Source organism: Lactuca virosa, chromosome 6 (assembly GCF_052849685.1).
Source record: "Lactuca virosa cultivar CGN04683 chromosome 6, Lactuca_virosa_CGN04683_v6, whole genome shotgun sequence".
Taxonomy (NCBI): domain Eukaryota; kingdom Viridiplantae; phylum Streptophyta; class Magnoliopsida; order Asterales; family Asteraceae; genus Lactuca; species Lactuca virosa.
The window spans coordinates 137,286,146-137,358,234 of NC_136431.1; positions in this window are offsets into that span (position 1 = coordinate 137,286,146).

Here is a 72,089-nt window from a genome sequence, read left to right on the forward strand (position 1 = left end):
TCATTCTCTCTCTCTAAAATAATATTATCCAGTTACTAGCTTTGAGGGCAACCCAAAAGGACTGTGCTATTATCAATTCAAGTTTATACCAATTATAGTTATGGGATTAGACACCTAATCCAACAAGTTTCATGGACTTGCTTCATTTTATAGGAGGTTCATTTGAGACTTTAGCACCATTATGAGTCTAATAACATGTTGTTTGAAGAATGGAGCTTTCGCATGGGGGAGGATGCTCAGAAGGACTTTGTGGAAGTGAAGGTGTTATTGTGTGATGCTCTAGTCTTGCACTTCATGTCTTTTCACAACCATTCTAGGTGGATTGCTATGCGAGTGGCATTGGAATAGGAGTTGTTCTCATTCAACGTAAGATGCATATCGCTTATTTTTCAAAAAAGCTTGGATGTGCTCGATTAAATTATTGTATGTATGATAAGGAGTTTTATGCCATTATTCGAGCGTTGGATCATTGGAGCCATTACTTACGTGGAAATCATTTTATTTTGTACTCGGATCATGAGTGGTTGAAGTATATTAATGACCAACAGAATTTGAGTACACGACATGCCAAGTGGATGGAGTTTTTTCAATCTTTTCACTTTTCGTCCAAGTATAAGGATGGCAAAAGCAAAATCATGGTTAATGCATTGTCAAGGAGATATTCTTTGCTAGTGACTTTGGATGCTCGATTGTGGGGGTTTGAGGCATTGAAAAGTTATTATCTGACTGACAGAGATTTTCGAGATGTGTTTTTAAAATGTGCAGGTGGACTTGGAGGTGAATTCGTATTGCAAGATGGTTTTCTCTTCAAGGGAAATCGACTTTGTGTTCCGAAGCATGTGATTCATGAGTTGTTGGTGTGAGAAGCTGATGGTGGAGGGATGGTTGGACACTTCATAATTACTAAGACTTTGGAGATTTTAAAGGAGCATTTTTATTAGTCGAAGATGTTAGGAGACGTGACCAAAATTGTGAACAAGTGCATGACTTGTCAAATGTCCAAAAGTTCGTTTAATTCGGGGTTGTACTCTCGTTTTCCGGCTCCTAATCAACCTTGGTAAGATGCATCTATGGATTTTGTGGTTGCTTTTCCTCGTACTTAAAGGGTAAGGATGCAATTATAGTAGTGGTGGGTCGATTTTCCAAGATGACTCATTTTGTTGCTTGCAACAAAACTGATGATGCTAGTAATGTGGCTGACTTATACTTTAACAAGATTGTTCGTTTGCATGGCATTCCAAAAATTATTGTTTCAGATCAATATTTGAAGTTTTTGAGTTAGTTTTGGAATACGTTATGGAGGAAGGTAGGTACGAAACTATTGTTCAGTACTTTGCATCACCCACGTACGGATGGGCAGACGGAGGATACGAATAAAAACTTTGGGAACATTGTTGCGAGGGTTGATAAGTAAGACTCAAAAAGAGTGGGACGTTAAGCTTGTACATGCTGAGTTCGCTTATAATCGATCTCCTACGTTCGTAACTAGACATTCACTATTCGAGGTTGTCTACAGTGTTAATCCATATCTTCACTTAGATCTAATTCCGTTGCCAAAAGAAGAATTAGGTCATAAGGATGCTGAAGCAAAATTGAAGTCGATGATGAAGGTGCATGAGCAGATTCGTAATTAGATTAAAGCTGTAAACGCAACTTACAAATAGATTAATAAGAACAAGAAGCCTCTGATTTTCGCTGATGGAGACTTAGTGTGGGTAAGCTTAAAGAAGGGAAGTTTTCTAAGTAAAATAAGGAATAAGTTGATGTCGAGAGTTAATGGTCCTTACAAATTGGTGGGGCGAAATAGCCCTTAGTAGAACCTTTTGAAGGTATGATTGTTTTGCTGATTTCAAAATAAAGAACTTTGTGTCTTTTGAGTTGCTTACTCGTCTTTTCTCAATTCTAGAATGCGTATTTTAGTTTGATATGAATTCAAATCAATAGGTCTTGATTTGTTTTCATCAATACTAAATATATAGGTTTAGATTGTTTATATCTCTATGCCTTTTGATTTCTTGTTGCGCAAGTTATTTATTGTTCTCGTATTCTTGGCTTAATCTTGAATATTCCGCTGCTTTCTAAGTTTTTGATATCAATCCCTCCATACACACATCGGCATGACAAGTAAGTATCAACAAAATCCAGGAGAGAGACATTAGATGGTTGTGAAGAACATCCTTAAATACTTGTGAAGAACTAAGGATATATTACTCGTCTATGGAGGAGTGGAAGAAGGCCTATGAAAGGTGTTACATTGATGCTTCTTTCACAACAGATCGAGATGATTGTAAGTTACAATTAGGATATGTCTTTATTATCAATGGGGGTGCAATATCTTGGAAAAGATACAAGTAGAGTGTTGTAGCGCAATCCACTACAAAGTTAGAATATATTGTTGCTTCAAAAGCTGGAAAGGAGGTTGCTTAGATTAAGAAATTCATTGAAGATCTAGGGATTGTTCCTTCCCTTCACGATCCCCTAGAAATCATTTTTTACAATGAGGGTGCAATTTTCATAGCCAAATATCTCAGATCACATCAAAAGACGCGACACAATAACCAAAGTTTCAACTACATTTGAGATGAAGTTGGTAGTGGTTAAATCAGTATTCACAAATTACACACATATCAAAATTTATCCGGCCCATTCATGAAACTCCTTCCTCAAGAAAAGTTTGAAGGTCATGCATGAGGAATTGGACATTGCTACTCTGGTGATTCGATTTGATCTTTGTTTTGGTATTCAATGTTAGAACTATGTAAGGCATCAATTAATGCAATGACTATGATATATATGGAATATGATCTTTTCATTAATGAATTGTTTGAGTTCTATATTAACATGTTTAATCCTTGAGTAATTTAATCACTATAAAATCCATAGTAGATTATTATTTTGGGAACAATAAAGTGATGAGTTTTTAGCATTCTAACACTCCTATGGTGTACATGCAACCCTAGAAACCTTGGATATATGTTTTACTAAGATACATGCAAATTTGTTTTTCCAAGGTTCTTAACCTAACTAGCATGACATGGGGAACTTTGAAACATAATAAGCTAGTAGAGTTACATACCTTTTAGTAGTGGTTGGTTGCTTAGAGTTTGAGAGCCTAGCACCAATAGTGTGGATGCCTCAAATGGAAGTCACAAATCACCACAAACCTTGGAAACTTGAGAGAATAGTAGAACACTTCTAGAAATCGGCCACCCTTAGTTCTCACACAAAAACGAGTGCAACTTCAAGTGCCAAGGACTCCTTTATATAGTGTGGTGGATTAGGGTTACATCCATGTAAACCCTAATACTCATGACCTTTCATTTCATGAGATCCATGGGTTAAAGCTCCATGGACTATCCATGGACTTACCATGCAAGCCTAGCCCATTCTAAATAAGCATTAGCCCACACTATATAAATAGAAGAGTCCATATTTAATTAGTCACACTTTTGATCACCAAATTAATTCTAAATTAATTTTAGATCAATACTAATTAAATAATATGATTTCATATTAATATATTAGAACTTATAATATATTAATAAATCATAACTTATACTATTCTAAAAAATTATCCATATAAATTGTTCAGGTGAAATGTAACCCAAATGGACCATGCCGGGTCGGGTCAAGTACATCTCAAATATAGTTATGGACTTAGACACCTTATCCAACAGTCTCCCACTTGGATAAGTCTAATAACTATAGTTGAAATTATGACTTCAGGAACCGACCGACAATCGTAGCTCTTAAAACTCTGTTGAACTATGAAGCCCCATTTTAGATAAGGGATCATATAATCCTCTGTTCTAGATATCAGCCGGACAAATACATGGAACAATGTCGTACTTATTGTCCAACAATTTGTTTCTCGATTTCTGATTTGTTTGACATAGAACTTAATTGAACACATCAATTTAGTTCTGACCGGGCCCGGTACATGGGTCAACACAAAATCATCGAGGGGCCGAGATATCGCTTTTAATCCAAGAATGAACAGATAAACTTCGACTCATATGCTTGTTCTACTACTTGTTGAATCATACACAAAGGCACATTTTATAACATCGAGTTACCAATGCGTTTTCGTACAATCAATATATAACCAACTCATAGTCAACAAATCATATCTCTAGGTTTGAAGACTTACATGATATTACCGTCTCACGATCACTCGAGATAAATTCCATGAAGTGATACAAGTGAGCGTGGGTTGAATCCAATACTCAGAACTTATGAGCACTCATGAGTGTTGTAGCAACTCTTGCTATGTCCAACATCTTAGACATCTACAAGCTAACTCATGACAGTCTTGATTCATATCCACTTCCAACATATGACCGACTGTGGAGAGTTTGAATAATATGATATACCATAACATAATTATTCTGGAAGTCAAAACATGCAAATTGAAATGATAGTAAACGATTGACAGTAGATAGCAACACTTTACTTATAAATAAACAACAACTTTTATTTATCATCAAATGTCAATTACACTTTACAAATTTCAAAGCTATCTAACTACTAAAACTAATATCATCCTTCAGCCCTATGCGTCTCGCATGCTGGAGATGCTTAACCCTACTCAGTCCCCTCGTGAGGGGATCTGCTAGGTTCTCATCCGATGATACCCTATTTGCCACGAGGAGTCCTTCTTCTATTCGATGTCTGATGAAATGGTATTTTCTGTCGATATGTCTGGATCTTCCGTGATCCCTTGGTTCCTTGGCTAAGGCAACTGCACTTTCACTATCACAGAAAATCTCCATAAGCTCCTTTATAGCTGGTACAACTCCAAGGTCTCCAATGAAGTTATTTAGCTATATAGCATCCTTTGCTGCCTCGCTTGCCGCTATTTACTCTGATTCGCAAATTGAATCACCCGTTGTCTCCTGCTTGGAACTTTTCCAAGAAATTGCTCCTTCGTTTAAGGTAAAGACCCAGCCTGACTGAGAGCGGAAATTATCCCTATCACTCTGGAAGCTAGCATCACTATACCCTACTACTCTCAAGTCATCACTCTCACCGAGGGTAAGGACCCAGTCCTTAGTCCTCCGCAGGTACTTGAGAATGTTCTTTACCGCAGTCCAGTGATCCTTGCCAGGATTCCCCTGATATCTGCTAACCATGCTCAATGAAAAGGCCACATCAGGACGAGTACAAGTCATAGCATACATGATCGAGACTACAACGAAAGCATACGGAACTCGACTCATCTCTGCTATCTCATCCTCTATACTCGGGCTCTGAGTCTTACTCAGTCTGACGTTACTCTGGATCGGTAACTCACCTTTATTGGAGTTCTGCATGTTGAAACTTTTCAACACTTTGTCCACATATGTGCTTTGACTATGTCCAATTAGTCTTTTACTCCTGTCTCTCAAAATCCTTAACCCTAGGATATAGGCAGCTTCTCCAAGGTCCTTCATCTCGAAACACTTCCCAAGCCAGGACTTCACTTCCTGCAGAGTTGGGATGTCATTTCCTATGAGTAGTATGTCATCCACATACAATACCATAATGTTAACTATACTCCCACAAGCCTTGACATATACACAAGATTCATCTTCGCTCCTCGAAAAGCCAAACTCTTTGACTTTCTCATCGAAACAAAGATTCCATCTGCGAGGTGCTTGTTTCAATCCATAGATGGATTTATCAAGCTTACACACTCTATTTGGGTACTCTGCGCTGACAAAACCCTCTGGCTGACTCATGTAAACATCCTCAGCCAACTTTCCATTAAGGAAAGCGGTTTTGACATCCATTTGCCATATTTCATAGTCATGAAATGCAGCAATGACTAGCATAACCCTAATAGACTTAATCTTTGCTACTGGTGAAAGGGTCTCATCATAATCAACTCCCAGAGTTTGAGAAAAGCCTTTTGCAACCAGTCGCGCCTTATAAGTGTGTACATTACCATCCATTTCGGTCTTCTTCTTGAAGATCCATTTGCACCCGACTGTCTTACGACCTGGTACATTGTCAACCAAGTTCCAAACTTGATTGTCATACATGGACTGTATCTCGATGTCCATAGCCTCTTTTCATTTAGCAGCCTCAGGGCCTGCCATGGCTTCCGTGTAGCTGTTAGGTTCATCCAGACTTACCAGTGTGCTATCACTGATAAGTGTATCACCTTCCGCAGTAATATGGAAACCATAGTAATCCTCAGGTGCATTCCTAACTCTCATGAAACGCCTCAGAGGTACAGACTCATCTGTCGGATCAACAGGAGTTTCCTCCTCAGGTTGATTGCTGGGGTTTGAGGTTCCTTCACCACTTGACTCTTGAATTTCTTCAAGGTCAATTTGCCTCCTACTGTTTCCTTGGCTTATGAACTCTCTCTCACGAAAGACTCCTCTCCTTGCTACAAAGACCACATTATCATTGCGTTTGTAGAAGAGGTAACCAAAGGATCTCTGTGGGTAGCCGATGAAAATACACCTCTCACTTTGAGGTTCGAGCTTATCGTGAGTCTGGTGCCTCACGAAAGCCTCGCAACCCCAGATCTTGATGTGGTATAGATTGGGAACTTTTCCAGTCCACATCTTGTGAGGTGTTTTGGCAACCTTTTTGGTAGGGACTAGATTAAGGATATGGGCGGTAGTCTCTAAGGCATACCCCCAAAATGAGATTGGTAGCGAAGCTCGACTCATCATGGAACGAACCATATCCAACAAGGTTCAATTACGCCTCTCAGCCACACCATTAAGCTGTGGTGTTCTGGGAGGTTTCAATTGTGAGACAATCCCACATTCCTTAAGATAGTCAAGGAACTCTGTACTAAGATACTCACCACCTCGATCGGATCGAAGCATCTTAATGTTCCTACCCAACTGATTCTCCACTTCCTGTTTAAACTTTTTGAATTTTTCAAAGGTTTCTGACTTATGCTTGATTAAGTAGACATATCCATATCTACTATAATCATCAGTAAAAGTCACATAGAAGCGGTTAGCATCTCTTGTGGCGATTTTGAAGGGTCCACACACATCAGTATGTATGAGGCCCAACAAACCCTCACCCCTAGCACAAGTACCAGTGAAGGGTGACTTTGTCATTTTCCCAAACAAACAAGATTCACAACTATCATCTGACTTTAGGTCAAATGACTCCAAGACTCCATCATTTTGGAGTTGGCCTATGCGTTTCTTACTTACATGTCCAAGACGACAATGCCATAATGATGCTTTATCCAAGCTAGTGGAAGAATCGATACACAATACATTACTTCCTAGGTTATCAACAACCGACATAGTTTCATACACACCATCACAAGGTAATGATTTAAAAAAATAACATTATTAAAGAAAGCATTAATACCATCACATTCATTCTCAAACGAATAGGTAAAACCTTGTTTGTACAAACCATGAAAGGAAATAATATTTCTCGCCATTTCAGACGAGTAACAACACTTATTCAAATCTAGCACTAACCCACTACTTAGCAACAAAGAATAAACTCCAATATTGGTGACAGGTGAAGCTTTCCTATTCCCCATGATCAAGTTTATCTTCCCATGCTCCACATTCTCACTTATTTTTAGTCCCTGCAAATCAGAACATATGTGAATACCACAACCAGTATCAAGGACCTAAGAATTAGAATGGGGTGAGTTATTAAACAATATAGTGTAAATACCTGCATGGTTGGGTTTTACTTTCCCATCCTTAACATCTTGCAGGTACTTTGGGCAGTTTCGCTTCCAGTACGAGTTTTCATGGCAATAGAAGCATTCAGCCTCTTTATCGTTGGCAGAAGGAGTGACAAAACCTTTCTTGGTTCCACTTGAAGAGGAGCCATCAAGGGACTTTCCCTTGGTACCCTTCGAAGGGCTCTTCCTCTTCTTTACTTTGCCTTGCCTGATTGCCAAGACAGAGGCCACAGTAGGAGTAGGAGTGGTAACAACCGATTTATCCTTAAGACCACTTTCGCGGTCTTCAAGAGTCCTTGAAGTTTGTTGAGTGTTACTTCCTCCTTGTTCATGTGGTATGTCATTCGGAATTGATCATAACACGAAGGTAAGGAGTGCAAAATGATGTCAATTTCCAACTCCTCGGGGAAGTTCACATTCAGTTTCAGCAAACGGTCCACATACCTTTGCATTTTCTGCATGTGGCCCGTATTGGGTTCACCATCCTTCATCCGGGTTGTTATCATGGAGGAGATGATTTCATACCGCTCTTGACGAGCACTCTGATGGTAGCGGTCCATCAAGTCCTGGTGCATCTCAGAAGGGTAATAGTCCTCATAGGACTTTTGGAGTTCGACTGTCATTGTGGCCAACATGATACATGCCACCTTAATGGCATCTCTCTCATGTGCCTGGTATTCAGCGATCTCCTCAGGAGTAGCAGACAACTCATCAAGTTCCTTAAGCTCCTTGTCGAGGACATATTCCTTGTTCTCATACTGAGTGACCATCCTGATGTTCCAGATCCAATCCATAAAGTTGGATCCATCGAAGATGACTCTCCCACAAAGGTTCATGAGAGAGAAGGAGCTGGTAGGGTTTGAGCCAGAAGCAGCATTGTTGGAAGACATCTGAAAAGAAGAAAGACAAGTTTAGATTAGATATAATGATAGTACTTAATAAGACACCCAAATGTAATATTAAGGCAAGGACCCAACACAATATTTATAACTTAGAAGAGGGATGTCGTAATCTAAGCTATAATATATTTGAAGGTAGGTGAATGACGATTCACCAATTTCCACCATGAAAAACGAAATAAATTATTAGGTTTTAATTGGTTTTGAAACTCCTAGATTCTTTGAGATTCATTGAACTTTTCAACGACATGTTTCAATCTCGAGTGTGCCCTTTAGGTTTTGTGACTAGGATGTCGAGGATCACAAAACAAGGTGTGAAGTAACCATGCAAATTACTTGGTACTCTTAATTTTTATCACTCAATCGATGTGCCGTTAACCACACGCGCTCCGCCGACCTATGATAAACCTTAAGCCACCATTTGCCTACCTTGTTAAGTCCAGGTTAGTGTGCCGGTTAACCACACACGCTCCATTAACGACTTAATCAAAGTGCAAAGTGTAATTTCATGGGTTAGCACCTTATTCATATTTTCCTAAAGTAACTAAGATTGGGAATTTATAAAAACATTTAGTTACTTTATAATCATCATACTTTTAATGAGGATTAAAGTGATTGTCCTACCCGTTCGCCTAACGACCCTCCACTAGTCAAGGAAGCGGTGGGTGAGAGTGGACACCCATTAAGCTGCCATTTTATAGGCAACAACCTTATACCCCCCTTATAGACCGGCTTCGTAAATAAGGCCTACTAACGGTAAAACGACTTGTTCTTATGCATATATAATTATTATTAAACTTATAATATTATAAAGTATAAGGGTTGAATTTTAACTTTTAAAATTCTAGGGGTTGGAACTAAAGTTTTACCAAAGTGTGTGAGACTTTACATGTTCCAAAACTTGAGGGCAAGTTTTCTAACTTTCAAAACTTTTCATCTTTCATAACTTATGAGTTAATGGTTTATTAAAATGAGAGACTTTTCATTTTATGTAACCTATGTGTTTCTTTAATGAACTTTAAAAGAATGACTTTTGGTAATCCATAACTTGAGGACAAATTATGGATTCCATTAAAACACATAATGATCAAGAATTAAACTAACAAGCAAGTTGCAAATAATTCCTATGATATTCTAAACTCATAAGTGTATGAACATTCATATCAACAATTTCAAGAATCATAAAAAAAACATATAAGACTTGAAATTTTGATAATAGCTATTGAAAATGGATTAGCATAACCATTACACCATCTAAAACAAGTTTTATAAGACCAAAACAGTTTAGGGTAATGTTTCTAATCCATTTCCAGCAGCAAAACTCGAAAAACTGCACTCTGGGCATTCTACTCGTCTAGTGCATGAACCTACTCGACGAGTATGATGATTTTACACATGGACTCGTCGAGTCCCCCCATGGACTCGGCGAGTTCACTCAGCAGAATGCATATTTTTTTTTGACTTTTTTCAACAATTTGCATCAAGTATCAAGAAAACAAGCCTAGTCTCTGATACCACTGATGGGTTTTGAGCATTCTAACACTCCTATGGTGTACATGCAACCCTAGAAACCTTGGATATATGTTTTACTAAGATACATGCAAATTTGTTTTTCCAAGGTTTTTAACCTAACTAGCATGGCATGGGGAACTTTGAAACATAATAAGCTAGTAGAGTTACATACCTTTTAATAGTGGTTGATTGCTTGGAGTTTGAGAGCCTAGCACCAATAATGTGGATGCCTCAAATGGAAGTCACAAATCACCACAAACCTTGGAAACTTGAGAGAATAGTAGAACACTTCTAGAAATCGTCCACCCTTAGTTCTCACACAAAAACTAGTGCAATTTCAAGTGCCAAGGACTCCTTTATATAGTGTGGTGGATTAGGGTTATATCCATGTAAACGCTAATACCCATGACCTTTCATTTCCAAGAGATCCATGGGTTAAAGCTCCATGGACTATCCATGGCCTTACCATGCAAGCCTAGCCCATTCTAAATAAGCATTAGCTCGCACTATATAAATAGAAGAGTCCATACTTAATTAGTCACACTTTTGATCACCAAATTAATTCTAAATTTATTTTAGATCAATACTAATTAAATAAAATGATTTCATATTAATATATCAGAACTTATAATATATTAATAAATCATCACTTATAACATTCTATAAAATTATCCATATAAATTGTTCAGGTGAAGTGCAACCCAAATGGACCATGCCGGGTCGGGTCAAGTACATCTCAAATATAGTTATGGACTTAGACACCTTATCCAACAGTCTCCCACTTGGATAAGTCTAATAACTATAGTTGCAATTATGACTTCAGGAACCGACCGGCAATCGTAGCTCTTAAAACTCTGTTGAACTATGAAGCGCCATTTTAGATAAGGGATCATATAATCCTCTGTTCTAGATATCAACCGGACAAATACATGGAACAATGTCGTACTTATTGTCCAACAGTTTGTTTCCCGATTTCCGATTTGTTTGACATAGAACTTAATTGAACACATCAATTTAGTTCTGACTGGGCCCGGTACATGGGTCAACACAAAATCATCGAGGGGCCGAGATATCGCTTCTAATCCAAGAAGGAACAGATAAACTTCGACTCATATGCTTGTTCTACTACTTGTTGAATCATACACAAAGGCACATTTTATAACATCGAGTTACCAATGCGTTTTCGTACAATCAATATATAACCAACTCATAGTCAACAAATCATATCTCTAGGTTTGAAGACTTACATGATATTACCGTCTCACGATCACTCGAGATAAATTCCATGAAGTGATACAAGTGAGCGTGGGTTGAATCCAATACTCAGAACTTATGAGCACTCATGAGTGTTGTAGCAACTCTTGCTATGTCCAACATCTTAGACATCTACAAGCTAACTCATGACAGTCTTGATTCATATCCACTTCCAACATATGACCGACTGTGGAGAGTTTGAATAATATGATATACCATAACATAATTATTCTGGAAGTCAAAACATGCAAATTGAAATGATAGTAAACGATTGACAGTAGATAGCAACACTTTACTTATAAATAAACAACAACTTTTATTTATCATCAAATGTCAATTACACTTTACAAATTTCAAAGCTATCTAACTACTAAAACTAATATCATCCTTCAGCCCTATGCGTCTCGCATGCTGGAGATGCTTAACCCTACTCAGTCCCCTCGTGAGGGGATCTGCTAGGTTCTCATCCGATGATACCCTATTTGCCACGAGGAGTCCTTCTTCTATTCGATGTCTGATGAAATGGTATTTTCTGTCGATATGTCTGGATCTTCCGTGATCCCTTGGTTCCTTGGCTAAGGCAACTGCACTTTCACTATCACAGAAAATCTCCATAAGCTCCTTTATAGCTGGTACAACTCCAAGGTCTCCAATGAAGTTATTTAGCTATATAGCCTCCTTTGCTGCCTCGCTTGCCGCTATTTACTCTGATTCGCAAGTTGAATCACCCGTTGTCTCCTGCTTGGAACTTTTCCAAGAAATTGCTCCTCCGTTTAAGGTAAAGACCCAGCCTGACTGAGAGCGGAAATTATCCCTATCACTCTGGAAGCTAGCATCACTATACCCTACTACTCTCAAGTCATCACTCCCACCGAGGGTAAGGACCCAGTCCTTAGTCCTCCGCAGGTACTTGAGAATGTTCTTTACCGCAGTCCAGTGATCCTTGCCAGGATTCCCCTGATATCTGCTGACCATGCTCATTGCAAAGGCCACATCAGGATGTGTACAAGTCATAGCATACATGATCGAGCCTACAGCGGAAGGATACAGAACTCGACTCATCTCTGCTATCTCATCCTCTGTACTCGGGCTCTGAGTCTTACTCAGTCTGACGTTACTCTGGATCGGTAACTCACCTTTCTTGGAGTTCTGCATGTTGAACCTTTTCAACACTTTGTCCACATATGTGCTTTGACTATGTCCAATTAGTCTTTTACTCCTGTCTCTCAAAATCCCTAACCCTAGGATATAGGCAGCTTCTCCAAGGTCCTTCATCTCGAAACACTTCCCAAGCCAGGACTTCACTTCCTGCAGAGTTGGAATGTCATTTCCTATGAGTAGTATGTCATCCACATACAATACCAGAAACCTAACTATACTCCCACTAGCCTTGACATATACAGAAGATTCATCTTCGCTCCTCAAAAAGCCAAACTCTATGACTTTCTCATCGAAACAAAGATTCCATCTGCGAGGTGCTTGTTTCAATCCATAGATGGATTTATCAAGCTTACACACTCTATTTGGGTACTCTGTGCTGACAAAACCCTCTGGCTGACTCATGTAAACATCCTCAGCCAACTTTCCATTAAGGAAAGCGGTTTTGACATCTATTTGCCATATTTCATAGTCATGAAATGCAGCAATGGCTAGCATAACCCTAATAGACTTAATCTTTGCTACTGGTGAAAGGGTCTCATCATAATCAACTCCCGGAGTTTGAGAAAAGGCCTTTGCAACCAGTCGCGCCTTATAAGTGTGTACATTACCATCCATTTCGGTCTTCTTCTTGAAGATCCATTTGCACCCGACTGTCTTACGACCTGGTACATTGTCAACCAAGTTCCAAACTTGATTGTCATACATGGACTGTATCTCGATGTCCATAGCCTCTTTTCATTTAGCAGCCTCAGGGCCTGCCATGGCTTCCGTGTAGCTGTTAGGTTCATCCAGACTTACCAGTGTGCTATTACTGATAAGTGTATTACCTTCCGTAGTAATATGGAAACCATAGTAGTCCTCAGGTGCATTCCTAACTCTCGTGGATCGCCTCAGAGGTACAGACTCATCTGTCGGATCAACAGGAGTTTCCTCCTCAGGTTGATTCCTATAGGGTCACCCTTAATAACAACTAAATACTATTGATTATGTGTTAAGTAATATTATTATTAACCAATATAATCAACACTTATATTTAATTGGTGAATTATTATTTTATGAAAACAATAGTACAGGAGAGTATAACTAGTTAGATATATTCATATAGTATGATTAAAATTTCATGTACAACAATTTGGACTGTAGAAGACCACTTACATATTTTTTGTACATTAAAATAATGAGAAGAAGCTATAGGCACTCCATCTCTTTCTCTCCCCACTAAATCGTCCATATCATGATATGGTGGTTTGCTTGCTTTGACTTCTTTCGTACATGTTGTAGATTACTTCCAAGTCGTATGATCATTTAATGAAATCATTATCTTCCTTTTTTTATAGAAAGTCGAGAACAGAGTGAGGCTCCCCTTTCCTCTCTCTTGCAATCTAGTTTCTTGGATTAGTTGGTTCTCCTTTAAAGACTTATTCTATATAAGTCTTTGAGGCTTAAGAAAAACTACATACAAGTGAAGGACTAGCGTCCATTGGTGGTTTGGTGACTTGTTTGGTGGGTACACAAAGAGATATTCTTCTTTGGATGTTTTTCATCTTCATACATTCTAGCCTCCCCTTGAGGATTCAAAGGACTATAAAGGTTATTATACTTTTACCTCTTCTACGGTTGTTTTTTCTTTTAAAATTTGCAAGTATATCCTTTGGTGTGTATAAACTGGTTTATGTTGTTCAAATTTATAAAAGTCTTATTTTGCTAATCTTGTGTTTTTGAAACAATTTTTAAATAAAAACCCAACAGAGTTACGCCTTCTCAAAGGAAAATGAATAGAAAAATATTTGAGGTTCCTTCTTTAGTCACATGACTTTGACTGGATAGATGTCGAATGCTACGCTCACTCGCAGGTGAGAACTAGGAATGATGTTATTGAGAGTTGTAGAATTTCTAAGTTTATTTTAATTAACAATTATAGTATTTTCTTTTTAATGTAATGTCATTGTTAATTTTAGTTTTAATTATTTAATTTTAATGTAGTTAGGTTTTTACTTTTTCTAAAAAAAATTATATATGAGGGAGAGATGTATTTTTCATGTGTTATAGGTAGTGAAGGATGAAAGTGAGAGGAAAAAGAAAAATTGATGTAGTGCTTGTGAAAGATTTCTATCTAGAAGAATTAACAATCGTTCATCCAAAATAACGAGGTAAAATGTCCTTTGATCATGAAACATTCGTTTCAATGTTGTTAGAGGCAAAATATAAGATATTTCAATTTCCTATGGTAAGGATTTTGATGTGTGGATTATGTGAGAAAAGATATAATTTTTATTTAATTGATTGAATGATGAATAAAAGGTAGAGATATCTTTTATTGATTTTGACGGTGATGCACTTTAGTAAAAACGAATGTATATCCCATGTGATGATTGGCAAGTGCATAATAATAAATATCATGAAGTTTAACTAATATTAAAACTAGCTTACAAATGACTAATCTGATAGTTTCATAGATATAAAGAGTACACAAAGCATATAACTCTCTAGAACAAAGACACAAGAAAGATTTCGAGACACCCTCTCTACCTAGAGGACTACATATTTGGGGCACACAAAAAATGACCATTCTCTATTTATAAGAGAGAATACTCATATAAAAAATAAGGGGAATATTTTAACCTAACTATCACTCATCATTTTAGATCATTTTCTACTCCAACAATCTACCCTTAAATGCTTGAAAATGATGACGCATATAAATATTGTGATGCATACATAATATTTGAAAAGTAGGCATGCTGAAAATGATAGGAAATGAGAAAAAATGTTGGAATATCTCTGAAAATCCTAAGTGTTTGTGATCTGTGAACATGGAAAATGAAATATCCAATCATCAAAGGTCTTTGACTTCACATGTACCTACTCTGAGGCGAAAATGAGTTCCAAATCTACAAGCTGATCACCCCATAAAACTAATCAAGCTCAAAATCTACCCATAACTATTGAACAAGATATCTTGCAATTCCAATCACGCTGCATCTTTAAAGGGTTGAAACATCTCTTCTTCTCGAGTCATAATGTACTAACAATTCTTCAAAATAATACCATGTTAATAAATATGTGATGAGTGTATGGGGGGGGGGGTAACTTCCTTTTGGGTTTTTATGATTTTATGAACGCAACGGATAAAAAGAACAACGATAAAAAAAACGATAGAAATGATAACTTAATCGAAAAGAAAACAAGAAAAGTAAGATGTTATAAACAATCTAGACCTATAGATTGAGTATCAATGAAAACAAATCAAGACCTATTGATTTGAATTCATATCAAACTAGAATACGCGTCCTAGAATTGACAAAGGGGCGAGTAAGCAACTCAAAGAACAAAGTACTTAAAATTCAATTCATTCCACAATCTATACCATAATATTTAATGATGGGGCTATTTATAGCCTTAAAAATTCTTACAAAAAGGAAAGGATCTGATGCGAATGCGAATCACAACCTTTCGCAGTCTAAGTCACTTGGTGGATGCGACCAGATGCGAATGGATGTAAACGATCGCAACCCATCGCAAGTGCTGAAGAGTGGATGTGAAACTCAAAAGACTCATTGCAAATACGAAGGTTAGGAAAGTGACTGGGAACGGCTAGTATTGGCTATTGGATGCGAAAGTTTCGAATATGAAGAGTCATATGTGCATGGAGTTTGCATAGTTTCGTCGGTTTATCTGGAAGGTTCTAGAGGCATGTTTATTTTATTTCCAGCGTGAATAAACCTTTACAAGGCAGTTTCCTTTTATTTTGAAGTTTTATTTTATTTTCGAGTTTCCTTCTTTTTGTTGAAGCTTGTAAGGCTATAAATAGCCCTTAGTAGAACCTTTTGAAAGTATGATTATTTTGCTGATTTCGAAATTAAGAACTTTGTTTCTGTTGAGTTGCTTACTCGTCCTTTGTCAATTCTAGATTGCATTTTCTAGGTTAATTTGAACTCAAATCAATAGGTCTTGATTTTTTTCATCAATAATCAAACTATACGTCTAGATTGTTTATCAAACCTATCCCTTTTGATTTCATGTAATGCAAGTTATTTATTGTTCTCGTATTCTTGGCTTAATCTCGAATATTCCGCTGCATTCTATGTTTTTGAAATCAATCCCTCCATACACACATCATAAGTGGTATCAGAGCGTCAGATTTCGATTTTCGTGACGTGTGTGTTCGATTGCTAGATCTTGTTTTTGGTGTTTTGGAAGTCACATCAAGAAACCATGAATGTTTATGATCCAAATTTCGTTAATGCCTTGCGTGAAGCCTTGCGTAATTTTCAAGATGGTGGAGAAAGGCAGAAGCCTATGTGTGGACCGTTTAGGGTGGCTAAAGAATGCAAGGTAAATGAGTTGCATGAGTTTGTTGGTGGTGCTGATCCCAAAGTTTACTTGGACTGGGAAAGAAATATTGACCAAATCTTCGTGTTTAAGGGGTTGGATGATGCTAAGTGTGGTAAGTATGCGATTATAAAGTTGAATGGAGGCACATCATTGTGGTATGATGGTTTGAAGAGTAGAAGGGATCGTGAAAGAAAAGAAAAGATTACTTCTTGGGAGACTTTGAAGCAGAAACTTTGAAAGAGATATGTTCCTGCTCATCATATATTGATCACCTATAAGAAGATGACGTATTTGAATCAAGGAAAGATAATTGTGGGCGAATACATCAATGAGTTCGAAAAGTTATGGTTGCTAGGAGACGTTGAGGAGTCTAAAGAACAAAAGATGTCACGTTTTACTAGTGGGTTGAATTACAATATAGTTGGTATTGTGGAACTTTATTCTTTCTTTGATTTTAACGCGCTTTGTAGTCTCAGTTTGAAGGTAGAATCTCAAGGGAAGGGAAAGTACATGGGAATTTCTAGTGGAGTAACAGATAAACCCAAGCCTTGGGCAAAGTCAAAATTAAGTGCGAAAGCGACAACTGCTCTTGTTGTATAAGATTTGTTCCTTTAAATATCAAGGGTTTGGACACTATCAAAACGTGTGTCCAAATAGAAGCGTAGTGACGCTTAGAGAAGTTGTTGTGATCTGAGATGAGTTATTTGAAGAAGAATCGGTTTTGGACGATACATTTGTTTCTGAGGAAGTCTATGAAGGAGAAGATGAGGAAGAGAATGATGAAGCCCCAAAGTGCGATACGATTCAGGTCCTTAGGGCTTTACAAACTCAAGTGGTTCACGTTGATATCGATTAGAGGGATCAACTTTTTCACTCTAAATGTGACAACTGGAAAATTTTGGAACAAGCAAGGGCTAAAGTGTGTCTATGTATAATGTAAAACCACATCACAATTTTGTGGCAATAAAACTTTGAAAGCCAAAAAGGGCATTGTTTGTATAAGTATATATGGGTAATGATACTTTGAAAATCATGTTTGTAATAAACATTTAAAAGTCAAGACAAGTCAATATAGTAGGATTTGATGCATGAATTATGCCATGCCCTTGATATTTTGGTTTTGGGGACCCAAGAGCATGGGATTTTGGTTGTGGTGGGCCAAGAACACATGCCTAGGGAAAAATCACCAACCTAGAACACCCCTAGCCCGAAATCACCAACCTAGAACACCTCTAGGCCGAAAACACAACAATATCCAATCACTAAGACCGAAAACACCTTTTGTGGGGGAGTTAGGACCGAAATCACATGGGGTGCAAGGTGATCAGTCATACCTTGGCCGAAATCACCACTTTGATCCCTTTTCAAATGTGTTTTCGGTTTAGAGAAGGAAATGGATAAGAGTTTGACTTTGTGATAGGATATTTCACCCTTTTCCCATGCAAAGTATTACCCAACAGTATCCCATGTAATACCCAACAGACCATAATGCAAACCCCACCATTTTCATATTTTCTTCTGTTACACCAAATCCTCTCAAAGTTCAAGTCCAAAGCCTCCAAGTATTTATTTCTCCAAGCTTATTCTTAGTGTTTTGGTAAGTTCTCCTTGCTAATCTAGTGTTTTAACACACTTTTATACTAGTTATATTTTATTTACACACATTATTATGTGTTAAAACTCTTAGGATAAGATCATTTCCAAGAGAATTCATCAACCACATTCAAGTGTTTAGGCATAAAGATCTTCACACCATCTCCTCAAACAACCCATAAATCCACTCAAGGTGAGTTCATACCCCCACATTTTTGAGTTTTTCATGTTTTAGGGGAGGAATACAAGTCAAAATTTGTTTATGACACAAATACTTGCATGTTTCATCTTTATGTTAAAGTATAAGCCATTATTTGCATAAAATGTGAATATTACTAGATTTTGTACAAATATTTGTGATATATTAGTTTTCAAATGCAAAACTAACAAAAAATAAAACATTATCTATGTTATAACAAAAACGAGCACATTTTAGTTATTTCACTATTTTGAGGGTTACAACCCAACAATATGGAGTTAATCTTACATTTTGAAACTAAACAAGATGATTACTATCTATTTATATAAATGATTATATAAATGTTCTTGACAAACAAACATGATAAACTATAATTGGTATAGTTTAGGAGTCACAAAACTACACTATCGTTACAAAAGAAACATATAATTATTTAAAGGTATAATTATTTCATTTACAAGAAAAAGGACTTTTCAGTTCACGTAAATCGATTGATATTGGTTGTGAGACAATTGGCTTCACCGTACCTACAAGAGTACACATACTAAGACCTGCATTATTGAAGGGTTTTGAGCATTCTAACACTCCTAAGGTGTACATGCAACCCTAAATACCTTGGATCTATGTTTTCTCTATAATACATGCAAATATCAATTATTCCAAGGTATTGTTCTAACTAGCATATTATGAAGAACATATAATATAAATTCTAGTAGAATTACATACCTCTTTGTTGTAGCTTGATTCCATGGAGCTTAAGAGCTTAGTGCCTCAAATGTGACACCTCAAATGGTTCACACAACATCACCAACATCTTGGAATAACTTAAGAGAAAAGGTTCCTATGCTCAAAGCGGCTAGCACTCATGTGTACACACACTAGTGCCAATTTCTTGAGCCATGGAGTCCTTATATATGGTGGCTACTAGGGTTACACCATGTAGCCCATGTCTTTCCATATTCTTCATGCTCCATGGGTTAAAACCTCCATGGAGTATCCATGGGTTACTCCATGGGTTTAGCCCAACATGAATAACTATGGATCATAAGCCCACATATATAAGAATGAATGATTTACACAATCAATCCCCATATATTTAATTAGTCTCCTTTTGATCACAAAATTAATTCCAAATTAATTCTTGATCAATACTAGTTAAATAATATGATTTCATATTAATCTATTAGAACTTATAATATATTAACAAATCATAAATATCCTTTTCTCACAAAAGTCTATCCAAATTGTTCCGATGCCATGCAACCCAAATGGACCATGCCAATCGGGTCAAGTACATACCAATTATAGTTATGGACTTAGACACTAATCCAACAGTCTCCCACTTGGATAAGTCTGAAACTATTATTGCGTATGACTTCAAAACCCGACTAGCAATCGTAGCTCTTAAAAAGCTGTTGTCGAACTCTGAACAAATCAATGACGCGTCCATTAGATAAGGAATCATATATTCCTCTATTCTAGATATCATATGGACTGAGACATGGATTATAATCATTCTCTTTGTCCATTTGTTGTTTCCCAATTTCCGATTTATGATGACCGACTAATTGAACAAATCACATTAGTCCTGGCTTGGCCAAGCACTTCGGGGTGTCATCACTAAATCATCGAGGGGCCCACAGATTTCGCTCTTATCCCTTCAAGGGTAAAAGGAACAGATAAACTTTGACTCATATGCTTGTTCTAGTATTTGTTGAATCATACACAAAAGCACGTTTTATAACATCGAGTTACCAATGCGTTTTCGTACAATCAATGCATAACCAACTGATAGGCAACAAGTCATATCTCTAGGTTTGAAGAATATAAGATATTATCATCTCATGATCACTGGTGATAAAATCCATGAAGTGAGTCAAATGAGCGTGGGTTTAATCCAATACTCAGAACTTATGAGCACTCATGAATGTTGCAACAACTCTTGCTATGTCCACTACCTTGGACATCTACAAACCAGCTTCATGACAATCTTGATTCATATCTACTTCCAACATATGACCGACTGTGGAGGGTTTGAATAACTTAGTCATTCGGAGAGAACGACCTAGTTATTCTGGAAGTCAAAACATGCAAAGTGAAACACAAGAATAATCGAATCCAATATGGTCTCAGAACTTATGAATATAAATAAAACACCTTTTATTTATCACCATATTTATTACACATTATTAATTGTATACTGTTTCAACTATCAACTTTATACTTGAATTAAAACAATAGTTGTCCCATGCTCCAAGCATGTACACTATGTTTTCTAAGCACTAGTCATGCCATACACCAAGTATGCACACTATGTTTGTGTATGATCTTTTACTTTGTGAAATAGATCGATTGAACATAATTCCAATGATTATCATTTCACAATCCCAAATCCTTACTGCAAATGCAAGAATTCTAAATTCCTGCCATTTAGCTAAATCTGCTAGATTCTAAACTTATATGCATTGATCCTCTTGTAATGATTATGCACAAAGTCACAAAGACTTGTCAACAAACATTACATAGTATTCCAATGGAGATCATTCCATGGAAACGAAGTCTCAAATTCAAAGTACAATGCTTTGAACATCCTTCTTGCATTAAGTTTCCTAATCTTACACAAATTTAATGAATAACTTCCACCTATGAGAACATTTCCATATTCCCATTTTGACTATCACTCCTGAACAAGAGTTGCCTCTTTTCAGAATACGTCAATATGGTCCTTCTAAAATTAACATTATACTTCCAACTGTCCCTGAGCAACCAATCTTTGGTAAACCTTTGATTGTCCTCGACACTTGCTTAATCATTTTAGTCATATCCAATTCTAGACTTTTTCCCTCTTAATGCTCTAGGCATTTGGAAAAATTTAGAACAAATGAATATTATAGCACATGCAATCGATCCTATATCTGAAGCATATGGGACATGATTCATGATGTCTCACATAAAGACATGATACTAGACCAATCTTTTGCTATAATATTTCTATTTCTATTTGCCATGTTCTCATAATTCAGATTATGAAAAGGGATGTCGTAATTATAATCGAATTTTAGAACGCAAATAATGGACCCATATATAGAATTTCCTTATGTTGAACCATTCCAACATAACATTCATATATATACTTGACTAAATTTGATTAAAATCTCACGATCTATGCTTTTAGAATTGAAATGAAGTATAATTTCCTCTCCCTTAATTATAGCAAAACAACTTTTCCCAATTGAAACCTTTTGTTTTCTATAATTAATATTGCTAACTTGCAACACTTATCATAATTATCATGCTCCCACTAAAATGAGAATTATCAGCATAACACTTATGCTCCCACTAGCTTTGACATGTACTCAGAAATCAGCTGGACTTCTAGAAATCAATACTTTATTGACTTTCTTACCAAAGTTCAGATTTCTGATACGATATGCTTTGATAAAACTTTATCAAAATCATACACCTTTCCTTAGATAGCACACATATGTGTCTAAACAATTTCAGAAAAATGAAAAGGGATGCCGTAATCATAGTCTCAATTTTTTAGACCTTTTCCATTCCTCACAAGTCCATGTTAGTGTGCCGGTTAACCACACACGCTCCACTAACGACTTTGAGAATGCAAATATCATGATTGCTATCTACTTAAAATTTACTTAGTGCAAGCGTTTCCTTACCATCATTTTCATGAATCGAAGAGAAACCTTATGCCACTTAGATTTTATGGTTTATGTGTTCCTATCCATGTGAATTTGTAAAAACCATAATCACAAGACAAGGTTAGTGACAAATCCAACCTCATATGGATTGAACTTGTGCAGTCTTAACTTCTTGCCACCTGGCAGCATAAGGGCCTGCCATTGCTTCCAAGTTGTTATGCAACCAATTGAGAACTCTCAGAACTCATATGCAAAGCCAACTTTAACTAGAATGGGCACATAAATAGGAATATGTCAACACGATAGGTTATAAACCTCAAGTCGTGAGCTAGTGAGAAACTACAGGTTTTATTCTTGATTAGACTCTTTCAAGATCTTTTAGACTCCCACTGTCCTCTTGACATATAAGACTCTCTTGCCAAGACCCAATCCTTGATAAACAAATATTCAAGAGATAGTGCAGATTCTTATCAAGACAAACACTTCACACAATTGGCCTAAGTTGGTCTCTGTTTTATCCAAAACATCATAACTTACCTATTTCAAATGTACAAGAGTAGGTCACATTTTACTCTTACATTTGACAAGTGTTATTAAACCATCTTTAAGATGCTTCACTCAAGTTACAATCTTGGAGTATGACTCTAAGAATTGTTTTGGAACAAAGTATGACTCATCTTCTTGATTTAACCATTTCAACAATTCATAACTCCTCTTCTTAGCCATAAGAATGCACTAAGATGTCCTTAGAGGATGAATTGTGATATGGTCTCACAATCATTAAGATGATCATAAAACATGATACTAAAGTACTCTCCCATCTTTCAGATTTGAGAAACTTTTATCTTTCTGCCTAATTTGATTCTTCTCATTCGTTCTGCCATACATCGAAACTTTTCCAATGTTTCCGAATTATACTTAAACTTGTAATTATAACCATATTTACTAAACTTTAGTAAAATCATGACGAATAGTATTATTGATCTTTTATGGTGGACTTGACTAGTGCACAAGAATGTGTACTCGATCCCTTAGTCCTTCACTTGACCCACACATACATGTGATCAAGGAATTAGTCTTAATTTTTTCAAAGATGAAAATTCTCATTCATCATACTATACAACTTGCATGATTCCAAGTTTCTATCCAACTGAAAACTTAAGTGATGAGAATCTTCCCTTATTTGGTAAATTTTGAAACTACAACAAATGAAAGAATCAAATTCATATTTCCATTATTGCTAGAAACATATAAATATCAATTTTCCATAAGTTCCATTGCAAGGACATATACAATAAAACAAAATTTTATTTATTTATCAAATGCGGAAAAACTTTCCTTACAAAGGAACTTTAAATGGAAACTATGCTATTACATATTTCCTAGCAATCTATCATAACTCTCTAAGTAGTAGCTCAAGAATTCGATCTTCGAACCATGCGATTGAAATCCATCTTCGCGATCAGATTCATCATACTCTTTCTCTAAATTCCCTTCCCTTTCTTGATCCTACCATACATCAAAATGTATTAAGAATCTTCAAATAGGAACTTAAGAGAGTTAGATAGTGGACTTACCTGAAGCAGAGTCAAACTTTTGACTAGACCTTCTCTCAGCTGTTTTAGGTAGTTAGGGAAACTTTGCAACCAATGCCCCTTCCTTTGGCAATAGACACATATGGACCCTTTGGGAATGGTACATGGGACTATCTCAGACTTAACCATTCTCTTTACCATTTGGTCAACCGAGTTGACTATGGTCGATCCCTTTCCATTGGAAAGAAAAAGCTTTTCTGGATATCCAATGTTACCATTGTCAAGGTCCATGGAAGTTTGGGAAGTTGATCTTCTAATCAAATTTGCTTTACCAGTGCTCAAAATCATTGCTGATTCAGCAGCACCAAGCAAATAGATAAGATCATTAAGGGTCATGTCATAGCCTGTTACATAGTAGTCCCAAAGGAACTCACTATGTGACTTAGAAAGTGGTTGAACAACCAACTTTCTCAAGACTTTGACACCCAACTCTCCTGGCTTGTCAATATGTGACTTCATCTCCAAGATGTGAGCACACATAGACCTTGCTTGCCAATAGGGCTTGAGTGACCTTGAACTTGTGGGTTAGGGAGAATAATTGGAGGAGGTGGAGGGAGTAAAGAATGATTTCCGGGACATCATCTTCATTAGGAAAGCTTGTTCCAAGAGTTTGGGGAAGATCATAATTGTCTGAACCAGACATCTTTTGGGAGATATTCAAGATAGTTGATTTAAAGTCCTTAATATAACACCCAATATAAAATATTAAGGCTAGGACCCAACATAATATTTTATAACTTGAAAAAGGGATGTCATAATCCAAGCTATAGAATATTTGAAGGTAGGCGAATGACGATTCACCAATTTCCACCATGAAAAACGAAATAATTTATTAGGTTTTAATTGGATTTGAAACTCCTAGATATTTTGAGATTCATTGAACTTTTCAATGGCATGTTTCAATCTCGATTGTGCCCTCTCAAAATTTGTGACTGGGATGCCGAGGATCACAAAACAAGGTGTGAATAACCATGCAAATATACTTGGTACCCTTAATATTTACCACTCAATCGATGTGTCGGTTAACCACACGCGCTCCACCGATACTATGATAAACATTAAGTTACCCTTTGCCTACCTTGTTAAATCCAGGTTAGTGTGTCGGTTAACCACACGCGCTCCACTAACAACTTAAGCAAAGTGCAAAGTGTAATTTCATGGGTTAGCACCAAATTCACATTTTCCTAAGTAACTAAGATTGGGAATTTATAAAAGGTTTAGTTACTTAGTATTTATCATTAATACTTTTAATGAAGGGAGAATTATAGTCCTTGTCCTACCCGTTCGGCTAACGACCCTCCACCAGTCAAGGAAGCGGTGGGTGAGAGTGGACACCCATTAAGTTGCCATTTTATAGGCAACAACCTTATACCCCCCCCCTTATAGATCGGCTTTGTGAATGAGGCCTACTAACGGTAATACTATAAAGTATAATACTATAAAGTATAAGGGTTGAAGTTTAACTTTTAAAATTCTAAGGGCTTAACTTGGAATTAAAGTATTCATGAGGGGAAACTTTAAAAATTCCAAAACTTGAGGGCAAGTTTTGAACTATTCAAAAACTTTTCAATTCCATAACTTATGTGTTTAAAGTAGTTTGAATGAAAAAACTCTTCAAGTTCCATAACTTGAGGACAAGTTATGGAAGTCTTTAAAACATTTAAAAATGAGACTCTCCATTTTTCATAACTTATCGAAATCTTATGAGTTTTAATAATCATAAATGTGACTTTTCATATAACTCGAGGACAAGTTACAAAAAACACATATTATGAACAACTTTTAGATTAATTTGGATTGAAAACATATTATCACATAACTTTTCTATTAATCTAAATCAACTCATAAGAACAAGATAATTCAAATCAAACAATTTTCATGTAATTAGCCTAATCATTAAACTAATACAAAATATGAATCTATTGACAATTATCTATGAAATTGGATTAGCATGAACATTACCACATCAAAAACAGGTTTACAAGTTCAAAAACAGCTCGGGGTAATGTTCCTAGTCCAATTCCAGCCAAAAAACTCGAAAATATGCTGTCAGGGGCTCCTACTCGTCGAGTGCATGAACCTACTCGACGAGTAGGATGAATTTCTTCATGGACTCGGCGAGTCCATCAGTGGACTCGGCGAGTTCATCAGTGGACTCGGCGAGTCCAGTGCCCAGGCAGCCAGAAAATCGATTTTTTTTCCAGCTTTTTCAGCAATTTGCATCAAGTACAATTGAAAACAAGTCTTGGCTCTGATACCACTGAAGGGTTTTGAGCATTCTAACACTCCTAAGGTGTACATGCAACCCTAAATACCTTGGATCTATGTTTTCTCTATTATACATGCAAATATCAATTTTTCCAAGGTATTGTTCTAAATAGCATATTATGAAGAACATATAATATAAATTCTAGTAGAATTACATACCTCTTTGTTGTAGCTTGATTCCATGGAGCTTAAGAGCTTAGTGCCTCAAATTTGACACCTCAAATGGTTCACACAACATCACCAACATATTGGAATAGCTTGAGAGAAAAGGTTCCTATGCTCAAATCGGCTAGCCCTCATGTGTACACACACTAGGGCCAATTTCTTGAGCCATGGGGTCCTTATATATCGTGGCTACTAGGGTTACACCATGTAACCCATGTCTTTCCATATTCTTCATGCTCCATGGGTTAAAACCTACATGGAGTATCCATGGGTTACTCCATGGGTTTAGCCCAACATGAAGAACTATGGATCATAAGCCCACATATATAAGAATGAATGATTTATACAATCAATCCCCATATATTTAATTAGTCTCCTTTTGATCACAAAATTAATTCCAAATTAAATCTTGATCAATACTAATTAAATAATATGATTTCATATTAATATATTAGAACTTATAATATATTAACAAATCATAAATATCATTTTCTCACAAAAGTCTATCCAAATTGTTTCGATGCCATGCAACCCAAATGGACCATGCCAATCGGGTCAAGTACATACCAATTATAGTTATGGACTTAGACACTAATCCAACAATTATAACCAGAGTCTCTTGTAGGGAGAGCGTGACACTTGTGTATAGATCTATAGGGGATTGACAACCCCGCACCTCATCTGTTAGCTAAAGTTAGACTGGCGAGTCTAGGATGGCAAATGTCATAACAGTTCCGACGTCCGAAACACGTCGAACATGCAACTAGTCGCATTAGCATGGTTATAATAACTTACATAGGGTATCGACAACACATTTGATTTACGGGATCACATACATTCAAGTAGTTCTATATAAATATAAAACTTCATAACACTACGTTTTCAGTACCGTATTACTTACATTTTTAGTCTTTGGATTAAGACTTACAGTTTATTAATAGGAATATATTGGATTTTATGGAAGTATAGTCTATCATTTTTACACGTAACAGTTACAAAATCCTTCTCAAACTAAACGTTGATGAACTCACCAACTTAATTGTTGACACTTTTTCAAAATCAATTGTATTCTCAGGAAATCAGTAAACAAGTAACCACATAAGTTTTTGGTGGATGGGACGACGCCGCATCACATTATTTATTTTTTCATGTACATTTGATGTCAAGAAAACAATGTTTTTGAGTACAATGTAACTTATTAAATATTCAATTCAATGGTTGTAATGCTTTATTTCGCTACTGTTCAATTGTTATGATACTGTACATGAAGTCATCCGCCCGCAGACGTTTCCGCCATTCTGGTTTGGGGGTGTGACAGATTGGTATCAGAGCATTGTTTATAGTGAACTAAATATATCAAACCATGTAAGATATACAACTATAAATACAATGGGGCTAAAACACTCTGACTGGAAGTATACTTTTAAAATAAAAGTATTTTTATAAGAGTATACACGCATGCATACATACTAGGACAACGTCGAAATAAGAAACATATAAAAGTATCTAGATAAGTTAAACACTATGATTAAGCCTGGGCAGTTATGTAATCATATCTGGGATGAATATAGCCTGATCAACTATATTTATACGAGATATGACCAACATGTTTTAGGAATGGTCGCAGTGGGTAACAAATCTAAAACTTACCAACCCTAAATACCATGAAACCCTAAAATCAAACATAAAGATTAAAATACTATAGGAGTATTTTAGAATACTACAAGATCATACACTTAACCCCTTCATGTATTTCTCATATCTCCATTCTCGCACAGATTTGATGACAGGATTTCACATGCCCAGAGACCCCTATTTCCCTAACCTGGGAAACGGTGGGTGGATCAAAGAGGATCCCGAAGAGGATCCTGAGGAACTAATGGAAGAAGAACCCAAAGAAGAACCCGAAGAGGATCCAGAAGTGGAGGAAGAAGAAGACGAAGAAGAAGAAGAGGAGGACTTGGACGCAGAGTATGAAGTCATAAATCCTCCTTATGTCGCCCGAGTTCCCGCACACCGCTTGGGCTACCATGGAACCACGCCCCGTTGGGCGGAAGACTTGGAGAGGTGGAGCAGGCAGCAACACCAGCGATCTCCATACGAGATGGAGCGAGGTTTCTATAAGCTCAGTCATGGAGTTCCGGCATACATGGCCCTCCCTGTCATGGTATAGCTCATCTCACACCTCGGAGATCAGACTAGGGCTCCAGCAAATCGGATCATGGAGCTAGGGGCCGCTGTTGAGGCCACTGATGCACATACTCGATTTTTGGAGATGGACTACCCCTGGGTATGTCACCTCATCGACAACCTCCACGAGGACCATACCACCGATCGAATGGAAGTGCGAGAGTATCAGGAGAGGCACACGACTCTCGAGGACAAGGTGATTGCAGCTGAGCGTCAGATAGCAGAAATACAGGGCGCCCCAACTTCATCATCTGGCCCACAGGAGACTACCCGCCGTGAATAGGGCATGTACTACTTATATCTTGTTTTTTATTTACGAGTAAGAGTTGGTGCTACCCTTTCATGTAGACCTTATTAAAGGTCAAATTTTCAAAAACTATGTACTAGTACTGTAATATTAATGAAATGGGTATGCATTTTTATTTCGTTGGATGTTGTTATTTGTTATGCAATTGTTTACATGTTATAGTAAAGTTCATTATGAATTGCTTTCAAATTTCAATAACAACTAGACTTGAAACATATACAACATAATTCATTTTATTACGGTAATGTCCGATTCATAACTCTTATCAAGACTTATCGTCGTTCCACCTTTAAACTTTATGGCAGAAGAATGCCAAGGGAAAACCGGTATTCTCTATAACCATCGGCTCCGATACCAAATATGTCACACCCCGTTAAAGCAGAACACGAAGGGTGACAGGCTAAGGTCTCATAACACAAGGTACATAGGATTACCAACCATAATCATATAGCATTTTATTTTTACATCATATTCGAAACAAAATTACATTTTAGTTCCCTACTACAAATTCTAATACATAACCATAGAAACATCAGGTGAAAATTCATGTTGACGTCTAATTTAGATCACTGACCGTTACCTGAAAAGCATGCAAACACGAGGGTCAACTATAAATAGTTGGTGAGTTCACAGGTTTGTAAAGGTACATCATTTCAGTAAGAAAATATAGATTTGTTCAACAAAAGTTCCAAATCAAAATGAGTGTTGAGTGCCAAAGCACTCCGTTCACAACCAAGCCTAACGACCTTTCTTTCCCCATTCCATCATATCCATGGCTCCATGATGTCAGTTCATGGAAAAACGCACTCACGGTTCTGTGTGAGTTGGGGGATGTCTACCCCAAATAGCACTATCCATAAGACCGTCGACTCGAAATACGAGTTAATAGGTTATAGTTCGGTTCTCGGGGACTTAACATACAAAGTTCATATCATAGAGTTCATATCAAAAATTCATAGCATAAGTTCATGGCACAAGTTCATAACAAAAAGTTCATAAAAGAGTATCGTTCCAAGTTCATTAAGTTCATAAAACAATATCGTTCCAAGTTCAATAAGCTCATAGATCAATACCGTTCCAAGTTCAATAAGTTCATAAACCAAGGCTCAACAAGTTCACAAAATAGAGTTTAACAAGTTCAGCAAATAAATTTCCACAATTTCATAAAATAGTACGGATAGCTCATAAAATAGTAGCATGTTTTCCACCCCAAAACATGAAAACAGTAAAAAAGGGGGCAGTGAATACTCGCTAGGCAGAGTTTGCAGTTCGAGCTTCGCGGTTCGGTGTTGTAGAGATCGATTTCTACTAGTGCCCTACGGAAAAATAGTTTCTAGTGAGATAAAATTCACTAAGTCATTATCTAAGAACTACCAATCCTAGTAGTGGTGTCCTAAAGTGCCCAAAGTTTGTTCGGTTCATTTTTGGTAATATTGAATTCACGGTTCCTTGTGTTCAAAAATCCATAAAGGCATTAAAATGAACTTCAAAAAATGTAAAAATTTATATTTTTGTTTTAACAGAGAGTATAAGTGTCTAGAATTATATAGAGAATTTTGAAGGTAATTTGTTATTTATTTGTAATTTAAGTATAAATAATAGGAAAAATTCATAATAAATGGAAAAAAGTTGCACAATTTGCTAAACTAATTTCTACAGGTTCTCATAATGTTCCCACACCTGGGAAAAATATTAATTGTGCTCATGAGTCCTAAGACCCGGTTTTGTAAATTCATACGCTAATTAAATGAAAAATCCAAATAAAATACCAAACAGGGACCAAATTGTATGAAAATTTAGGTGGCATCCATATTTTGTTCATAAATCGGATATATAATTTTTCAGATTTTTATCTCATCTGTAAGTATTTATTTTGATTTTTTGGCCATTAAATCCTTATTTTTGTAGAAAAATGTAGAATATGTTCTTGCACTTAGGGTTTCACAGAACATCTACTAATAAGATAAGGTTTCATAAACAAATTGGTTTAGAATTAATTCGTAGCTAAATGGGGGTACTCAAGCCCAACAATTTTAGAAATGTATAGCTAACTAGTGCATGAGTTCCAAATGTAGTTGGAAGTTCAACAATACTTGTAGAAACTTCTATAATGTTTTTGTTCATGAAATTTTAGGTCTTCTGAGAAAAATGTGTTAAGTTCCTAAAATAATTTTCTCCAGATTTATTGTGAGGTTTAAGGGCCTTGATCATGTAATGCAAAACTGGTGATCACAGAAAAAATGTTGTTTGAGCAACTGTTTTGTAAAAATCGTCAAAAATCATATTTTAAATGTATTATAGTAAGACCAACTGGATTCGAAATTTAACTCACGGAACTAAGCCTCACATAAAGAATATCGTGATTTGGTCAAGAAATGAGTGAGTTATGCCCTTTTAAAATTGAGTAAACAAATCTGAGAGAATGTTGAAGAGTAAAACTCATGAAACATAGTTCAAAATTCTATTTTACCTAATGATATCCATTTCTTTTGCTTAGATTGAGACAGAAAACACTATATTAAAGATATTCTATAGAAATACTTGTTTCTAACCATATAATCTTACATGCAACCAAGCTAGATGAGACTAAACTTTTGAAAAATCGGTTTTTGGTGCTAGATAAGGCTTGCATGTGCTCACCTTTGCTCTTGACTTTGGTTTGATCATGGATCAACACCATTTATAGAACATGAAACATGTTTTTAGTGGTGATATACAAACATCAAGATCAAACAAAGGTTCTTTGCAAGAACATGCCTTAGAAATCAAAATTTTGAAGGAGAAAGTGAGTAGAACTTGTAAAATTTGTTATGGATCGTCAGGAGGTGTATGATAAGAACTTACCATTTGATATGAAGTTTTAAGAACACCCAAAATAAGGCTGAAAATTCGTGGTTGAGGGGCTGAATTTTAGAGAGAGAAAGTGAGGTTTCTAGAGAGAAAGAAGAGAGAAAGTGAGATTTTGTCTCTCTAGATAGACCATCTCCCTCGCCATCTCTTTGGGTCTATACTCCACCACAATCGTCCACAAAACTCCAGTGATGTGAGCTAACTTATGAAAAAAGAAATGGAAAAATCTCTCCCATAGAATATGTTTCTAAGATCTGATTTCCTTTCTCTCAAGGCCATGCAAAATCTAACCTCGAGATTTTGCATAAAGAAGCAAGATATAATGAGTGAGAGAGAGAGAGAGTGTGTGTGTGTGTGTGTGTGTGTGAGGGTTGTGTATGGCCAAATTTTTGGAGGTGAAGAGAGGCTTTATAAGGCTCTTTAAAGCTGGAATCTTTAATAATGTTGCCTCTTAACCATTTTTATAAAAATGATCTTTAGTTTTTATAAATATTTTATGTATTTTTATAAACTTCCAAGAGTTTATTTCTTGGTTTTTATTCATGTATTTTGTTTTTAGAAATAAGTTATAAACTTGTATTCTCTTGAGTTAAATTATAGAAATGATAACATATGGTTTGATTTTTATAAAATCAAATTTTATATTTCATATAAATGAAACAAAGGTTCACATGTGAATGTAGGATTAGACAATCCTTGGGTTATATTTTTGGCTCATAATTCAAATTATGATATGTGGATATTATTTCCAACTTGTAATTAAATCAAATTATGATTTAATTAAATTGAGTTTGACAAGTACTCAAACTAGTTAAGCACGTCATATGTTCCGATTATTAAATTAGGGTATTTAACTTACCCTTGACTCGTGATCTATTGATCATGGTTTCATGTTTAGTTTTGAGATTGAACTTTCGCACTCTACAAACTAGTTGGAGTATTCACATATCAATGTGACTACTTAGTACATGCTATGTAACACTACTTTTTCGAAGGGATCTATTAAGTCGCGATCTAGCTCGACTTGTTGCTTTTAAAGCCAAGTTGTGTGCACACATGGAAATGACAAGGTTCTAGATGAGTCCTACCTGAGTTTTGACGGTTTTCACACTTATCATCTAAACCTTTTAATAAACAAGGGCATTTTTTTAGGGTTCAAATTACCATATAATTCTCACACAGTAGTAGGTCGTCTCTCTAACTCATTCATGGAAATTTTGAAAATTTCCTTTACTCATCATCGTCTTCTTGACAATCCATTTCAACAAACTTCAAGTGGTTATTATTGTTCACACAGTGTTAGTTTTATAAGATCTTTGATGTTTTATCTGCATCTTTTGATATTCCATCATGTGGAAACGTCTTCCTACTTTATCGGTCATGGAATACCTTCTACATACAACTCTTTCATCATCAAACTATCACACTTTGGAGTCTTGTTTCTTTTGTTGTCGTCATCATGTTCTCTGTGTAATCTTAACATTTTATCACACATCAAAGAACTTGTAAGTAGGTCTTACAAAGTTTCTCACGTTAAACTTTTCATCATAATAGTCTAGCACCCTAAGGTAAGGTACTCTCATGGACTTATCATCATCACTTTTAGTTTCCATTATTTTTACCATTCAAGGTGGTCTTCATACTGTTTGTCTTCTTTTAGGCCTAATAAATACCTTCAGGTATTTCACACTATCCTTCTTTTCTTGTAATTACTTCACTCACTAGTTTAGTATATTATGTTAATGCACCATTGCTCGGCTTTTACTGGTATCCTATTTTCACAAGGCAACATTTCTTTCACATTTACCATTACACTCGACACTCGATATTGTTATCATATGGTTGTCAACTCGTAGGATTCCAATAAATCCCATTGAGTCAACTGCATCATACTCCTTTCCAAGTCGTCCCGGTCATGCTTTCTAGTACTATCTCTATTTTATCATCATATCACCATTTCACGAATTAGGTCACTGACCCACCTTCTTATGTCGTCAATCATATCCTCGTATTTACTTTCATCAAAATATGGAATTCATGATTCTAGTCCATTCTCTTCTCAATCAACTTGCATGTAATTTGAAGTTTTTATCCACAGGTAGTAACATTGGCTTTTCTCAAATAACTAACTTCAATTATTTTCTTAATCATAGTTTGGGATTTCACATTCTTTTCCCATTTTAGACTTTTACCAAAAGTCAACTATGTCCCTTTTTAGCTAATTGTTTGTTATCAACTTTAATAGCTTGATTTGTTTCATTCCATGGTGTTTCCAACTCACTACCAATAATACATAATGGATACAACTCAATTTCCAACATGTATCAAATGTACACCAAGTGATTTTCATTTTTATGCTAGTTGTTTTACTTTGACAGAAAACTTAAAGATGTCAAAAAAAAATTCCTTTATCCATCACATGCTTTAAGATCCTTCACGAATCTTATTTTACATAAGTTATATGCTCATTAAGTCCATAACTCACTTGAATCTTTACCACATTTCACAAAACCCTTTCATGGTTCCACCAAGTTTGGGTACGTATCATGTGTTTATAATAGTACGCCCCTATACTATTATACTCACATCATACATAACTAACCTCGACTTCACCACTTAAAGACTTTGATCCATTGGTCTAGATTCTCTATTACTCAATTTAAAGGAACTCAATAGAGCATTCTACAAGTTCATCTAACTTATATAAAGCTTCACATCTAGCATGGAAAATTTATTTCTATCATATGTTTCACAAGATGCTATCTAACTTACAACATAGTAATCCTATGACTCATTCACATTTTTTGGTAACCAAATTCTAAGCCTAGGAGTGGAATGATTCAATCCTAGTTCACTTAAACTATGGCTCTGATACCAAACTGTAACCCCCCAATATTTTTTCAAACTTTTTAAAGACATTTTCAAATCTATGGTTATAAAAAAATCGGGTATTAAATCGTATTCAACAAAAACCGATCCCATAATAACATTTAAAATTTAAAACATTGGGTGTTACTTTTAAGCATCAATACAACCATAGCAAGCAAATAAGAATTACATCAATACAATTAACACGAAACTTAACAAGTTTCACTCCATTCTTTATCAGTTGACTTCTAACATCCATCTATCACCCTCTTTCTTTAAGTGTAACCTGAGATACATGGCACTAAAGAGATACGTAAGACAATAATGTCTCGTGAGCTACGCGGGTTTGTGATCCAAAACATTTATCACCTTTTCATCAAAAACATTTCATTTTTTGCAAAACATGTCTTTTCAAATAGGCATTTCCACATTCCATTCTATATCAAAAACATATCATCTTTGTAAAACATATTTCAAGTATACATTTTTCCACACTCCATTTCATATCAAAACATTTCATCTTTGTAAAAACATATTTCAAATAGACATTTTCCACATTCCATTCAATATAAAAATATTTCATTAGTCATAACATAATTCAAAGGTCATTTCTTTTCACATTCCATTCCTTCTTTCATTAAGGGCTAATTCCGGTGTGAACCGTTGCTATTTTCATACTTAGGGTCTAGCAATATCCCCAAGTCTATACCAAGGTGGAAAGAACAAATCAGTCCACCAAGGCATCTTTTCCATTAGGACATCTATCTCGCAAAGCGGAAACGTCACCCTGATAGATTCCTCTATATCCTGTTATGGGGACATCATGGCTGGAGCAATATATTCATATCATTACTTTTCTATTCTTTCCAGTTCTTCTCATCACTTTCCATTTCTTTTCATTGCTTTCCATTTCTTGTCATTACTTTCCTTGATTTACGCATTTCATACCTTAGTATTAAAACTCATTTCAAAACTAAAGCATCTATATTTCAAAACATTTCAAACACATTTTCAAAACATTCTTTACTTTCAAAAACATTATTGCCTTCAAGGCATTCTTTCTAAATATCATTTCCTAAAACATTTGACACTTTCATTTCAAAACATTTCATATATCAAACATTAGTGTTTCTTTATCATAAAATCATTTTTCTATGTACCCCAAAGTGGGAAAATTCCAACACATACTCACCTTAATCACACGTAGGCTAGCTAGTCTTCTTCTAGTTCCTTTGCTTATAGAAACACTCTCAATCAACACCTATATAACATGTACACAAGTCATTAAAATGAACAAAATACCCCTAAAAGGTTCTATTACTAAATTTTATTGTTTCATCTCATTCTTTATGCAAAAATATTAATGTAGGCGAAAACCGTGCGTAAATTCGAGTCTGTATGAAAAAGTTATGAAGAAAATACTAAAATTCAGATTTTTGGACGAGCTGGGAAAAATGATGCCAGTGCACAGGCCTTGTGCCTGGCCACGTGGGTCGTGTGTTGTAGCAGCCTAAACACCCCCAAAAACTCACTTTTTGAGCCTTAAACTTGTTTGAATGGTTTTGGTCTTTTATTATGCAATGTCCAATTCCATTCCAACTTTCCCATTTTGCCCTTATAGCCAATAACCCCCATATTTTCAACTATGAATCATTCAAGTCTTCATGTTGTAACCAATTGTAACATTTTTAAAGGTTTCCAAGCACAACTAGAGGACATTTTATCATGTCAAAACATTCAACTTAATTCATTAAGTCCTCAATCAAAATGCTAAGTTCGTAATGCTTACAAACACCCAAATGAAAGGTTTAAGAGCTCAAGTTGATCAAGAACACTCTTTAACAAAAGTTAATTATTCCCAAATCATCTAATACATCATTAGGTGTTGTCAAATGCTTAACATTACACAAATCTCAAGTTAATTCCTTAATGGAGTATTGCATTCAAATCATATAATTAGTATCAATTCATGTTTATGAGTATCATATACTCATCAAATGCTCATAAACAAAAGATTACATTGTTTCATCACAATTTCTAACTTCCATGTTAATGCAACATTCTCCCATGATAGATATGTTTGAGCATTCCAATTGAATTTATTTCTTCTAAAAATCATCTAGGTCATTGAATCCATTTCAATCTAACATGTAAGCATGAAATCCTTAATTTGAATTTCTATGGTTCATGAGGGTTTTCACCCAAATCCTCAAATCCATCAATTGGATGATTGGATTGAGGTTAGGATCATCAAAACAACTCAAGGGAGGTTAGAAAACCAAATCCTAACCATCATAATAAGCTAAAATCGACATTAGGGTTCTACCCCAATCATGAACTCGAAAATAGAGTTAGAGGAGGAGAGATTATACCTAAAAAGCCTTTGATTCAACTTTCTTTTGCTTGGATGCTCAAATCTCCACTTGAATAAATCCTAGAAGTTCTTGAGAATCAAAATCACCATTAGCTCTCTTCCTTTCTCTCAATCACGTTCTTCCCAAGCAAATGGGAGAATAGACCCATTAACTAGCTCTAAAATTCCTCAATTTGTCACTTTTGGTCCCTCCTTGCAAAAGGTATTTCAAAGTAACTCCAAACTAACTTAGAAGCTTCAACTAACTTCCAAAACGGTCCCTCTCCTTCCTAATATTCACAAACTCAGTGCAAGTTAGTAAGTTGGTCAAATTTCTAGTCAAACCTAAGTTTCAACCGATTGTCACAAATAGCCCTTTAACGCATCGGATAATAAGAAAAACAATCAAAAAACAATCAAAAGGATATTTTAATATACAAGAAGACAAGAAAATATACATTTTATAAACAATCTAGACCTATAGATTGAGTATCGATGAAAACAATGTTGGATTAGGTGTTTAAGCCCATAACTATAATTGGTATGTACTTGACCCGAGAGTAGCATCGTCCATTTGGGTTGCCTTCACCAGAACAATCTGATAGGACGGATATTTGAGAAAGAGGCTATTTATGATTTATTAATATATTACAAGTATAATATATTAATTGTGAAATCATATTATTTAATTAGTATTGATCAAGAATTAATTTGGAATTAATTTAGTGATCAAAAGAGACTAATTAAATTAACGGGGACTGATTATGTAAATCAGTGATATATATAGTGTTTGGGATATTGATCCATGATGAGCTAAGTTTATGCAAGTATCCATGAAGAGTTATCCCACATGAGATATGGATCATAACCTAAGTGTATGGATTAGAGTTTACCCATGACTCTTGGAATCCTACACTATCTATGTGTTATCCCTTAGCCAAAATCGGTTGACGTAAGTCTTCTAGGAAGAGTTATAACCGTTTTTAGTGTGCTCCATACTCTCTCTCAAAGTCCTCCATTGTTCATGGTGTTTGTGAACCATTTGAGGCACCACACTTGAGGTGCTAAGCTCTTGAAAGGCCAAAACTACAAGCTACAACAAAAAGCTATTCTTCTAACTTGATTTAATGATTCATGTACCAAAATTGTATGCTAGTTGTAGGCTTCATGCTTTGGAAATTTTGTTGCATGTATAACTAGAGAAAACTTAGATCCAAAGCTATTAGGGTTGTATGTGCACCATAGGAGTGTTATAGTACACAAAACCAAACAATGGTATCAGAGCCATGGGTGTTTTCTGTTATATAGATGCATTTGTTGTTTGTTTAAAGATGTAAAAATTAATTTTTTTGGACTCTGCCTGATCACCACGAGGTGGTAAAAATTACCATGAGGTGGTGACGGGTCTGACAGTTTTTTGGATTTCTTGGCTTAATTTGGATTTGGATAATTACTATAAGTTGTTTTGTTGATCAAAATTCAATTTTTATGTTATGAAAATAACTATCCCCGTCCAATTAAAAGATAAATTGTCAAATCTTAAAATTATTACTAGTTTATATGATATGCTAATTGTTTGTAATATTTGATTTGAAGTTATCTTACTATAAGAGTTGCATTAAGTCAAATTTGTAAAAGATAAAATTATTATTATTTTATTGGTTTAAAATTTGATCTAAATGTTTTTAGGAGTCACAAAACTTGCCATCAAGTTTTGGAACTCAAAAGTTTTTTATGGAGTTACAAATCTTGTCATCATGTTTGGAACTCAAAAGGTTTTCAAGAGTTATAAATTTGCCCTCAAGTTTTGGTATTTGAAAAGTCTCAAATTATGAAACATTGATTTATAAAACTCTTATAATCAAAACGTGCAACTCTTGGGTTTATAACTTAAAATAAATAGTTTTAATTTTGTATTTTATGTTTAGAACCTTAATGTCTTTTGAATCGTTCAAGTTAACTCTTATGGATTGTATTAAATTTATTAAAGTATTTAATTAAAAGAGAAGATTAATAAATCCATAATAATAACATGGTTTAAGTTTAATTTAATTAAGAGTATAATTTATTATTAAACCATCAAGTATTTTAAAAGTTTAAAATACACCCTTATACTATATAAAATTAAAAGTTTAATATATTATATATGTATAAGTTAAAAGTCAGTCTTACCGTTAGTAGGCCTCATACACGAAGTCGGTCTATAAAGCGGGGGGGGGGGGTATAAGGTTACTGCCTATAAAATGGTGGTTTAATGGGTGTCCACTCTCACCCACCGCTTCCTTGACTGGTGGAGGGTCGTTAGCCGAACGGGTAAGATAGGATACTAAACCCTCATTAAAAGTATAATGAATTATAAAGTAACTAAACCCTTATAAATTCCCAATCTTAGTTACTTTAGGAAAAATGTGAATTTGATGCTAACCTATGAAATTGCACTTTGCACCTTGCCCAGTCGTTAGTGGAGCGCGTGTGGTTAACCAGGACACTAACTTGGACTAACAAGGGTGGCAAAAGGTAGCTCATGGTTTGTCATAGATCAATGGAGCGTGTGTGGTTAACCGACACATTGATTAGGTGATAAATGACTTCGAGTGTACCAAGCTAATTTACATGGTTATTCACAACTTGTTTGTGATCCTCGGTATCCCACTCACAAACTTGAAGGGCATAATTGAGATTAAACATGCCAAAAGTTCAATGAATATCAAAAGAATCTAGGAATTTCAATTCATTTAAAACTTAATGTTCAATTTCGTTTTTCATGGTGGAAATTGGTAAATCGTCATTTACCTACCTTCAAATATTTTGAAATTCGAATACATCATCCCTCTTCTGAATTGTAAAATATTGTGTTGGGTCCTAGCCTTAATATTTCATTTGGGTGTTATCTTAAGGACTTAAATCAACCAACTTGAATTTCTCCCTTATAGATGTCTAGTTCTGACAACTATGGTCTTCCCGAATCTTTTGAATATAAAAAAGATGATATTCCACAAGAAGATCGAGGTGAAAGATTAATCCATTCTTCGTGTTGTAGTGCAACTTCTCTTCCTCCACCTCATCCAATAATTCTCCCTGACCCACAAGTTCAAAGACTTGAAAAGTTCAAGGTCACTCAAAACCTATTGGCTAGCAAACACCAAGATGGAAGGTATGTGTGTGCACATGTCTTGGAGATGAAGTCACCCATTGACAGGCTGGGAATGTTGGGTGTCGTTGTTTCAATGAAGTTGGTTGTTGACTTGGTTCTTCAATCACTTCCTGATTCATATAGTGAGTTCATTAAAGATTACTATATGACATTAAAAATGGAAACTCTGGAAGTTCAGAAAAGTCTTCTCTTCCCAATGGAAAGGGATCGGCCATAGTCAACCCGGTTGACCAAATGGTAAAGAGAAGGGCTATGTATGAGATTGTCCCATGTGCCATTCCAAAAGAGTATGTTTGTTTCTATCGCCAAGAGAAAGGGCATTGGTTGCGAAGCTGCCATATTTACCTAAAAGAACGCAAGGATGGTAAAGTCAAAATGTTTGACTCTACTTCAGGTAAGCCCACTATCTAACTCCATTAAGTTCCTATTTGAAGATTTTTAATACATGATGTAATGTAATTACATTTTGATGTTTTGTGGGATCGAAGAAAAGAAAGGAAGCTTAAAGGAAGAGCAAGCTGATTCTGATCGCGAAGAGATGGATTTCGATCGCATGGTTCGATGATCTGAATTTTGAGTTGCTGCTTAAGAGTTATGATAGATTGCTTGCGAATAGATAACAACATAGTTTTCATTTGTAATTGCATTGTATGGAAAAGTTACTCCGCAATTTTATAAATAAAAGAAATTTTGATTTTATCATATTTTAAGTTTCCTTGCAATGGCATTTGTGAAAATTGTTGCTTATATGTTTCCATTGATAGCAATATTGGAAAATGGATTTGATTCTGTCATTTGTGGTAGTGTCAAGATTTACCAAATAAGGAAAGATTCTCATCGCCCAAGTTTCAGTTGGATAGAAACTTGGAATCATGCAACTTGTATTGTGTGATGAATGAGAACCTTCATCTTTGGGAAATTAAGACTAATTCCTTGTTCACATGTATATGTGAGTCAAGTGAAGGACTAGGGGATCAGGTACACTTGGTTGTGCATGATGGGTTTTCAGCATTCTAACACTCCTATGGTGTACATGCAACCCTAGAAACCTTGGATCTATGTTTGACTAAGATACATGCAAATAATTATTTTTCCAAGGTTCTTATCCTAACTAGCATGGCATGGGGTACTTGAATCAAATAAAACTAGTAGAATTACTTACCTTGTAGTAGTAGTTGATTGCTTGGAGTTTGAGAGCCTAGCACCAATAATGTGGATGCCTCAAATGGAAGTCACAAATCACCACAAACTTGGAAACTTGAGAGAATAGTCACAAACTTCTTGAAATCGGCCCTCTTAGTTTACACACATCAACTAGTGCAATTTCAAGAACCAAAGCCTCCTTTATATAGTGTGGTGGATTAGGGTTACATCCATGTAAACCCTAATACCCATGTCTTTTCATTTCCATGAGATCCATGGGTTAAAGCTCCATGGAGTATCCATGGACTTTCCATGCAAGCCTAGCCCATTCCAAATAAGCATTAGCCCACACTATATAAATACAAGAGCCCATATTTAATTAGTCATACTTTTGATCTCTAAATTAATTCTAAATTAATTATAGATCAACACTAATTAAATAATATGATTTTATATTAATATATTAGAACTTATAATATATTAATAAATCATAACTTATACTATTCTCAAAAGATTATCCGTAAACTGTTCGGGTGAAGTGCAACCCAAATGGACCATGCCGGGTCGGGTCAAGTACATACCAAATATAGTTATGGACTTAGACACTATCTCCAACAGTGCACTGGTCAGGTCCACCACAAAGAACGAAAAGACTATTCATCATGATTTACTGAAGTTAGTAAATATGGTTATACTTACAAGATTAAATGTAATTTTGAATCATTGAAAAGATTCAGTGTATAGCAGAACGAATAAGAAGAATCAATTAGGCAGAAAGATAAAAAGTTTCTACAAACTGAAAAGTAGGGAGAGTACTTTAGCATCATGTTTTGTGATCATCTTAATGATTATGAAAAACCATATCACAATTGATCCTCTAAGGAGAGTTGAGTGCATTTTTATGGCTAAGAAGAGGAATTGTGAATTGTTGAAATGGTTAAATCAAAAAGGTGAGTCATACTTCGTTCCAAAGTCAAGTCTTAGAGTCATTCTCCAAGATTATGACTTGAGTGACACATCTTAAATAGGTTTAGAACACATCATGAAATATGGAGTAAGAAATGGTTCTTACTCATGCACATTTTAAATTGGTGGTTGTGATGTTTTGGATAAAACAAAGACCAACTAAGACCAATTATATGAAGTGTTATTCTTGATAAGAATCCGCACTAACTCTTGAATATTTGTTTGTCAAGGACAATATAATCTTATACGTCAAGAGATCAGTGGGAGTCTTAAAGATCGTGATAAGTTTCAAGAACTAATCAAGAGTAAACCTATTGTTCATCACAAGCACACGACTTGAGGTTTTTTAACCTATCGTGTTGACATATTCTTGTTTCTGTGCCCATTACAGTTAAAGTTGACTATGCATGTGAGTTGTATGAGTTCTTAATTGTTTTCATAACAAACTGGAAGCAATGGTAGGCCCTTGTGCTGCCAGGTGGCAAGAAATTAAGATTGAACAAGATCAGTCCATATGAGTTTGGATTTGTCACTAACCTTGTCTTGTGCTTATGGTTATGACCAACTCACATGGATAGGAACACATACACCATAAAATCTATACGTCATAAGGTTTCTCTCCAATTCATGAAAGTGATTGTGAGGAAACGCTTTTACTAAGTAAATTTTAAGGAGATAGAAATTGTAATATTTGCATTCTCAAATTCGATTATGATTACGACATCTCTCTTCATAGTTCGAATTGTGAGAAATGGCAAAAGGTCTAAACAGTTGAGACTTATTGTTGTAAGTTCTAAAAAAATTTAGGCACACATGTGAGCTATTTAAGGAAAGGTGTATGAGTTTGAGAAGCCTAGATAAAGTCTTATCGAAGCATTTTGTATCAGAAATCTGAACTTTGGTAAGAAAGTCAACAAGTATTGATTTCTAGAAGTCCAACTGATTTCTGGGTACATGAAAAAGTTAGTGGGAGCATAAGTGTTATGTTATTAAAGAAATAATTGTTATGCTAGTGGGAGCATAATCACTATGGTAAGTGTTGCAAGTTAGCAATGTTAATTATAGAAAATAAAAGTTTCAATTCGCAAAGTTGCAGAGTTTGAAAAGTTGTTTTGCTATAATTAAGGAAGAGGAATTCATACTTCATTTTAAATCTAAAAGCTTAGATTGTGAGATTTTAATCAAATTTAGTCAAGGATATATATGAATGTTATGTTGGAATGGTTCAACATAAGGAAATTCTATATATGGAAATATTATAGCAAAATACTGGTCAAGTATCATGTCTTTATGTAAGACAATATGAATCGTGTCCCATATGCTTCGGATATAGGATTGATTCCATATGCTATAATATCCATGTGTTCTAATTTTCCAAATGCCTAGGGCATTAAAAGGGATAAATGATTAGAACCTGATATGACTAAAGTGGTTAAACAACTGTTAAGGACAATCCAAGGTTCGCTAAGGATTGGTCCCTTGTGGGCAGTTGGAAGTATAGTAATGGATGGACAATATCGACATTATTATAAATAGACAGGATTCTATTAATAACGAGCTGTCATATGACAAATATGGAAATGTTTCCATAATGGGAGTTGGATATTAAGAATCTATGTGTAGGTTTGAAAATTTTATGCAAGAAGGATGTTCAAAGGATTTTACTTTGAGTTTGAGACTTCGCTTCCATGGAATTGTTTTGTTATCAATCTCCAGTGGAAAGTTTTGTAATTTCATTGTCTAAGTCTCTGTGACTTTGGTGCATTGTCATTAAAAAAGATCATTGCATAAAGGTTAGAACCTAACACATTTTAATAGTGACAAGAATTTGGTATTCTTACACTGGGATAAATATTTGGAATCGTGAAATGAGCATCATTAAAATGTTGTCAATTGATCTATTCCACAAAGAGAGGACCATAGGCAAACGTAGTGTGCATGCTTGGAGCATGGCATAACTGTTGTTTTAATTCAAGTATTAATTTGATTAATCGAAACATTATACAATGAATAATGTGTAATCAATATGGTGATTAAATAAAAGGTGTTTTATTTATATTCATAAGTTCTGAGACCATATTGGATTCGATTATTCTTGTGTTTCACTTTGCATGTTTTGACTTCCAGAATAATAATATTATTCAAACTCTCCACAGTCGATCATACTTTGGAAGTAGGTATTGAGGCAAGACTGTCATGAATCTGACTGTAGATTGTCTAGGTGTTTTAGACATAGCACAAGTTTTATGCAGTGTTCATGAGTACTCCTGGAATAAGATTCGAGTATTGGATTAAACTCACACTCATTTGAATAACTTCATGGATTTTATCACAAGTGAATGTGAGACGATAATATCTTATATTCTTAAAACAGAGACGTGTGAGTTGTAGCTTACAAATCGATTGCACATTGATGATGTGTAAACGCACCAGTAACTTGGTGTTATAAAACGCATTGTTGTGTTTTATTTGATGAGTAAATATAGCAAGCATATGAGTCGAAGTTTATCCATTCCTTTTACCCTTAGAGGGATAAAAGCGATATATGTGGCCGCCTCGATGATTTAGTGATGACACCCGAAGCGCTTGGCCAAGCCTGGACTGATTTGATTTGTTCAATTAGTCAGTCGTCATAAATCGGAAATCGGGAAACAACAGATGGACAGAGAGAATGATTATAATCCATGTCTCAGTCCACACGATATCTAGAATGGAGGAATATATGATCGATTATCTAATGGACGTGTCATTGACTAGATAAGAGTTCGACATCGGCTTTTAAGAGCTACGATTGCTAGTCGAGATTTTGGAGTCGTACTTGCAATAATAGTTATTAGACTTATCCAAGTGAGAGACTGTTGGATTAGGTGTCTAACTCATAACTATAATTGGTATGTACTTGACCCAAGAGTAGCATGGTCCATTTGGGTTGCCTTCACCTGAACAATCTGATATGATAGATATTTGAGAAAGAGGTTATTTATGATTTATTAATATATTACATGTATAATATATTAATTGTGAAATCATATTATTTAATTAGTATTGATCAAGAATTAATTTGGAATTAATTTAGTGATCAAAAGAGACTAATTAAATTAATGGGGACTGATTATGTAAATCAGTGATATATATATATATATATATATATATATATATATATATATATATATATATATAGTGTTTTGGGATATTGATCCATGATGGGCTAAGTTTATGTAAGTATCCATGAAGAATTAGCCCACATGAGATATGGATCATAATCTAAGTGTATGGATTAGGGTTTACCCATGACTCTTGGAATCCTACACTATATATGTGTGTTATCCCTTAGCCAAAATCGGTTTCCCTAAGTCTTCTAGGAAGAGCTATAACCGTTTTTAGTGTGCTCCATACACTCTCTCAAAGTCCTCCTTTGTTCATGGTGTTTTTGAACCATTTGAGGCACCACACTTGAGGTGCTAAGCTCTTGAAAGTCCAAAACTACAAGCTACAATAAAAAGGTATTCTTCTAACTTGATTTAATGATTCATGTACCAAAAGTGTATGCTAGTTGTAGGCTTCATGCATTGGAAATTTTATTGCATGTATAACTAAGAGAAAACTTAGATCCAAAGCTATTAGGGTTGTATGTGCACCATAGGAGTGTTATAGTACACAAAACCAAACAAACAAATCAAGAACTATTGATTTGAGTGCATATCAAACTAGAATACCCATCCTAGAATTGACAAAGGGGCGAGTAAGCAACTCAAAGAACAAAGTTCTCAAAATTCAATTCATTCAATAATCTATACCATAATGTTCAAAGATGGGGTTATTTATAGCCTTACAAATGCTTACAAAAGGAAAGTATCAAATAAATAGAAACTAGCTATTAAATGCTAAAAATAAAATAAAATTAAATCATTTCTAAAATAAAGTAAAAACTGAATATTCTATCTAGAATCTTCCTTTGCATGTTATCTAGCATTCCCATTGAACCATAGATCCTAGCAAGCAACTTTCGCATCCTAGGATCACGACATGCTTCTGATTTTCGCAACTGACTTCTGAGATTCGCATCTAGCTTCCGAGAATCGTAATCCCAATTGTCCTAAAGTCGTTCGCATCCAGTAGTTGATTTCACATTCCATAGCTTTTGCATCCAATCCCAACAACAAATAACCTTCAGACCCAACACCAAGTAACGGCCCATTGAATCGCATTCCCAGAGTTCGATTCACATTAGATTGCGTTGCCACTGATCACAAGAGGTTCGCATCCATTCATTGGAGACTTTGATTTATTGCAACTGTTCGCATTGGTTCGCATAGAGTCGCAAGATGGACCCCTTTCGCACTCAACATCCCATTCGCAATCAGTATCCTTTTCACAATCAGGACCGGACCCGACTCGCAACTTAGGACTTGGCTCAATTCGTACTTGAAGTTCATCTCGGACTATGAAATCATATTCGTATCATTCCTTCCCTTTTCAAAAGGAATTTTCCTCAATTCCATAAGGACTTCATAATGTTGTTCTACCAAATGACTCTTCCACACGAATCTTCTGAATTGGCCTCTTTTTTAATCTTCTACCACGAAATTTATTTTCTCAAAATTTCCCCTTGCCCATCAGTGTCGTAGATAGGGGTAGAGTCTTCATCTTCCTCTTCTCCAATCTCTTTTACCTCCTGAATAACTTCTTCAATTTATTCTTCCCCATCGGAGTCATAGAGGGAACAAAAATCAGAATCAGTGTCATCGAAATAATACACGTCTTCACTTAACATGTCTCGAAAGAATTGACCATATTTAGACAAAATCGAGAAGTATTAATTTGACCCCACAAATTCGGATCTCCTTAGCGAAATTCTGAACTGACTTCAAAAAAGAAAAACTTAACAACAAAATCAACAAACTCAACTAGTGTTGGGTCAAAATATTGGTTTATACTTTACTTTTCTAGCAAAATGTATTTTTCAGTCATGAAATAGGTGTTTTCCGTTGTGTTTACGGTCGTGAACTGATTCATATATATAAGTGTTAGTGGTGAGGTCATAAGGGATAAGAGTGTTCACGGCTAAGAGAGAGAAGAGAGAGAGAGAGAGAGAGAGAGAGAGAGAGAGAGAGAGAGAGAGAGAGAAAGGAGCTTGAGTGTGTGTAAGTGTGTGAATCTTGTGTAAGGGATCTTCATTCAATCACAATTACACTGTTGTTCCTTTGACTCAGGAGGAGATAGACCGAGAACCATTTATGGTGTATGGTAAACCAGCGGCACAGGTCATAGAAAGTAGCACGAGGGAAATAGATACTAACATTTCTACTTCCCTTGCAGATTTATCTTTAAGTCAAGGCAAGTAAGCTTCTGAAGAGATTGTTTCTAATGATAATCCTGTATCAAGATCTGATGTGTCTAATTCAAAAACTGATGCGTCAAAGACTGATGACTCAATTTTTTTTGACATGTTTGATTATCTGTTTGATAAATCTGATGTTTCTGTCACAAGCACACCCATTGCACCTACACTTGTCACACAACCTGAATCTTGTACATGCATGTGTGGGAAGAGTAAGGGCGTCATTAAAGAAAATAAACCAGAAAAGAGCAGTACCAGTTTTTATGCTAAAAAGCAGACATATTTTCACTGTGGAACACCTGGACACATTGCCAGACATTGTCCAAATCGCGCATACATTCCCTACTACACACAAGGATGGCAAAATGCACCAAGAAGGAGATTCTACAAAAGAAGCCCTTCTAGGTCATAATCGCACAATGGTGATTGCACGCGCAGAAGGCCAAGAATCAAAATCCCAAGGACAAGAAGGGAATGTCGGCCAAGAAGCCAAGCTCAAAAGATGCTCCATTGAAACAAAGACCGGTTAGTCAAAGTCATCTCGGCGGCCGACTTCATGTTCCAAAGCCAGTGCTAAGGCACCCAACTGAGCGAGCAAGAAATGGGTTAAGCCCGACTACAGATGGGTTCCGAAGGTTAACCCTCCCAAATCTTCTAATGACTCTAATATTTCTTCATCTTCTGTTTGTAATAAACAGGATATGTCATGGGAGAGAGTACCGTGCGTTGATGAAAAATGTCAACCCCGTTTCAAATTGGGCTGGGTTCCAAAGACCAACTGATCCTGCACTTTGTGCTGGAGCAGCTATGGAGGAATATCATCAGACTTCGGTTTGTTGATAGTGGCTGTTCCAAGCACATGGTAGGGGACATCTCTCAACTGTACAACACTCAGAACTTCAAGTGATATTATGTGTCCTTTGCGGGAAAAGGAAGAAAATGAGAGGATCACAAATAGGGTTTATGCTTAATGATGTGAATAATTTTTGGATCTGTTCTGAGATTGAAACACAGTTAAGGCTGAATTTGTTGTTGCTTGCGTCTTCAATTGCTGACTTTCGGTTTGAATTCTTTCGATACTCCTGAGGTATTCTTAAAATGATTCGTTACAAAGACAAATTTCTTTTAATTTTACGCATTTATTTTATTTCTTCCCCGTGCTCAATTTAAGGGGGAGAAATCAAAATACAAAAAATTAGAAAAAATCAAAAATAAAAAAAAATTACATTTTGTATTTTACTTTTGTTTTTGGTTAAATTTGTTCATATTTTCTTATATGCACAAATTTAGGGGGAGAATTAAAAAAAACAAAACAAAACAAAAAAATTTATAAAATTTCAAAAATACAAATATATTTTCATTTATGTTTTTATTTCTTTTTCAGAAAAATCAAAAATCCAAAAAATAGTGTTTTTGAGCGTATTTTACTTCTATTTTTATTTCTTAGTGTGCTAAGTTTACTTTTATTTTTTATGTTTATCTCAAAAAATTTCACTTGTCTTGAAAAGTGAATTCAGGAGAAGATGAGACTCAAGGAGACTGTATCGAGATATTCTGAGCAAGGAGAAGAAATCTGAAAGTAGAAAGGAATTGACGGTCACTACACTTCATACTACTTTCACAAGGAATTGACGGATGTTTCACATGCGAGTGATAGACTCTTATATATATTGAGACTTATACCAGTCTTAATAGGAGTCTTCACATCAAATATTAATGATCAAAGGTCATTTTCACCATGACCAATGTGAAACACCCAACCATTCTTCACCCATATCTAAAATTTTCTCCATCAAATCATTTCCACGTACCGGTACCCCTTGAGGTTCGAGTATAAAAAAACTCGGCTGACGGTTGCCAAAAAGTATGTGTTTATGATCTCAGATGTCGTTGTCACCATGACTCTATGTGAAACCCAAAATCCAACTCCATTTATTTCTGAATTGACGGTGAACATTTTATATGTTCTAGACTTCACCCATGAATTGACGGATAATGGCTCATAACTGGTGTGACATTGTACAAAATGCCAGTCAGGCAGCTTCTTTCTAAGAACTGTCGTATCTAAGGAATTTAAAGTCTGAAACGGTACAAATTGTCAAATTGGTCTTGTCAGCTTTCTTTACCTAAGAACTGTCACGGCACCAGGGCGATTCACCCTACAGGGAAACAGGTATCGCTGAACGTCTCGCCAAGGGTCAAGTTAAATCGTTAACTTGAAAACTGTATTGAGATCTATGATCAAGGATATACAGGGGCTGACATCAAAACTAGCCACGAGTAGTTCTCCGATACTCAACAAATCGCAGTGCGTTCCTCCGAGTTCACACAGATACTGCGAGAAGTCTCTTTCTGAGCTAAGGATTCATCCTTGAACAACTGTGGTAAGAAGGATCTTTTTGATTCTTTCTGTGATCCACGGGGACATTTTAGTCACGGTTACTTCTCAAGACGCATCGGTGATCATTCAAGAACATTCATTCGAAGGAACTAGAAATGAAGATTATTCTTTCAACATTCAATCTTTCAACCCCAGAAGAAAGGTGAAGCTGACTTGAAGATTATGTGACAGATTGCATTGAAGCCTCCTCAATCAATTTGCTGCTATTCTTGTACCTGCTGAAGTGATCCAGAAGATTAGATCTCTCTATTGTTCTCTCTGAAGATTCTCAAGCTGAAAGCGCCATCTTTCAAGGATCTTTTTAAGAAGCCTCCTCACCCAACGTGCAAAGCCTGTCACAACTGGCATTTTTGCTAAGAAATTCTATTCCTGTGTAACCATTCGACTATTGTAAAACTTATATTCTAAGTAAATCTCACTCAATGCACATTTAGATTCACCATTCATGTTCATCAAAGAGTCTGAAGCCCTAAGATCTATGGTTTGAGTCCATATTGGACTAGGATTTTCTTATTGGGCCTAATGGACCAATAAGAACCCAATTCAACTTTATTGGACTTAGAAGCCCTAATTGGATCCTAATTCGATCCAATTCATAAATCTAAAACATTTTGGATCATTTGGGTCTAGAATGATCCATTCTAACCCTAATGGGCCTTATTGGGCCATAAGTAATCCAATTAACCATTAGTGAGCCATAAGCCCATTCTTTTATTCTAATTGGGCCGTGAATGTTTCCAAGAGCCTAATGGGCCGAAAAACCTTATGTTTAGGATCCAAATGTCCTAGCAAAAGTTAATGGGCCCAAACTACTCCACCATTTCTTCTTGGCCCAAAATCTCGGCACATGTATAAAAAAAAGAAGAGATTAAGGGGGGGGGGGGTTGACTTTGGGAGGTGCCACCTCCATTTTATACAACATACATCCATGCAAGGACTACCATGTATCTATACAAGTCACCTCATCTCTCTCTCCCCTCTCCCCTTCTATTCTCGGCCGAAGACAAACAAACACACACACACACACTACACCAAATTCTCTCAAACACTCTCAAGGATCATCCTACTCCTTCCATCAAAAATCTCGAAATTTGCTTGTGTTTCAAGAAGGTTTTCACAAGATAATCACCACTTCTTGGTAAGTCTTTACACATCCAATTTTATAACTCCATTCTCATGCTAGATCACTCTTTTAAGCAAAGTTTTTGGTGATTTTGCTTCCTAGAACTTCTTAAGTTCGAAATCCACTCAAGAAAGCTTGCTAGGACCAAAATCTTCTTCATTTCTTCTTCAAAACCAAAACAACAAAGCAAAGGTGAGTTCATAGCCCCTTGTTTTTGGTTTTCATATGATTTTGGGGGAGAATGCAAGTAAAATGTGTAGATATATGTGTTATATGCATGTTTTGTGTGAATTCTTAGTTTGTTTGGTAATAATGGGTTAGATCTTAGCAAATCTTGAAACTTTAAGTATTATTTAACAAAGATCTATGAACTATGACATGATACACATTACAATAACAAGCCAAAAGTGAATACATGTTTAAGATGCAAAAGAATTCAACAAAAACCTTGTTAAAGGTCAAAAATGTCAAGAAAACAAAAGATTAGGGTAAAAAGTGAAAATTATGTTTTTAATGGGGCCAAACAGGTTCTACATGTATAAAAAGGTATTTTTATGCTAAACATACATTTAAAAGGGCCAAAAATGCAAATTAAGCTTAATGGGCCAAAACCTTTGGGCCTCACGACCTTTGGGCCCAATTTGCGAAAAAATGAAGTTTTGAGGTTTAAAAATGTCATTTTGCCAAAGTTTGAGTCATGAATGTAAATAAACCAAATTTAGAGGTGAAAATATCATTTATTTTCAAATTGGACCAAAAATGTAAAGTTTTCCAAAAATGGGGCCGAAAGTGTAAATTTTTACAAATAAGGGGCTGGAAATGTATTTTTCTGCAAAACAGGGTTCTAAATGTAAAAATATAACATTTTGGGTTAAAACCGTAAATTTATAGACATTTGGGACATAATTTCAAACTTTTATAAATTATGGACTAAAGTGTCATTTTTACAAAACTTTGGGCCTAATTTAAAATTTTGAGAATTGTTAGCCAAAAACGTCGTTATTACAAAAAGAGGATTTTTATCACCAATGTATTGAACTTCAAGTCAAAACAAACAACGGAATAAAACAAAACGAACGAAATACAGCAATAACTATTTATTGAGCCTAATATACACGTTACTTGGCCATTGGACCCTAAGGGCCCAATTAAGTGTATATTGAGCCCAATGCTTTCCATGATGTGTTTATTGGGTCTTGTGACCCATTTACATGTTAATTTGGGCCTAAGTATTGGATTACATGTTATGGGGCTTTTGTGGCCCATTTACATGCCTATTGGGCCTAAATTACCCTCTTACATGTTATTGGGCCTTTGTGGTTTAACTACATGCTAATAGGGCTTGGAATGGAAATTTTCACATGTTAATAGACCGTAACTATACCTTTGCGAAATCATTAAATGTCGAATACTTTTATATGTACCTTTCGAATACAAAAACGTACCACATATACATAACGTTAAACATAGAACAAAAAGGGGTTAAGAATCTAGTGAGACATGTCGGTTGGCACCTCTGACTGTACAATCGCAGCCTGTAGTTATAATCAGAGTTTCCTTGTAGGAAAGCGGGAGTTTGTGTATAGATCTATATGGGGTGACCCCCCACGCCTTAGCTGTTCGCTACAGCTAGACTAGGCCAGTCTAGGGCGACAATATCCTTAGCAAGACCGGCATTTGGAAAAATACAAAGACGGGCGACCTAGTCATTATCATGTATGGTTATAACGACTCATAAAGGGATTCAATACCAAAAGATAACCTTTTGAAGATAAATTCTTTAATTGTGTCAATACAAAACGACTTAGCTAACGATACAAAAATCTAAACGATGTCATAAAACAGAAAATATCGGATTTTCTGGGGAGATTATTCATATACATTTATCACTTGTTCAAAATACAATGAACCTAAACTACACGCATACAAGTTTTTAACTATTAAATTCACAGATGCATTTATACTCGATTTTCACATCATTTTCAAAACATTATTCAGAAGATATCAGATTTTCTGGGTTTTATGAAAGATACAAAGACTTTTACTCAAATATACTTATGAACTCACCAACATTATATATTTTTGACCGTTTTCAAAATAACTTGTATTCTCAGGTAATCGTTAAGCTGGAAGATATGCAAGTGTGTATGGTTTTGTTTATGTAATATCACTTATCGTACTTTGAACAATTAGAACTTATGTATTTTAACAATGTACTTGATGTGAACAATGTTGGTTGTATTATGTAATGTTGGTGATGAACGTGTTATGTTTCATGTATATTCATTGTGATGATTATTCAATTGTTAGTCACACGAGCCCCCGGACGTTTCCGCCGTCTGGTTCGGGGGTGTGACAGGTTGGTATCAGAGCAATGTTTATAGTGAACTAGCATATCTAACCATACATGATATGCAAATATAAACACAATGGGACTAAATAACTCTGAACAAAACAAAATTTTCACACTTATGTGCGCGTAGTAGGATAATAATCCAATAATATTTAATAAAAGCTTCTGGAGGAAATTGAACACTATGATTAAATCTGGGCAGTTAGGTAGTCATATTAGGGATAAATATAGCCTGATCAACTATATTTATTCAGAATATGACCAACGTGTGTTCGGGAGTAATCATAGCGGGAAATGAATCCAAAAGCCTACCTCGCTCTCCAAAACTCTAGGGAACCCAAAACTTAAACAACAAAAAATGTACTATAGTAATAATCAAAACATGACTTGTTCCTGCACTCCCATGCAGTCATTATGGATGATGATCAGCGAGGAGTACATTTCTACCAAGTGCTAGTGGCTCAAGGGATGCTTGAGGGGGGTCCCGAAGAAGAACAGGGAGGAGCCCATGACGTTGGGCCCGACGAGTACACCGATACCGACTACGAGTTTGAGGGGACTGACGAGGATATGGAGGAAGATAGGGACATGAATGAGGCCCCCGTCGAACTACCTACCGATGAGACACACTAGGACCACCCTACTCCGCCAGCGGACCCCGTTGGTGAGGATCGTTCTCCGGAAGCAGAGGTCGCCACTCTTCGGCAGCAGCTGTTTGCTATGGAGGCACGAGTCGTGCAAGCTGAGCAGGAGAGGGACGAGGTTATAGGAGAAATGACCGAGATGGCACAGTTGTTGGCACAACATTTTGGGTTATGATTTCGCTACCACCTTTAGACATTTCTTAGTATGATCAAGATTAGTAGTGTACCTCGTAGTATTAGGTTTCTCTTAGGCGTACTATGCCATGTGCTATCGATTTTATGTTTAAGTGATTACACTACTCATAAGGTCGTCATGTTGTCGGATTTTATAGTTCTATGTATTGTACGCCATCTGGAAAATTTTCATGTATCAAAACTATTAATATTAATGAAAATGCTTTATGTTTTATCATGACATTGTTATCTGCTATGTGTTTTATTTTCTTGTTTTATGTTAATGCATGAAATTACCCGAATACACACACTATACGCCTAGTCTATAGGATCACAAACTCGCAAAAACCATAGGCACTCAACATCTTTCCATTCCATGACAGAAAGATGCCTCGAATACCCAACCGTGGAAACAACGCAACACCGACCCCACCTGAGATAAACTTTGTTGCATTCCAGGCAGCAGTGTCTGCTGCGGTCACTGCGGCACTTACGCAGATTCGCAATGGAAACAACGGAGAAGGCAACGGCAGGGAGCCGGGAGCACCAATCAAGGGACGAACCATGGAGCCGCTCGAACATGCACCTACAAGGACTCCGCCAATGCCAAACCTCGGACCTTTAATGGGACAGGAGGCGTCATAGCCCTGAAGCGGTGGATCAAGAAAGTAGAATCCGTCTTCGAAATCTGCGGATGTCTGGATGAGTGTAAGGTCAAGTTCGCAGCCTGCACATTTATTGACCAAGCCCTTTCCTGGTGGAATGGCCATGTGGAGGCCATGACACTCCCGGTGGCAAACGCGATGCCTTGGGAGGAGCTGAAGGAGATGTTGTTAGCAGAATACTGTCCTAGAGGTGAGATTCAGAAGATGGAACAAGAGTTGTGGAACCTCACGGTTCAAAACTCCAATATCGACGCATACATATCCCAGTTTAGTGAGCTATATATCCCGAAATGATCACCTCAGAAGGGAAAAAGATCGAGAGGTTTATCTGGGGATTGACTGCACCTATCCAAGGGAATGTCATTGCAGCAAACCCTGAGACGTTTGATAGCGCCAAGATACTGGCTAAGAAACTGTACGATCATGGCAATAAGAAGGGTGCCAAGACAGTGGAAACGGAGGTTAAGAAGGAAGAAGAGAACAAGAAGGGAAGAAACAACAAGAGAAGGGGAAAAGCAAAACTCGGAATCATATAAGAAGCAACAAACGGTGTCTGTCCATGCTGCAACACAAGCTACTACCACACCACATACTCCAGCCTCATCAACACTGAATGCTTCCAAGCAGTACTCAGGAAATCTTCCCAAGTGTGGAAAATGCAACTTCCACCATCACGGGGAGTGCAGAGAGATGAGTTGCGCAAGGTGAAACCGGAAGGGCCATACAGAAAAGTATTGTAGGACTCAGCTCCCGCATAACCAGATGACAAACAACAATAACAACACCAATGCTGGAGCTAGCTATACCTGTTACGGATGTGGAAAAACTGGGCATATCAGGCGAAACTGCCCCAACACGAACAACCAAGGGACAGGAACAGTAGGTAGAGTACTGATAATGGATCAGGGTGAAGCAGTGCAGGACCCATCCATTGTCACTGGTACGTTCCTACTTAACGACTCATATGCATGCATCTTATTTGATAGCAGGGAAAGTGAAGCTTTGTTAGTAATAAGTTCAAAAACTTACTAAAACAACAACCCCAAAAGCTTAATGAAGCCTTCACGGTGGAAATGGCTAATGGGAAGACTAAATCAACTAAGGATATCTATGTGGGGTGTACCCTAACTCTAAACAATCACACCTTCCAAATAGACTTAATGCCTATAAATATTAGGAGTTTTGATGTGATCATCGGCATGGATTGGTTAAGCCCCCATCATGTCGATATTATGTGTCACGAGAAGGCCGTTCGCCTTCATCTTCCTAACCATGAAACCCTAATAATCTACGGAGATAAACCCGGCGTAAGTCTTCGTCTTATCTCGAGTATCAAGGCGCAAAAGTGTCTACAAAAGAAGAACTACGCGTTCCTTGCTCACGTGGTGGATAAAACCAAAGAGGAAGCGAGCATTCACAACATCCCAGTGGCGTGTGATTTCCCGGATGTGATTCCAGAAGATCTGCCAGGAATACCCCCAGAACGATAAATCGAATTCCGAATCGACCTAGTGCCTGGAGCCACTCCAATCGCCAAATCACCCTATAGGTTGGCTCCTGCAGAAATGCAAGAATTGTCAAGCCAACTGAGCGAACTCCTGAATAAAGGATTTATCAGACCCAACTTCTCGCCGTGGGGAGCCCCGGTCCTTTTCGTTAAAAAGAAAGACGGATCCTTCAGGATGTGCATCGACTATAGGGAATTAAATAAACTCACCATCAAAAACCAGTATCCACTTCCACGAATCGATGATCTATTTGACCAGCTTCAAGGAGCTAGTTACTTTTCAAAGATAGATCTGAGATCCGGTTATCATCAACTCAAAGTTCGAGATGAGGACATTCCTAAGACTGCTTTCCGAACTCGACACGGTCATTACGAATTCGTCGTGATGCCCTTCGGTCTAAAAAATGCCCCCGTGGCATTTATGGACGTCATGAACTGAGTCTGTCGTCCATTCCTTAACCAATTCGTCATCGTCTTCATTGATGATATTCTCGTATACTCTCGGATCGAAGAAGATCATAGCCAACACCTCCGGCAAATCTTAGAAACCCTGCGAGCCGAAAAGTTGTATGTGAAACTCTCCAAGTGCGAATTTTGGCTCCGCAGCGTAAACTTTCTGGGCCATGTAGTCAGTCAAGAAGGAATACACGTGGACCCCTCCAAGATCAAAGCAATCGAAAGCTGGGCAACTTCGGCAACGCCAACGAAAATTCGTCAATTCTTATTTCTCACAGGCTACTACCGAAGATTCATTCAGAACTTCTCCAAGATAGCCAAACCCCTCACCACATTAACTCAGAAAGGCGTACCATTCAACTGGACATAGAAGCAAGAAGTTGCCTTCCAATCCTTGAAGCAAGCCCTCTGTAGTGCTCCAGTGCTATCCCTACCGGAGGGAACCGAAGACTTCATAGTTTACTGTTATGCTTCGAATCAAGGATTAGGTTGTGTCCTCATGCAACTAGAGAAGGTAATTGCTTATGCATCCAGACAATTGAAAACGCATGAAGTAAATTACACCATGCATGATCTTGAACTGGGGGCGGTGGTCTTCGCCCTGAAGATTTAGAGGCACTACCTCTATGGTACCAAGTGCACCATCTTTACAGACCACAAGAGCCTCTAGCACATTCTAAATCAAAAGGAACTGAACATGAGGCAACGGAGATGGGTTGAGCTGTTAAATGATTATGAGTGTGAGATCAAATACCATCCAGACAAGGCTAACGTGGTAGCCGATGCCCTGAGCCGAAAGGAGTATTCAAGCCGTCGTGTGAAGACTCTATCAATCACCATCCAGTCTCATCTAGCCTCACAGATTAAAGGAGCCCAGTTGGACGCATTGAAGCCGGAGAATGTCACTAGTGAATCACTACGTGGAATGGAGAAGGAGCTCGAAGTCAAGGACAACGGAAACTACTACTTCATGAATAGAATATGGGTCCCTAAAATTGGGGGATTTAGAGAGGTAGTCATGCATGAAGCCCACATGACGCGATATTCTATTCATCGGGGGTCAGATAAAATGTATTTGGATATCAAGCAGCAATATTGGTGGCCTAATATGAAGGCAGAGATAGCCACTTTCATGGGCAAGCGCCTTACTTGTGCCAAGGTGAAAATAGAATATCAAAAGCCCTCGGGACTACTACAACAACCAGTGATACCCGAGTGGAAATGGGAAAGGATTACTACGGACTTCGTGACTAAATTGCCAAAGACAGCAGACGGATTGGATGCTATCTGGGTAATTGTCGATAGATTAACAAAATCCGCTCATTTCCTGCCAATAAAAGAATGCTACAAGATGGAAAAGCTGACCCGAATCTATCTCAAGGAGGTGGTAAGACTTCATGGAGTGCCAGTATATATTATCTCGGATCGAGATAGCAGGTTTACTTCAAGATTTTGGCAATCTCTTCAGAGAGAAATGGGAACACAGCTAGATATGAGCACTGCCTATCACCCACAGACGGATGGTCAGAGTGAGCGTACCATCCAGAGACTCGAGGATATGCTCCGAGCTTGTGTGATTGACTTCGGAAAATCATGGGATGCCCACTTACCACTGATCGAAATCTCTTATAACAACAGTTACCATACGAGCATCAAGGTTGCTCCCTTCGATGCCCTCTATGCTCGTAAATGTATATCGCCCCTATGTTGGGCCGAGGTAGGTGACACTCAACTAGCAAAAAGGCAATCGCCAGCCAGTGCTCTTACAGGACCCGAAATCATTCGTGAGACAACCGAGAAGATAGTCTAAATCAAAGCTCGACTTCAGGCATCGCGAGATCGATAGAAGAGCTATGCTGACAAGCGGCGAAAGCCACTAGAATTTCAAGTCGGGGATCGCGTGCTATTAAAGGTCTCTCCATGGAAGGGGATGATTCGATTTGGGAAAAGAGGAAAACTGGACCCGCAGTACATTGGACCGTTCGAGATTCTTGCCCGGATCAGTCCAGTGGCTTACAAGCTGTAGCTACCCGTCGAGCTCAGCAACGTGCACCCAGTGTTCCACGTTTAAAATCTGAAAAAGTGTCTATCAGATGAAACCTTGTCGTTCCTTTGGAAGAGATAGAGATAAACGAGAATCTCTTGTTCGTCGAAGAACCAGTCGAGATTATGGACAGTGAGGTGAAGCGTACAAAGCAAAGTCGCATCCCGATCGTGAAGGTTCGATGGAGCGCAAAACGCGGACCGGAATTCACGTGGGAACGTGAAGACCAGATGAAGCAAAAGTACCCTCACCTATTCTTTCCTTCACAATCCTAGTTTTCAAAAGAATTTCGGGACGAAATTCCCTCTAACGGGGGGATGATGCCAGAACTGCCATTTTTGCTAGGAAATTTTATTCCTGTCTAACCATTCGACTATTGTAAAACTTATATTCTAAGTAAATCTCACTCAATGCACATTTATATTCACCATTAATGTTCATCAAAGAGTCTGAAGCCCTAAGTTCCATGGTTTGGGTCCATATTGGACTAGGATTTTCTTATTGGTCCTAATGGACCAATAAGCACCTAACCAAACAAGGAACATGAAATGAGGCGGAATGCACACATCCCACTATCTGTCGGATCTTCATGTATATAACCCTGGTGTATTAACTAAGTACATTAAGTTTTATGATCCTTTAATTTAAATACATTCCCTTAAGAAAATCCAATATTTTCTTAATAAGTATAATGATTATAATTAATCCTTTTGTAATCATTCAGTGAATACTAATTATGTATAATACATATCGATTAGACAGTTGAATGTGTGAATCTTCCCTAAGCCTACAACCAAACAAGGAACAGGAAATGAGGCGGAAGTCACACATTATAATCCTAATGTATTCATCAAGTAATTACATAATTAACATTTACGAATCGCTGGTAAAATGGTAACCACAATAGTTCCTTCTATAATTACTTAGTTTATACTAACTATATATAACCTAATATCGAACGAACAGTTGAATGTGTGAATCTGCCCTAAGCCCACAACCAAACAAGGAACAGGAAATACGGCGGAAGTCACACATTCCACTGCCTATCGGATATCATTTATATGTAATTTGAATGTATAAACTAAGGAATTATAGAATTAACTATAAAGGTCCTTTATGTAATACTAGTTTAATAATAAGTATTAAACCTTTTGTAAATAAGTTTCTAGTTTCACTAACTCAATTGTGAAACTTTGATTTTGGAAAGTTCTATCGAAAACTATTTATCTTCCAAAATAACGATGTAAACCATAGAAAATCCTATATTTTATATAAAGCTTATTTGTAGCCTTAAACGCTCCAAGACGAAGAAGCACAAGCATAATTACCATACTTAGCTTAATGATACTCATTTTTTTTATCAGTAACCCTATCTGAACATGTAATTACCCTAAAAACTCAACGTGACAATACTACCCTCCTATGATCACTTAGTACACACGAGTTGTATAATACCGAGATCGAATAGACAGCTGAATGGGTGAATCTGCCCTAAGCCCACAACCAAACAAGGAACAGGAAATGAGGCGGAAATCACACATTCCACTGTCTATCAGACTTCAATTTTATCTAACCCTATTGTATATACTGAGAAATCATATAGTTAGTATTCTTTGGGAAATTTTAGGAAAATCATATCTTTATGTAAATAATTAGTTAATACTATTGTGAATATTGATTATAACCATACTAATACAAATTTAGTCTCGTATAGATCTATACACCAACTAGCGCTCTGCCTTGTGAAGACTCTAGTTATAATTAAGATTCGAACGGGTACCCTGAGTGGTAGATCTAGTGGTTCACAATCCTGTATTAATTATTTACATAACATGTAGAACCTTTTTATAATTAACAAGTAATTTTGTGAAAATATTTCCTTTTGTTTCATAAACCATGTTTATAAGTTCATTTCCATGTTTTAACCTGGACTATTGTAAAATAGTTCCTATGATACATAAACCATACGTATTATAGTTTATAAGTTGATTTCTATGACTTTAACAAGTTTCAAGTTTAAATACATTAAATCGGTAAGAAAACATAATAAGTAAATTATGTTTTTAAACACAAGCAATCTTGTGTTTTACTTGTATTCCCCCTCCCCCCCACCCCCCTTAAAACAATAAAAAGTTTTGGAAAAATATGGGGGTATGAACTCACCTTATTTGAGGGATTCAAATAGAAGATTTGGTATAGATTGGTAAGTTTCTCGAGTGAAATCCCGAAGCACAAACGAGTCCTACTTAGTATATTATGACACATATATGAATATAGTTGGTGAATATATCTACAAAGATGTTTAGGAAACAACCTAGGATGCTAGAATATCTCACCAAAAGAGTGTTAGAAGCAAGATAGAAGGCTGGAATGGAGTTCACAGCCACCTGAAGGTGTTCACGGCCCAAGAACATGAAGGGTTCACGGCCTTGGGAGGGTTCACGGCCCAGAAATAGTGAAGAACACTTGAACATCTTGTTATTTGGTGAGTGTTTGAATGCCCTTTGATGTATTCCAAGAAGATGGTAATGAAAAGGGATGAAAAAGAGTGAAAGATGAAGTTCTTGTGGATGATACTTGAGAGAGAATTGGTAGGATCAAGGCTGGAAGATGAGAAATGAGAGAAAAACGGCTAACACTCATTTATATATGCGAGGGTTCACGACCAAGGGGTTCACGATCCGAAGTCGGCCAAGGGTTCACGGTCGAAGCCTCATTCATGGCTGAAGCCTCGTTCACGGCTGTGAACCGAGGGCTCACGGTCCGAAGCTGTTTGCAGCCATGTGAAGCTTCTCAAATCCTTTTTCTTTTCTCTTCCAAACTATAACACACTTAGATACAAGGCTTCAAAACTTGTAAATCGATAATCCATTTAAGATAATGGAAGGAATAAGTTTGACCAAAGTTTACATTACGAGAATAAAATTTTCTGGTTGTCACAAAATATAATGTTGATCATCACACATCTATTTCCAATTCCATTCTAACTCTACAAACAAGTCAAGTTCATGAAAACAAAACAATGTATGCTTCGGATGATTCAACCACGAAGATTAAAGTTCTTAAGGAATAATTAAAGTTTGCTGCTTTTGATCTTGGCAAAGCAAACGAAGAACTCCTGATGGTAAAAATGCAAAATTTTCTAGTAAATCAATTATTGGTTAATATTATTGAAACCAAAGATGCTCCTTATGCCAATTACATTTTGAAGCTTATGGATGCAAACCTCAAGCTTATTCTCAGAAAGATAAGTGATATTTCTAATTTTACGAGTAGCAAAGATACTTCACAACAAGGGGGAGAAGAAGGAGTATTTTTAGAAGTCACTATCAACAATCCTTACCAAACTAGTCCAATGGAAAAGAACAATGAGAAAATCAATTTGGAGAAGAGATCTATGGAAGAAAAGTTGAAGAATTTAAGGGAAAAGAAAACTGGCCAAAAGGGTAATGAAGCTTTTGGTTCAGGAAAAGGAAATGTGATTTTTTTTTTCTGAAAAGATAGATGACTTAAATCCAACATTAACTAAGGAACAAAAAGTTGATCAAGCAAAACATGATACATTTCTCGATGAGCTTAATGCTTTAAATGCAAAGCTTAATGCTGAGGAAGCTGAAAAGAAGACTGATGAAGAAATTCTTGTGAACAAGAAATATTTATTTCCTCCTTGGTCACTTGAAAGAATTGAAGAAGAAGTTATCAATAATCCACAACTTTATTGGTTAGAACCACAAACTTCATTCTTTGTTGAAAATGATGTTGATTGTAAAATGGACTTGCCCATTATGGAAAAAGCTTTCCACTTTTGTTCCCTTGAAAGTATTCAGAAGATACCCATGGGAAACACAACTATCAACAGAACGTTGTTCAACTTTTGTGTGAAGCATTCAAAAATGAAATACGAATCTTGGAACATAAATAAGATTGTTGTCCTGAAAGTCTGGAAGTCAGAAAGGTTGATAATTTCATAAACATTTATTTCAAGGCAGTTCCTGGTAATAATCATGAAGATTATGAGTTTACTTTGGTTGATCTTCCGTTGATGAATCCTTTTGATTGGATTTCAAGTTTTAACATCGTTTCAAGAGATCCTGTCAAGTATGAACCCATTTGTTCGCATAAGAAGAGGCTGATAAAAGCTTATATCATTCAAATTGCAAAAATGGACATTGAAATTTCATCTGTTTTGAAAAGAAGGCCAATCTTGAAACCAATGGAACCTCCTGAAAATCTTGATTCGATGATGGCTGGGTTCATTGAGAATGAGAACTAGGGAGTGGTATTCAAACTGAAAGAAAATGAAGTCCCAAAGAAGTGTATGTTTTATTTGATTGATAAGCACTTGTACTCTTTTATGGCTTTAATTCAAATCGTGTCAAATACGGAGAAATTCAAGAAAAATACTTCTGATTATTTGAAATGTCTGAAGTGTTTGATTCTACGAAAAAACAGGAAGTAAAGACAACATAATTAAATTGACACAATGGGGGAGATTGTAGAGTTTTTAGTTTTAGTTGTGTCAACTTGTAATGTTTTCTTTTTAATGTCTTTACTTTGTGTGAGTTAACTTGCGATCTCTCACATTTTGTTTCCTGAAGTTCACATCCTTGTTGTTAACTTGAGATGCCTTTCCTTTATTCATGTGATGCCTATATATAGGAATATTAGATAGAATAACGGGTAAGAGTTTGGTAGATAGAATAGTTCCTTACGTTGTATCGAATTGTTCTGACTTACTTGTTAATGAAAATGAAATTATATTTACATCATGTATTCTTGTGAATCTTATCTTTGATTGAACTGTGAGTCTAAATGTTCCTTCATATATATATATATATATATATATATATATATATATATATATATATATATATATATATATATATATATATATATATATATATATATTGAGTTTTTTGTTAAATCTGAAATTCTTGCTAAGTTTGTTGATTTTGTTGTTAAGTTTTTCTTTTTAGAAGCCAATTCAGAATGTCACTAAGCAGATGCCTATTTGTGGGGTGGGATTAATACTTCTCGATTTTGTCTAAATATGGTCAACTCTTTCGCGACATGTTAGGTGAAGATGAGGATTATTTTGATGACACTGATTCTAATGATTCTGATTTTTGTTCCCTCTATGACTCCGATGGGGAAGAAGAAATTGAAGAAGTTATTCAGGAGGGAGAAGAGATTGAAGAAGAGGAAGATGAAGACTCTACCCCTATCTACGAAACTGATGGGGAAGGGGAAATTTTTGAGAAAATCAATTTCGTGGTAGAAGAGAAAAAAGAGGCCAATTCAGAAGATTTTTGTGGAAGGATCATCTGGTAGAACAACATTATGAAGTCCTTACATAATTGAGGAAAATTCCTTTATAAGAGGGAGGGAATGATACCAATATGAGTTCAAAAGTCTGAGATGAACTTCAAGTCCGAATTGAGCCAATTCCTAAGTTCCAAGATGGGTACGGGTCCTAATTGTGAAAAGGATATTGATTGTGAATGGGACATTGAGTGTGAAAGGGGTCCAGGTTGCGATTGGACACGAACCGATGTGAATTGTAGCAATGAATTGCAGTCTCTAATGAGCAGATTCGCACCTCTTGTGATCAGTGGCGATGCGATCTAATGTGAATCGGACTCTTGGAATGTGATTCGATGGGTTGTTACTTGGTGTTGGGTCTGTTAGGTTATTTGTTGTTGGGATTGGATGCAAAAGCTATGGAATACGAAAGTAGCTACTGGATACGAACGACTTCGGAACAATTATGATTGCAATTCTCAGAAGCCAGATGCTAATCTCATAAGTTAGTTGTGAAAATCTAAAGCATGTTGTGATCCTAGGATGTGAAAGTTGCTTGTTAGGATCTATGGTTTAATGGGAATGCTTGATAACTTGCAAAGGAATATTCTACATTGAATATTCCAGATTTTACTTTATTTTAGATACAATTTAATTTTATTTTATTTTTAGCATTTAATAGGTAGTTTCTATTTATTTGATACTTTCCTTTTTGTAAGCATTTGTAAGGCTATAAATAGCGCCATCGTTGAACATTATGGTATAGATTGTCGAATGAATTGAATTTTGAGAACTTTTTTTCTTTGACTTGCTTACTTTCCCGTTTTTAAATTCTAGGACGTGTATTCTAGTTTGATACACTCTCAAATCAATAGGTCTTGATTTGTTTTCATAGATACTCATATGTCTAGATAGTTTAAAACATCTAACTTTTCTTGTTTTCTTGTCGATTAAATTTTCATTTTTATCGTTTTTTATCGTTGTTCTTATTATCTGATGCGTTAATAAAATCATAAAAGCCCAAAAGGAAGTTACCCCCCTGGTACATGCGTCATATGTGGTACCAGAGCCAAAAATTCCTATCGAGTTTGTTTGAAGATTTCAGTTTCGATTTTGTAGTCATGTGATATAAATGTTTTTTGGGAGTTTTTGTTAGATCCAAAATTCTTGCTGAGTTTGTTGATTTTTTTGTTAAGTTTTTCTTTTTAGAAGTCAGTTCAGAATATCGCTAAGGAGATAGGAATTTATGGGGTTAGATGAATACTTCTCGATTTTGTCTAAATATGGTTAACTCTTTCGAGATATGTTAGGTGAAGATGAGGATTATTTCGATGACACTGATGCTAATGATTCTAGTTTTTGGTCCCTTTATGACTCCGATGGGAAAGAAGAAATTAAAGAAGTTATTCAAGAGGGAGAAGATATTGAAGAAGGGGAAGATGAAGACTCTACCCTATCTACAACACTAATGGGAAGGGGAAATTTTTGAGAAAATCAACTTCATGGTAGAAGTGCAAAAAAGAGGCCAATTCAGAAGATTCATGTGGATGGCTCATCTGGTAGAAAAACGTTATGAAGTCCTTACAAAATTGAGGATAATTCCTTTATAAGAGGGAGGGAATGATATGAATCTGAGTTCACGGTACGAGATGCACTTCAAGTCCGAATTGAGCCAAGTCCTAAGTTCCAAGCCGGGTTCGGGTCCTGATTGTTAAAAGGATACTGATTGCGAATGGGACGATGAGTGCCAAGGGGGTCCAGCTTGCGACTGGATGCGAACCGATGCGAACGGTCACAATGAATCACAATATCTAATGAACGAATGCGAACCTCTTGTGATCAATGGCGATGTAATCTAATGTGAATCAGACTCTTGGAATGCGATTCGATGGGCTGTTACTTGGTGTTGGGTCTGATAGGTTATTTGTTGTTGGGCTTAGCTGCAAAAGCTATGGAATGAGAAATCAACTACTGGATGTGAACGACTTCAGAACAATTGCGATTGCAATTCTCGGATTCCAGATGCCAATCTCAAAAGTCAGCTGCAAAAATCGGAAGCATGATGTGATCCTAGGATGCGGAAGTTGCTTGGTGAGATCTATGGTTCAATGGGAATGCTAGATAACTTGCAAAGGAAGATTCTATATCGAATATTCCAGATTCTACTTTATTTTAGACACGATTTTATTTTATTTTATTTTTAGCATTTAATAGGTAGTTTCTATTTATTTGACACTTTCTTTTTTGTAAGCATTTGTAAGGCTATAAATAGCCCCATCCTTGAACATTATGGTATAGATTGTTGAATGAATTGAATTTTGAGAACTTTGTTCTTTGAGTTGCTTACCCGCCCGTTTGTCAATTCTAGGATGGGTATTCTAGTTTGATACGCACTCAAATCAATAGGTCTTGTTTTGTTTTCATCGATACTCAATCTATAAGTGTAGATTGTTTATGACATTTATCTTTTTCTTGTTTTCTTGTCGGTTAAGTTATCCTTTTTTATTGTTTATTTTATCATTGTTCTTATTATCCACTGCATTCATAAAATAAAAATAAAACCCAAAAGGAAGTTACACCCCCATACATGCATCATATGTGGTAATAGAGCCAAATCTTCCTATCGAGTTTGTTTGAAGATTTCAGTTTTGATTTTGTAGTCACGTGATATGAAAAAAACTTGAGATTTTGTTAGATCTGAAATTCTTGTTGTTAGGTCAAATTTATGTGGTTTGGGCTAGGCAATCATTTGTATAAGTCTTATAGGGTCTTGATCTTGAAATGTATGTGTTTGTGTTAGTTTACGGCTGGGTTGAAGTTTACGACCGTAAACGTGTGTTCGGTCGTGAACCCCGTTCATGGCCAGTATCTCCCTATATATAGTGTCAGAATCTGTCAGTCCTGAGGTGACGTGTTGATAGAGTTTGCGGTCAACTGTGTGTGTATTCTAAGGTGTTCGAGAGAGAGAAAGGAGAGAAGGTGCAAGTGTGTGTGAATCTTGTGTATTGTTCATCATTCCAATCGTGAATACATCATAGATTCATATTATTCTTCTTCTCCTTCTTCTTATTTTGATCTTGCATCATCCAATTGATTGAGATTCCGCACCATCAATTGGATCTGATCGATACACAAGCTGATTTGGGATTTACAAGTGGTATCAGAGCTTGGATTGTATCAATCAATTTTTGCAGATCTGGAGCGTATTTGATCTTATTTTTGAAGGAATTTTGCATTTTTGGATAGATCTTGGCAACATAGGGGGGGTTTGTTCTTCGCGTTTTTCATAAAAACGAGTTTTTGATCGAGTTTTGGAGCAAAAAGGGTGAAAAACGTCGTTTTTTTCATAATTGTTGAAGGGTTCTCGGCCACCGAAGAAGGGTTCATGGCCATCTGAAGAAGTGTCCACAGTCGCGAACCGAAGAAGCGTTTGCGGCTAGGGTTTCTCGGCGGCGGCAGTAATTACGAATTAGGGTTTCTCGGACGTTTACGGCTCAGCAGTGTTCCCGGTCAGCCTTGTTCTCGGTCCAGCATCACCTCGGCCCAACACGTGTTAGGCCCACTTTTGTTCAGCATTCAGCAGCCTCATTCAGCATTCAAAAATATTTGGGGTTGCCAAGATTCGAACTCGCGCCATTCTCTTTCTCAAACCAGCGTCTTACCATCTGATCTAGCATATCACACGCTAATCATCTTCCGTTTTTAAATCTTAAAGCTTCGCTTTCTCGGTTCTTATTTTCGCATTTTTTCCACTTTCAGCCCAAAATTCAAAATTTTTCTTATTTTAAAATTCCATTTCAACCCAAAAATTTTAGCTTTTAATTTTTGAATTTCTAAATTGATCTTTGACCTCAAATTTTGAATTTGACTTTTCAAGTTTGACCTTTAACTTTAAATTTTGACTTTCTCGTTTAACTTTCAAATTTTCAAATTTAACTTTTCGGTTTGACTTTTAAGTTTGACTTTTTAAATTTGACTTTTAAGGTTGACTTTTGAGTTTTTAGTCAAAGGGAATTTTTGGTAAACAATGAGTTCTTCAAGCATCCCGGTCTATGAAGTTTCATGCTCTCAATCTTGTGAAACTACTATTAAATTTCTTCGTGAACAAATTGAGTTACTAAAAAGGGAAAATGATGACCTTAAGTATGAAGGTTATACCCTTAGAAAAGGCCAAAGACCTCTAAAAGAAAAATTAGCAATCACGACTCAGGACTTTAGAAAACTACAGGAAGATTATAGCAATAAGTGTGAGAGCTACAATTTTATCGAAAAACAACTTGCCATTGCAACTGCCGAGCTTGACATATTGAAAAATAAGTTTGAAAATGCAGATTTTAATTTCAGAAAATTTGATGTGTCAAGTGAAATAGTTGCGTCAATGCTGGAAAATAATTTGCGATTTAAAAATAACCAGCAAAAGGGTTTAGGGTATGATAAAGTTCCTCCTCCATTCAATCACAATTACACTGTCATCCCTATGACCTAGGAAGAAATTGACAGAGAACCATATCTTATGTATGGCAAACCTGTTGTATTTGTGTCAGAAAGTGGTCCTAAGGTTGAGAATACTAATGTTTCTACTTCCTATGCAGATCCACCATTAAGTCATTGCAAGCAAGCAGCTGAAGAAAGTGTGTTAAAGTCTGATGACTCAAATTTTTTTAATATGTTTTATGATATCTTTGATAATTCTGCCGTGGTTGTGCTAGAAAGTGTTGAGCTGAATGATTTTAATACTTCTACTTCTTGTGCAGGTAAAGTAGTAGAGGATGAGGACAAGGAGAACAGAACTAATTCTAGTTCTGCAAATTCTGATGATGGTCAAACCAATGACTCCTTGAACTCAGAATCTGTTGCTTCTAACTCAGTTACTTCTGAAAAACCTGCTGTTGGTAAATACGCGCCACCAATTCAAGCTAATCAGAGTGCCTGCTGCAACTGTGCTTGTGGGAACAATAAGAGACAAGGCAACGGCACGCCACCAGGGGCAGGAAGAAACAATTTGCCAGTGAAGAAAAAGACATGTTTTCACTGTGGAACACCTGGACATATTGCCAGAAATTGTCCTAATCGCGCATACATTCCCTACTACGCACAAGGATGGCAAAATGCACCAAGAGGGAGATTCTACATATGAAGCCCTTCCAGGTCACAATCGCGCAATGGTAACTGGAACGAGCAGAAGGCCAAGAATCCAACTTCGAAGGCCAAGAACCAAAATACCAAGGACAATAAGGGAATGTCGGCCAAGAAGCCAAGTTTAAAAGATGCTCCTGTGAAGCCAAGACCGGTTAGGTCAAAGTCATCTAGGCGACCGACTTCAAGTTCAAAATCAAGTGTCGAGGCACCCATCCGCTCGAAAAAGAAATGGGTTAAACCCAACTACAGATGGGTACCAAAGGTTCAATCTCCCAAATCATCTAATGCGTCTAATATTTCTTCATTTTCTGTTTGTGATAAATAGGATATGTCATGGGAGAGGGTTCTTTGCAAATATGACAAAGGTCGACCCTGTTTCAAAATGGACTGGGTTCCAAAGACCAACTGATCCCGCTCTGTGTCGGAGCAGCTATGGAGGTATATCTTCAGACTTCGGTTTGTTGGTAGCGGCTGTTCCAGGCACATGATATGAGGCATATCTCAACTGTACAACACTCATAACATTGTTTGAGAGTATGTGTCCTTTGCGGGAAGGGAAGAAAGGAAAGGATCACACATGGGGTTTGTGCTTAACGATGTGAAGAATTTTCGGATCTGTTCTGAGATTATGCGTGCTGTTCTCAGACCTTCTGGATGCAAATTAAATCGGTGACTTACGGTTTGATTTTTCTTCTCTATACTCCTGAGTTTATCTTAAATTGATTCGTTTTGAAGACAATTTTTTAGACAATTTTTATTTTCTAATATGTCTGTTGGGAAGTGATATCAAGATAAAGTGATAACGGGCAGTCTAAACATGTGGAAGGGACTAAATCTGAATTGTCTAGACTTTGTGTTCAATGTGCTGGTAGGCTCGAAGGATTTGACAGTATGGATTTAGATAGGATTATTTGGACTGACAATACGATGCTCGGGTAGATTGAGTAATGAGATAAACACGGGAACCCATGGGATACACCAAATTAATACGCATCTAGAACAGTGGTTCGAATTTTCCTTGATGTACGAACTTATGTTCTTAATTCTGGTTCTGATAGGGCGACTGGGGGGTTCTGATAAAGTAGGTCTGTAGGAAATTATTTTCTTGCTTTCTATCTGCCATTCATATGTTGCTTCCTCTGCGTGATTGGAAGAGATCTGACCTGGAATGCAACATATGCAACTCTATTTCTATGCATCTTCTTTATCTGTTCAATTCTTCCTATCTGTTAGCCATATGTTGTCTCCTCTGCGTGATTGAAATGATCCGACCTGGAACACAGCATATGGAATATTCTATATCTCAATCCCTCTATCCTAGTTAGCCATATGTTGTCCCCTCTGCGTGATTGAAAGAGACCCGACCTGGGACACAACATATGCATCTATCTCCAAATCTGTCTTCCTCCTTAATAATTGTTTATTCACCTAAAGTAAGGAGTCCTTAGGAAGTTATTGATAACCTGGGTATATCGGGAAGTGGGGAACACATTCTAGTGCAACTAAAATTGAACCATTTAGAGGTTGTCTGTAGATCTCGCTACTTAATTTAAGTGGACAACAATACCCGTGGTCGTTGTCAGCTAAATGGTTTATTTAGAAAAGTTTGTCAATATTCTTTGTGTTTAAGTGGACCACAATACCTGCAATTGACCAGATCTATTCATGAAGGTGAAGGTACTGATAAACAAAGTTAAGATTGTCTCACAACTTTGATCCCAATTATTTTTGTTTTTGTTAAATTTGTTCATAGTATTCCTCTATGCACAAATTTAGGGGGAGAATTAAAAAAATTCAAAAATCAAACAAAAATCAGAAAATTAAAAATCAAAAAATAGTGTTATTTCTGTTTTATTTCTTGTTCAGAAAAGTAAAAAAAAATACAAAAATATTTTTGTTTCTGTTTTATTTTTTTCAGAAAATTAAAAAAATCCAAAAATATTGTGTGCTAAGTTTTCTTTTAGTTTTGTTTTCTCTTGAAAAGTCAATTCAGATGTAGATGAGACTCATGGAGACTGTATCGAGATTTTTTGAGCCAAGGATTCGTTCGTGATCATCGAAGAATTCTCATTCGAAGGAACTTGAAATAAAGATTATTCCTTCAACATTCAATCTTTCAACCCCAGAAGCAAGGTGAAGCTGATTTGAAGATTATGTGACAAGTTGCATTAAAGCCTCCTCAATCAATTTGCTGCTATTCATGAACCTGGTGAAGTGATCCAGAAGATTAGTTCTCTCTGATATTCTCTCTGAATATTCTCAAGCTGAAAGCAATATCTTTCAAGAATCAGTACATCAAGCCTCCTCACCCAATGTGCGTTCAGAGTCAAATTTTGAAGAAAAGTCCAACTGCTCAAGATGAAGTCATTCATTGAAGATTCATCAAGTTCATCTTAAAGTTGTGAAGAATTTGAAGATTAATGTTGAAGCCAAGTTCCAATTAAGATTAACAAGAAAAGCCAGCTACTTTTTAGGGGGAGCTTGTTGGTTCAATTAGAAAAGAAAGCTATAAACCAAGGGGGAGATTATTGGGTCAAAAATATTGATTTATACTTTACTTTTCTAGCAAAATGTATTTTTCAGTCATGTAATAGGTGTTTACAGTTGTGTTTACGGCCGTGAATTGGTTCATGGCCGTGAACCCATTCACGGCCCATGTGTCATATAAATAGATGTTAGGTGGGTAAGGAGTTTACGGCTAGAAGAAGAATGTATGGCTAAGAGAGAGAAGAGAGAGAAAGAGAGAGAGAGAGAGAGAGAGAGAGAGAGAGAGAGAGAGGAGCTTAAGTGTGTGTATTCTAAGG